This window comes from Tupaia chinensis, unplaced genomic scaffold, assembly GCF_000334495.1.
Source record: "Tupaia chinensis unplaced genomic scaffold, TupChi_1.0 Scaffold000152_1, whole genome shotgun sequence".
NCBI lineage: Eukaryota > Metazoa > Chordata > Mammalia > Scandentia > Tupaiidae > Tupaia > Tupaia belangeri.
The window spans coordinates 1669750-1741838 of NW_006159623.1; the positions used below are offsets into that span (position 1 = coordinate 1669750).

The 72089-nt window shown below is 41.9% G+C and overlaps 1 protein-coding gene across 4 annotated transcripts; it reads left to right on the forward strand.

Moving 5' to 3' along the window:
* Positions 1-10325: 10325 nt before the first annotated feature.
* Positions 10326-45769, forward strand: PRRC1 (proline rich coiled-coil 1). Of its 4 annotated transcripts, none has more exons than XM_014586640.2 (10): positions 10326-10433; positions 14915-15064; positions 15545-15667; positions 16593-16952; positions 18200-18360; positions 23418-23520; positions 25221-25384; positions 33505-33608; positions 41270-41372; positions 45390-45769. In XM_014586640.2, the coding sequence occupies exons 3-10, from the start codon at positions 15565-15567 to the stop codon at positions 45597-45599; spliced, it is 1308 nt and encodes a 435-aa protein (XP_014442126.1). In that variant the 5' UTR covers positions 10326-10433; positions 14915-15064; positions 15545-15564; the 3' UTR covers positions 45600-45769. The 4 variants fall into 4 exon arrangements, with proteins under 4 accessions (XP_014442126.1, XP_006145598.1, XP_006145599.1 ...); XM_006145536.3 differs by having other exon boundaries at positions 14915-15000; XM_006145537.3 differs by lacking the exon at positions 14915-15064 and having other exon boundaries at positions 10332-10433.
* Positions 45770-72089: the final 26320 nt, after the last annotated feature.

Sequence of the window (72089 nt, forward strand, 5' to 3'; positions counted from 1 at the left end):
TCTGTCTCTCTGGCAAGTGCACGTGCCCTATAGCAAAAACCTCTCAAGAAAACAAACAAACAAACAAACAAACAAGAACAAGACTCAACTCTAGGTTGTCTACACGAAGTCTATTTTAAATATAAAGACACAGATACACTAAAACTAAAAGATGAGGCAGCCCTGTAGCCTAGCCTAGGGGTTAAGTCTTGTGATAGGGAGCTGGATTGCACATGGCCATCTGCAGTTTAAAACCCAGACATGGTAGCTTGGAAAACATGCTAGGCACATGTACATATGTGCCTTCAAATCCTGAAAGGATAGACAAGCAGAGGAAACAGGATGGCAGCATAACCATATCCTGCGTGGGTTGCTTTCTCTCTCGCCCTCTGACAAGCATATGCACCCTTTGGCAATAAAAATTAAAAAATAAAAGAATGGAGAAAGATACACCATACAAACATAGGAGATATACACAGTAGTTAGATTAATACCACACAAAATAGACTTTAGAGCAAGGGAGATCATCGGCGATAAAGATGATCATGATAAACATAACTACAAAGAGGTCGTACATCCAAGAAGACATACTAACCTTAATGTGAGTGTACCTAACAACACACTTTAAAAATACATGAGCCCAAAACTGCCAGAGCGGCAAGGAGAAATAAATGAATCCACTGTTGTAATTTGAGATCTCAATATCCCTCTATCAGTAAGAGGCAGCTGCAGCATACAGAAAATCATTAAGGACACAGTTGAACCGAAAAGCACCATCAATCGATAGAATCTAATTGATGTTTATGGAATATTTCAACAACAGGAGAACATAGATTCTTCTCAAGCTTGCATGGAACATTTACCCAAATAGACCGTATTCTAGGCCATAAAACATACTTTAGTAAATTTGAAAGAATGGAAACAATAAAAAAGTATGCTCTCAGACTACAATGGGATTAAACTAGACATCAGTAATAAAAAGATCCCTGGAAAAATGTCTAAATGCTTGAGATGAAGAAATACGCTTTTTTTTTTTTTTTTTGGAGAGGTTTTTGCTAAAGGGCAGGTGCACTCACCACAAAGACAGAGAAAGACAGAAAGCAAGAAATCACGCCCTTCTCCTCTCAGGCTACGCCGCAATCCCTTCTCCTCCATTCTCCTCTTGGGCACGCATGCACATGCAACCGGCATGAGTTTAAGCCACTGGTCCCGGGACTCTAACCGTGGTCGACTACATGGGAGTTCAGTGACATAGCCATTACGCTAACTGCTGGTCCTGGAATACACTTCTGAATTGCAAAAGGGTCAAGAAGGTCCCAAGAGATGGTACTTTTTATTTTTTCTTTAGCAGAATCTCACCATATTGCAATTCCTCCAACTCAGCCACCCAACTAGGACTACGGGCACTCACCACTAATCTGGCTCGTTTTTCGAAAAAAGAGGGTCTTACTAAGGTGTTCCAAACAGCCTCAAGCTCATAGTCCCCCTGCTTCAGCCTCCTGAGTCAAAGAGATTTACAGGTGCACACTGGGAAATGTGTCTTCTAGTTTGACTGGAACTGAACTTGAGCCAACCAAGTGATTCCAGCCTGCGGAGTACTAGGTCTGTTACACAATACTTAGAACTAAATAAAAATACAAATACAACTTACCAAAGTTCATCTGTTGCATCAAAGACAGTGTTGACGGTGAAGTTGATAGCATCAAATGTATATATTCATAGAAAAGAAAAGAGATCTAAAATCAATGATCTAAGCTCCCATCTTAGGAAAGGCGAAAAAGAAGATAATTCTCTACCTAGGCTAACTAAAAACAAATAGGAGCAGACTTAAATTATCATATAAAAACCAGAATGGCCATCACTACTGGTCCCATGGATATTAAAAGGATAATAGTTTCATCAGGTGGCATGGTGGTTAAGGTAGCTAGATTCCACATGGCTGACTGCACAGTTCAAGTCTTGGACCCAGGGGCATGAAAAGCATTCTGAGTGGGTGTGCATGTCCACAGTGTGTTAGGAACTGTGGAATTCAGAAAACAGCTGACTTTCAGGAGGTTTGAGAGCCAGCTACATAATTTGTGGGACCCAGTGCAAAATGAGAAGATGGGGTTCCTTATTCAAATTAAGAATTGCAAGATGGTGATGTAAGAGAATGAAGCCAGGCGGGGGCTTTTCTGAGGGTGGCCAAGAATGACTGCACAGACTCCACCCTTGTGAAGCTGATGGCCAAGACTACTCAGCAAGAAATGACACCGGGACTTGAACCCAGTCCCTGGCAGTCATTTGCAACAAGGATATGTTTACTCAATACCTATTAGGTACAAAATGGTGGCTACGAAGGAATGTGAATGGTTCCTGCTCTCGTGGGATTTATAGTTATGAAGGGAGGCAAGATGAGTGTACACGATTCGCATCTTTATCACGGATCTAGACAGTATTGATCCAATGGCTGCTTAGAATTTCCTGGTAGAAGCTACATATTAACCAGACAGTAGCAATTAAAAAAAAAAAAAAAAGGTCTTTGGAAAGAGAAAGGAGAGAAGATTATTATAGAAGATAGGCCCCATGTAAACAAAGTTTTGAGAAAGTGAAAATGTTAAAGGAAAGTAAGTAAGAGTAATCATAGAAGGTTTAGTTAAGAGAAAGGTGAAAATTAACTGTTGATAGCTGCGTGGGCCACTCCTAGGATGATCTAAACCTAGTCTAAAACCTAGTTTTAAGCTTTGAACCTAGGCTATAGGATTCGAACTTTGTCTGTGGTCAAGGAGAGGAAAAGCAAAGGTTTTAAGCAAGAGTCGTTAGTCATGGTAATCTGGTGGTAGTTGGCAGAAATCTGGATCTGTGTCAGGAGTTTAGACATGGGGCTTAAACTACCACCAGAAGGGTAGGGATGGCAAAGCTATTGATGCAGGAGGCTGTAGAATGATTGACTAGGCTGGCAGTTGGTGGACGAGGGGGAGCTGTTGAGTATTATTTCTGATTATTGAATGATAATGATAGCATCAGTGAAATTGAGAAGGCAAAAATCTGAAAATGGTTTCATGAATGAGGTGATAAATGTTAACTGATGGCATGTGAGATGATGGCAAGCTCTCTAGGGAGTTAGAAATGGGGATTTAAACTGTAGAGGCACGATAGTTAAGGTGCTGGATTCCCACATGGCCAATTGAGGTTCGAGTCCCAGACCTGGTGGCTTGAAAATTTCAACAAATAAATTGATTTCAATAAATGCTTTTAAACAACTAAAAAAAAAAGATAAATCAATAAATGCTTTTAAACAACTAAAAAAAAAAAAAGGCTGTAGAGAAAGTTATAGAAGGTAAGGTGCAGAATGGAAGGTTCTGTGAAGGCTCTGAGAGCACGCCCTCTTGCCTGTAAGTTGGGAATGTACTGTCAGATCAGCAGTCTTTAAAAGCAATATGCCAAGGGTCCTTACACCCCTTTAGTGTAGAGGAAGGGGTTGGAGAGAGATGGAGGCAGTGGGACTAGTGGGAAATGACGCATCCTGACTCTTGCAAGCCCGAGGCCGGAGATGTGTTGACTTTTTGCTGGTTCCTTCCTTTCTCAACTGGAGGAATGTGATGGGAGCCTGTGTTGGCTCTTATAAATACATATGGGGGGACCAGCAGTTGGCATAATGGCTATGTCGCTGGACTCCCACATAGTCAACTGCTGTTCGCGTCCCGGACCCGGTGGCTTAAAACTCACGCTCGGGGCGTGTGCGTGCATGCCCAAGATCCCAAGAGGAGAATGGAGGAGAAGGGATTGTGGAGTGGCCATCCCCCCTGGGGGGGTGATTTCTCGCTTTCTGTCTCTCTGTCTCTCTCTGTCTGTCTGGTGAGCGCACATGCCCTATAGCAAAAACCTCTCCAAAAAATAAATAAATATATACATAACATACATACATACGTACATATGGGATAGCAGAAAATTATGTGCTCGCTAAATGACTCCAGTACATGATATCTGTGTAAAATAAGTATTCCTTATATAAAAAGGCAGGGGACCTTAAAAAAAAATACAATTGAGCATCTCTAGACCAAGGATTCAGAATCAGAAATTCTGAGCGTTGACATGACGCTGACCAATTCCGCACTTGGTCTCGTGTGTCTGGTCACAGCACCGACAGTGGTGCGCAGCGCCGTTTCTTCAGCATCCCCAAGGAAAGAAAGACCCTCCCAGCCCCCGTCAGCTGCACATACCTCTTCTGCACATGTCCACATTCCCCCATGGAAGCAGGCCCACAAAAGGTTTTATGCACAAACTGACTACAAATATGTATAAAATTACCTTCGGGCTATGTGTATAAGATGTATAGGAAACGTACATGAGTTTTATATTCAGACTTGGGGCCCATCTCCTAGATAGGATATTCCATATATGCAAATACTCCAAAATCCAAAAACCTAAGCACTTCTGGTTCTAGCCATTTCGAATAAGGGGTCGTCAACCTGCAATGCATTTTGTAAGGGAGAAGCTGGAGTTGGGAGTAGGAGAACAAAGGGAGCAGCATCACGGATTCAAGGACAGAGAGTCTTGAAAAGGGATGGCCTTTTCCCGCTGGAAGTAATGGGGCGTGGAGAATAATGAGCCCCTCACGGATCCCTTTCCCCAAAAAGCTCTTCTCCAAAAAGCTGTATTAAAGAAGCGTTTTTCACAGAGCACTCGGTGGTTACGTCACCCCGTTTGCGTTCTCCCCATCATCTCGTGTGCACTTCGGTCATAACACCTGGCAGTTTTGTTCTTGCATTTTCGACTTTGAGTGCATATCCTTCCGATTGTCTGCAATCTCCTATGGGAAGGAATCAGTTCATATTATTTCTGGTCCCTGACATCTAGCCTGGCACTTTCCTCAGCAAATGCTGTGACTATTTGAAACCTTTCCAGGAATGGTGACATCTAGAAACCTGGGCCGTGGATGAGGACACGTGCCTGTGTTTATAAATTATGTAAGAACCTTAACTCCTCTCCCAGGGCACATTTCTGAGGACAAGCGTAATGACTCACCCTAAGTAAAACGAATTTTATGTATATGAAGAAATGAAGAACTAAACTCTCTCTGCAATAATAGTTTTGATATGACATAATCAAAATGATAAGCCTTTGGAAAAAGAATAAGAACATTCCACAGCACCAGCAACTGCAGTAGAGCTCAGAGCATTCACTTAGGCATGCATTCATGTACCAAAGATTGACCGAGCATCTGCTGAGTAGTTGGGACTAACGTTGGGGCTACAGCGGGGAGCAGGGAAGAAAAAGGTGTCCTTGAGCTCATGAAGCTGATATTCATAGAGTGGGAGATGAACAGTACACGAACAGATTCCTATGGCAGTGACAGGAAGCGCCAAGTGTGCAGAAACATAAAGCAGGGCATTTAGGAAGGCGTCCATGGGACTGGAATGGCACGAGGATGCAGGCTCCTATTTGGCAAGAGGAGATGCAAAAGGCTCATGGCCTGAGTGGGTTGTGCATCTGAGAAATAGCACAGGGCCAGTGGGATGAGCAGACGGATGGCAGGAAAGATGGTGGGAAATGAGGGCAGAGAGGTTCCAAGCATTGGGTCATGAGGAGCTGTGGGCCAAGGAAAAGCTCTGTAGAAAAGTACCGTGGAGAGGCCTGAGCGGAGGCCATTGCAAAGCTAATGAAGGTTCCCAAGTGAGAGATGATGAAGGCAGGCTACAGGGGCAGCTGTAGACTGGAGGGACTAGCCAAATGCTGACGGAGTTTCTAAAGTGAGCTGGCAGGATTTGCTAAAGGACTTGCAGGTGGAATCTGAGAAGAAATGAGGAGCTAAGGATGACACCCAGGTAGGTTGGTCTTTTTTCTTAATTCAACCTATCTTTAGAACAGTTTTAGATCTTTGAAAAACTGAGACTATAGGCAGAGTTCCCGTATTATCCACCCCCAGATGTCCCTATTAATATCATCTTACGTCAGTATGTACAATTGTTATAAGTAAGAAATCAGCATTTCTATATTATTATGAAATTCATACTTTTGTTTAATTTCTTAGTTTTTACCCAACATCCTTTTTCTGGTCCAGGATCACATGTGACATACTCTTGAGAGACTGAGTATATAAGTGGACAATGGCCAGCATCTACACAAAAATAGGACTCCGACTCACACCCTGTAGCAGCTAGTCCAAGAAGTCAAACAAGTCTTACAGCAAGTGGCCCCAAATGGCCAGAACGTGATTAATAATAGACAACTTCCCTAATTTTCACCCTAGATTCCAACGTAGGATCAACCAGAGAAAGCCAGATTTGTATCCTTACCCAACCACGTAAGATGCCTTGTTTCCGGTTAGCCTGCCTGCAGCTTCTTCATGCCAACAGCTTTCAATCAGTGCATGACTGAAGTTGTCTCTTTTTTGTTTTTTAAGAATTATTTTATTCGCTATTATTAGTTTTTCATTTGACCAGCAAGAGAAGAAGGGAAAGTGAGAAAGCAAGCCTCCAGGTCCAGGACTCAAACTGTCGTCAGCCATGTGGGAGTCCGGAGCCTTAACTATCATGCCACCTGCCAGCCCCAACGCCATCTGCTTTGTGCACAGTAAAGCTTTTCTGCTCCTCTGAGTCTCTGCCTTTGAGTGTTTGCCAAACACAAGTGATGGTGGCCCACTCCCTTGCTATACCAAGCTCATTTCAGTGGTCTTCATTTCCATACCACGTTACATCCAGCCACCATGATCTCCCTGGCTGTAACAGTCTCGCAAATTTCCTCTGTTTTCGGGAGTTTGAAATATATTGTAGACTATCCCTCCATTTTCATAATCACCATGATCTCCCTGGCTGTAACAGTCTCGCAGATTTCCTCTGTTTTCGGGAGTTTGAGACATATTGTAGACTATCCCTCCATTTTCATAATTACCCTAGGATTATGGGCTCAGGGGGAAGACCACAGAGAAAAGGTGCCATTTTCATTACATGGTACCAAGGGCACCTTCTATCACACTATCTTACTGCGGGTGATGTTGACTTTGACCCAAGGAATTCGTTACCGGAGCAAATGGAAAAACAGAGTTGGCATTTACTGAACAGGAAGAGTTCAAAGGAGCAGGATATTTTGGGGGAAACTGAGTTTTAACGAGCTTCCTAGTTGAACACCAAAGTGAAGCTATTGAACAGCTGTAGAGGGTAGGAGAGGAATTAGAGCTGGGTATATACAAATGGAGCTGTCAGCATATACATGTTGTTCAAAGCCATGGACTGGAGAAATCAAGGAAAGCTTCCGAAAGAAAGGTACAAGGACTAAGAACTGCATTATTCAGAAAGGAAATTTTTTCCTCTATCACACAGTGTATGCATGTGTGTGTGTGTGTGTGTGTGAGAGAGAGAGAGAGAGAGAGGGAGGGAGAGAGATCCGACATGGGGTCTGGTCACAGCACAATCTCCTTCTCCAGGACTCTAGCTCATCTGCTCTTCAGCTCATGTTTGCCTGGCCTGTTCAAGGCTGACCAGGGCAGGGATTCGAACCACTTTGATCTGTGGGATCCAGCTTCTCCTGAGCAGTACATTACTACTGCTCCATGGAGCTATCCCCAACAGGACTTTTTACTACAAAAAAGAATAGTTGTGCTTATTCATGTTTAAAGAAAAAAGAAATCTTTTGGGGCCAGCTTGTGGCTGGTGGCTAAGGCGGCTGGATCCTTCATGGTTGGAGTCTCAGATCCTGCGACTTGAAAACCACACCAGGTCTATGTGCAGCAAGCCCCAAATTCTGAGAGGGCAATGAAGGAGATGGGGTTGCAGCATATCATTCCCCCCCGGGGGGGGGGTGATTTCTCACTGCCTCGCCCTCTGTCTCAGGTACGTACACACGCCCTAGAACAAACTGAAAAAAAAAATTCTGTTTTCACCTTGTTACCATCAGTGAAATGTTGTTCAATACTAAGTATGCTATTTGCTGCAGTACTTTGCAGATTAATGATTCCATCTCTTTCTAATTTAGAATTATCATGATGCCTGTTTAAGCGACATGCCAAAAAGGATATTAGCCTTTTGTGCAGGTATTAGAGCCAAAATTCCAATCCGGGTTGTTCCGTAGCAAAGCCAATGTTCTACTCTATACCGTATGACCTGTCAAGTCTTCAGCTGCTTAACACCCTCCACGTGTTTCCCATTTCTCTCAGAATGTAACCCACAGGCTTCACTGTGTCCTTCAAGGCTGGATATGATCAAGCTGCTACACTCTCTGTTTCTCTTTTTTTTTTCTTTTTCTTTTTTAAACAAGAGGGCGTATAACAGGAGGAGAGAGATGAGATTTTTGACAGGCTCTCTCCGTTAAGATCCTCTGCCTAGCCTCCCACTTAACGCCCCTGCTGCGCACTGTCTGTTGAGGTTGGTAGACCCCAGTCTGGCCCTTTCATGATCCCAGCCCCTTGCAGAGGTGTCTTGCCTCTGCACCACTCAGGCTAGGAGTCTGTTTTCTCACCACTGTTACAGTCTCAGCTTCCTGCTGTTCCACACATGTGATAAACACTCTCTCCTCACACCTTTGCATGCTCTTCTTCTGTCCAGATAACCAGGCCTGCTTCCCTACAGGTGTCTGCTCAAATCTCACGCCTTCAGAGAGGCCATGCTAGTTCATCCCTACCTGAAGTGTCTATCCTAATTTAATGTCTATAACATAACACTCGTCTATCTTCCTTGAAGTGCCCATTGCAGAGTACTTCCTTTATTTTCTTATTCATAGCCTCTCTCTCCTTTAAAAGAAAAGCTCTCTATATGTCAAGGCCCTGTCTGTCTTGTTTGCTGCTGATTTTGTGCTGAGTACCAACATTCTACATGTAACCACTAATAAATACTTCATGAATGAGTGAAGAAACCAGCATACCTTATAGCTATTAAGGGTGTTGGCCAAAGAGGACAGAGGTGGTTATCTCCTATTTCCAGCACCACCCCAAACAGTGCTCTCTGGGGAGTAACCTGGATGGCCACCTACACACATCCTCGGTGGCTAGGATAAGAGAGTCACCACCAGAGGAAACAAGCAATTGTGATTGCAGAGCAAGATGTGAAGGCCCAGCACAGTTAAGCAGTAGTAACTTCAGTGTGATATTTTAGAATGCTTGTAAATGTCAAGTTCAAGAGATAGGGACCAGCAGTTAGCGTAGCAGCTATGTCGCTGGACTCCCATATAGTCGAATGCAGTTCAAGTCCTTGACCCGGTGGCTTGAATTCACACTGGGTGTATGTGTGCACATGCCCAAGATCCCGAGAGGAGAATGGAGGAGAGGGGATTGCAAGGTGGCCATCCCCCCTAGGGGGTGATTTCTCTCTGTCTCTGTCCTTCTGGCGAGCGCATGTGCCCTATAGCAAAAACCTCTCCAAAAAAAAAAAAAGAGAGATACTAATGTGGTTGTCAGATGATGTGGTGGTTAAGGAGCTGGACTTCCACATGGGCAACCATGGTTCAAATCCTACATCTGGCAGCTTGCTTTCTTGTTTTCCTTTTCTGGTAAACTTTTAAAAATAATAAATAACATGAAATAAATACTTATAAAAAAGATACTAATACTAAATCTATGAATGAGTTCCTAGAGGAAATTTAATTTGGAAAATAACAGAAACAGCATTTTCTCATGTATTTAACACTAAGGTTAAAAAGCGCTTTCATATGCTTTATTTGACTCTGTTACCACCTGAGTTAGGAGGGTGGATAATAAGAGTTCACAGAAGGAGTCATGGAGACCTAAGGGGAGTAAGTGACCGTACAAGGGTATGCAACTGTGAAAATGGCATTAGGACTGTTCCCAGACCCAAATTCCTATTTTCTCCCATTGGACTCCATTTATTGATTTATTTAATGCAGTTTATGAAACATCAACTGGCTTAGGGCCTTTTTTTTTAGGTGCAGTATATAATAAGAAAGTTGACAATCTTTGTCTTTGTTCTTCCAATTTACAAAGAATCTGCAACACAGGTACTTAGGAAACAATTAGTACGGGAACTGCTCCTTTTCTCCTCTCTCCCCGGACCCCTCTCCCCAGATACAACCGCTACTTTCTGCACATCTCTGAAACCATACTGGCTCAGTCTCTTGCATCTGGAGCGGGGTCCTCCCTAGAACTGATCACTGGGCTGGATGACCTTGGCTGACTCCGCTCCATCTCAGGGCGCTGCCGTGTGGACAGGAGCGCAGCTCTAATTGCAGAGCGCTTCGTAGAAGCAGGAGAGGCAGAGCACGACGTCCAGACCCAGAAGGCCACGGAGGTCTAAAGGACGGTGCCAGGAGGTCTAAAGGACGGTGCCAGGCGGGCGGGATGATTACAGGGCGGGGCGAGCGCGGGAGGCGGAGGGGGGCGTGCGCGGGGACCCGGCGAGCTGGGGCGGGGCGAGCAGGGACGGCTCAGGGCTGCATTTTACTAGTCTCCTCCAAGCCCTAACCCTACACCCCGACCTCCCCATCCCCACTCTTCAGCTGCCACGCAAGCTCTCTCGGGACCCCAGGTGAGCGTCAGCCTGGCAGCGACGCGCGTGCACGAGGGCGGTGGCATGGGATGCGGGCGCCAGAGCCAGACCCCGAAGGGTGCAGTCCCCGAAGATGGGCGGGTCGGCCGGCGCCGCAGGATGCGAGGGTCGTTTCCGAGCCCCCCGTCGCGTATTCCGGGCGCCAGTTGTGGAACTGTGCGGGGAGCAGTAGGCAGGCATGAGCGTGGCGTGGCGAGCAGCTCCCGCCGGGATTGCACTGTGGGTGCGGTTCAGGGGGGTCTCGACCCGCCCTTCGACTCTGTCCAGGGACCGAGGCCCGAACCCCTGGTCATCGGACCCCCGGTCCAGCGCGCTAGCTGCAGGAGACACCAGCGGCACACGCCCACGGACCTTAGCCCGGCCCTTCCCGGCCTGGAGACGTGGCAGAGCCTGAGGGGAGGCCACTCCGACCCTGGAGGCCCAAGAGTCGACAAACCAACCGGACGGCAACGGGACGAAGCTCATTCCCCTGATTGGTGTCTAGCGCCGCTCCGGAGGACTTTTGCACTCTCTGGGCTCATTGTTTGGTCTTGGGACCCGCTTCAGGCAGTTTTGCAGGGTAGCCCATGTCCTAGATGAGTGTGTATATAGGGGGACTTTCAACACTCGAAGTAGTTATTTTGAGACCGCATGTGCATTTCTGTGTTTGTGATGCATATTGACGTCCTAGTCTCACTCCTGTGCAGCCACTCCTTAACTCAGTGAACAATTATAGAAGTTTATTTTAGGATCAGAGCTGAGACTGGAGAGAAAACTCAGACTCTGCAACCGTGCTCACTGCCTGGTGGTAGAGGCTATGTGAAGCACCAGTGTATCCACAGAAGTAATGGCTTCATGTTTTAAAGTGTATCTTGTATCCTTATAAGTAACCATCTGCTTTTCCCCTTTCCTTCCTCTCTCTCTCTCTCTCTCTCTCTTCTTTGTTTCTACAAAACAAGGCACAAAACAAATGGAAAGAATACAGGATGGTCAGAGACAGACCTCGTTCAACTTTCCAAGCCATTTCCATCACTTTTTCCTTAATGTTGATACATTAATTCTACTTTTTGTTCAGAGACTGGAGACCTAAAACCTTTACCGACTCCAGTGCTTCAGGGTTGTCTTATCATAGCGGGATTTTTTTGTTTTGTTTTTAATAGACACTGGTATGTTTATGCATGCAGAATTTACCCCAGTCCTGCAGTAAGCCGATTTACAAATAGCAAAGCTCTTAAACACTGAAAGAAATGATCATTTAGTCCATGCTATGGCTTTGTATGCATTGTGCAAGTTCTTTGCCATTAAGGATCAGGATTATGGTTAAATATGACGGCCCACCAACCATGGTAGGAGGATGAATGGCCGGGTAACACCTGAGGAGATGAAGCGGTAGCTCCAGAGAGGGCATTTTGGTCCCCGTTTTCTGCCTTTGGCGTCTAGATACTGAATTAATGGATTTGGTCTCCAGGATTCCTTTCCTCTCCTAGTGCTGTCGATCCTTCCTTACAATCCCAGCTACACTTTTGGAAGGCGGTGGACATATTCGTCTCGCCTGCCGTTGCTCAGTCCAGTTCAGGCTGACTTTATCCCCGCTCCTGCCCTGGCACTAGCTCTGAGTTCATCTGCAGTTGGGCAGGTCCGTTCGCCTTTCAGATGATGTCCTGTTTGGCCTCTACGCCGCGTTTGATGCTGTTACAGTTCTACCGCACCGTTCCTACCGCAAAACCAAAGCCTTGGCTTCTGGGCAGCACAATCTCCTGGGGTTTTGGGTTTTTTTGTTTGTTTGTTTGTTTTGGTCATCTTTCTGGTCATCTCATTCTCTGCAAGCTTGTCTTATACCTGAGTAAACCAAGGATTGGTTTTAAGTTATATTTTCCCGCAGTAGTTTCTTCTTAGATTCTCTCATCTCAGAAAATGGCTTTAGAGGGGACCAGCAGTTAGCGTAATGGCTATGTCGCTGGACTTCCATGTAGTCGACCGTGGTTCATGTCCCAGGCATGGTGGCTTAAGCTCACACCAGGCGCATGTGCGTGTGTGCCCAAGATCCCGAGAGGAGAAAGGAGGAAAAGGGATTGCATCATGGCCATGCCCCCGGGGGGTGATTTCTCGCTTTCTGTCTCTGTCTTTCTGGTAAGCTCACGCGTCTTGTAGCAAAAACCTCTCCAAAAAAAAAAAAAAAAGAAAAAAGAAAGAAAAAGGCTTTAGAGATGGTCAGTACTGACGACACCCACCTTTGGGTGGCCTCTAAAACCCAGACCTGGGTAGTGTCTCTCCTTGGGTGTTTCAAGGAATTTAAACTTAGCATGTCAAATACTAAGCACTTCATAATCTCGCCTCCTCCCTCCCAAAGAAAAGAGACCATATCAGTTAAATACCTTGACCTCTTGCCTGTTCCTTGGCTTAGTGAATGGTATCACCAACTATCCAATTACGAAGTGGAGCCCTCGCCGTCTCTGTCTTCATATCTGGTTTTCCACTGAGTTTTACATCTACACACTTGAATCTTCCCACTCTTCTCCATTTTCACCGTCATCATCATAGTCTAAGCCAGAGATTTTCAACTCTGTCACTGTTGACATTTGGGGCCAGGTAATTATTGTGTGTGACTTATACATTGAAGGATTTTGATTAGTATCCCTAGCCATTACCTGCCAGATGCCACTAGTACACCTTTAATTGTGACAACCGAAAATGTCTCCACATGTTGCCAAGTGACCCTTGGGTGGTTTAATCACTCCCTTCTGGTAAAAATCACCAAAGTTGTTAGTGCCTACTATTTGAACTGCTTCTATTTCTTTCTTAATGGTGTCTCTATAATCACTCTACCCAGTGGCCCAATTTACATACTCTGGCCCCAAAAAATGTTTTTCAGAACACAAATATGAATTTTTTGGAGTCATCTTAAGTGTCCTTCAACAGATAAATGGATAAACTGTGGTATATCTATGCAGTGGAATACTACTTAGCAATAAAAAAGAACTAGCTATTTATACATGGAACAACATAGATGAATCACTGTGGCATTGTACTAAATGAAGAAAAGCCAATCTCATAAGGTTCCATGTCGAATGATTCCATTTATGTGCCATTCGTGAAATGAGACAGTGATGGTGAACAGATGAGTGGTTGCTGGGCTTATGGTTAGTGGGAGGATATAACAGGGTTAGCTTGAGGGAGTTTCTTTGGACTGATGGAGCAGAGCTGAATACCAGCCAGGGTGGATGCTATTTCCAGTTGGTGAAGATGATGAAACTTCATAGAATTACACTCTCATATACATTCTCTCTCTCTCACACACACACACATGCACACATGAATTTAAAAGTAGGTGAGATTCGAATAAGGACTAAAGTTTAGTTCATAGTATACCAATGTCCATGTCCTTATCGTTATACTGTAGTTATTTAAGATGTGGTTATTGAGAGGAGCTGAGTTTTGGTACACAAGACCTCTACTATTTTGCATTCTCTTGTGAATCTAAAATTTTGACAAAAAAGTTTAAACAAGGCAAATGTACCACTGTCAGGTTGAATGCTCTACAGTGACTTCCTGTTCTTACAAAAACCCAGCTTCTTAACTTGGTATAAAAAGCTCAGCATGTCCTGGGCTCCTGCCTCTTTCTCTAGTCTTTGTTTTTCTTTCTGATGCGTGTCACATGGGTGTTCTTAACTGCATCTTATTCTTTCCACCTTCCAGGGCTCTTATACTGTCTGTTCACCTGCTGTGTATTTGCATTTTATGAAATTCCCTGCCTTTCCCCCTTTTCCTTGGCTAATGCGGTTCTGTTTATCCTTCAGCTCAGTTTAGCTGTGACTTTTTTTGGAAACTCCAAGTCAAAATCATACTCCTGTGAAGCAGAACTCTGTTCTTAACCTCAGAGCATATAACTTGGGCTCATTGTGTATTGGCGTTACATTGATTGTTTCTTGTATTCGATGTTAAGGATTTGTTTTTTTGGCCAACCATTGTACCTCCACAGGCACTTGTATGGTGCTTGGCAAGCAGTTGACCTTAATATAAATTAATAAGAACATCCAAAACAAATTGGCATAGTTAGTAGTTGATTTTATACTTGAGATGGACTTGGAAATTTGTATGAATATATCTTTTTTTTTTTTTTTAACGAGGGCATATAGAAAAGAGAGAGAGAAAAGGTTTTTTATTGTTTTGTTTTGTTTTGTTTTGTTTTTCTGGAGAGGTTTTTGCTATAGGGTGCATGCACTCGCCAGAAAGACAGAGAGAGACAGAGAGACAGAAAGCGAAAAATCGCGCCCCAGGGGGAGTGGCCATGCCACAGTCCCTTCTCCTCCATTCTCCTTTCGGGATCTTAGGCCCGCACACACACGCACCCAGTGTGAGTTTAAGCCACCAGGTCCGAGACTCGAACTGCAGTCGACTACATGGGAGTCTAGAGACATAACCATGATGCCACCTGCTGGTCCCAAGAAAGGTTTTTATTTCACCATTGTCCTTTCTCTCAGGGAACCGGGAGACTGAGTGTTAACTGTCTTCTTGCCGTGTCAGCGTCATCTGCCCCAGCGAGGACCAACGTGCTCAGCCTGTTTAGGTGGGCCTCCCCTGCAGCGTCAGTCACTTCATCATGGCACCCTCCCAGTGTGCCACCTCGGATAGTAGGAACATTTGTTATTTTTAAGGTCATTCTTATGCATCTCATAATCTGTTGTCATCTGTTAAAACCCTGCTACTTAGTAGTATTTTCACTGTGTTAACTTTTCTAAAATCTGAGACATCATTTAACTGTTTCTGGATATATTTTATTGTTAAAATGGGAGCTAGGAGAAGCAGGAATTATTTCCTAATAATTTTCTGCCAGGATTATTGCTAATTATTTTCTGCCAGGGCCAGGATTGGAACTGTGGTTGGTGGAACTGTGGAATCCAGCTCCCAGTGCACCGCACCTGACCACTGCGCTACAGGGCTGGCCTTTGTACAGTGTTTCAGGAGTTCTGCCAAAGCCATTCATCTGGAAATAAGTGCATTATAAATAGTAAAGACAGACATTTGTCTCTTTATGACTGTTCTTGTAGTTTTTCTCTAAGCTTTAAAATGTATATTTTGGGGTATAATACTACATTTTTGTGTTTTTACAGTACACCGTAATTGAAAAAAAATGATGGAAGAGAGTGGAATAGAGACAACACCACCTGGAACTCCTCCACCGAATCCCGTGGGACTGGCTGCTGCTGCCATGTCTTCCACCCCAGTTCCTTTGGGTGTGTGAGTCGTCTGGCACCTAGCGTGTGGGGATGATAGTGAAGATGCTTTTGTCTTTACTCAAAGTTTATTGTAAACATAATGCATATACTAAATCTCACTTTGTCAGGAAGAAGAGAAATAGCCTTTTGTGTTTATGAGTAGGGTCATTTTTAAAGTAAAACAAGAATTTGCTTCCAGTAGACTTAAATGATTTATAGTTCACATTGATTATAAATCATCTCAGGATGAAGAAGATACTCTAAAAGGGATGTATTCGCTTTGTCTAATGTTGACTTTTTGAGCCTTCAGTGTGTGGCTTTAATGCTCAATCCAGGATCAAAAAAGGACTTCATTTTATTAAAAACACACCAAAACAAATGAACTGAAAGGCAAAGATCAAAGATCTACTCATGAGCAATGCCATAATGTCATTTCATACAGTTGCTGCTTTTACGTAGGGAAGTTGAGAGTCATTTGCACTCAGTCACACTTGTATTTTTTTTTTTTAAGTTTTTTTTTTGCCATAGGGCGTGTGCTTTCACCAAAGGGAGAGAGAGACAGAAACAGAGAGGGAAGGTGAGAAATCCCCCCCCCCCCAGACGGGATGGCCACACTGCAGTCCTCTCTCCTCCATTATCCTCTTGGGATTTTGGGTGCACACGCACATGCACCTGGCATGATTTTTGAGCCATCGGGCCTAGAACTCGAACTGTGGACAGCCATGTGAGAGTCTAGCACCTTAACCACTATGCCACCTGCTGGCCCCACATACTTGTATATTTTAAAATATGCATTTAAAAGTTATTCTTGAGGTACAGTCTATTATACTCATAAATTTCGCAGGAAAAAATTAATGAGGTAGTGTGAAAACTAAATAAAAGCATTTCTAATTTTGCACTTTTATTCTCTCCACTTCTTTTTTTTAAATTTATTTATTTTTAGCTGCAACCAGTTCTTTTCCTTCTCCAAATGTATCCTCTATGGAGTCTTTGCCTCCACACACCTATTCCACTCCTCAGCCTTCCCCGCTACCTTTGGTGTCTCCTTCACCCGCTCCTTCTGCTCCGCCACTTGCTACTTCGCTACCCCCTCCCGTTTCCTCGTCAGCTGCCTTCGGTAACCCTCCTCTGTCCCACTTCCCACCTTCCACTTCTGCCCCAAGTGCTCTCATGTCTGCACCCTCTTCGGGTCCTCCTATATCAGGATTTTCTGTCGGTTCAACTTACGACATTACAAGGGGACACGCAGGGAGAGCTCCCCAGACGCCTCTGATGCCATCATTTTCTGCACCGCCAGTAACAGGTAATTTTCTCTTATTGAGAATGGCTACAGAGAATGTCTTATTCTCTTTCTTTTCTAATTATACAGCTTTATGGAGATACTGATTCACACACAAGTCATTTATTTAAAGTGTATGAGTCAGTAGTTATTTACAGAATTGCGCATCCATTGCCGTAATCAATTTTAAAACCTATTCATCGCCTGAAAAAGAAACCCCATACTGATTGGGACACTCCACACTTCCCCCGCTCCCCCAATCTCACAGGCCTCGGCCGCCTTCAGTCTACTTCCTGTATCTATGGATTTGGAATACTTTGGGCATTTCATGTCAATGACATTGTGTCATGTGATCTGTGTGACTGGCATCTTTCATTCATATTTTCAAGGTTCATTCACATTGTGGCTTGTGTCAGCAATTCATTTCATTTCACGACTGATTACTATTCTAATACATATATACACAAAGTTTTATTAATATTTATTCAATTTATCAGTTGATATTGGGTCTTTTCCATTTTTGGGTTATTTGGATAATGCTGCTATGAACATTTACTTAAAAAAACAAGATCAGAATTGACTGGTGCGGCGAGGAGTGTGTGTTTAGTCCGATAACAGTCCGAAACCAAGTAGAGGCTCATGTGTGCAAAGTCGGTGATCCTGGATCGCTTTCCTAAGTCAGCCACATCTTTTTCATTTGCTTCTCTTGAATATTTGTTGGAAAGCCATTTCTCAAAACTTCATTCTTGTTTCCTGCCTGTTCCTTATTTGAGGGAAAAGAGGGCACTTTGTTGTGATCTTTACAATCCAGCTTTGCTTATCTACCTTTACAAATGAACTGTATCGCCAAGTACAAGTATTACCCTCATGTCTGTGAACGTGTGAGTTTCTTTTGGAGTTGAAGCGTAGTGGCTGGAATATGTGGAGTGATTGTTACAGGGGTTTGGTTTTTTTATGGATTACAGAGATTGGAACTATAGCTGTTCACATCTAAGTATAAAATAGTTCAGGCATGCAGAACACTTTAATGTCTTTTTTTTTTCTTTGGTCCATTTTAGGACACTTGATATAAGCCTATGTAAAGTGCTTTCTCTTTTGGAATTCCGTTTAATTTGTGTTTTTATGAAGGTTTGGGTGATTCTTTGAGTTCATAACTTAATCCTGAAATGCCTGAGTGTATGGTTACATTGTTAAAGCTGTTTTGAGCTACTTTATATGCTGTATCTTTTTATATAGTAAATTACACATTTTTTTTTTTTTATATTAAATAGGTATTTTGCCAACCCCCATTACTCAGCAAGCCAGTTTGACGTCTGTGGCACAAGGAGCTGGAACCACATCTGCCATTACGTTCCCAGAAGAGCAGGAAGACCCGAGAATTAGCAGAGGTCAGGATGAAGCATCAGCTGGCGGACTCTGGGGTTTTATTAAGGTAAGGGATATTTACTTTAAAACTACATTTAATTTCCTAATTATGAAATTAACAGATGTTTGTTAGAGAATATTTTGACAATTCAAAGTGGCATAAGGAAAAAAATAAAAATTAAAACATTATAATAGTAGCTTACTACAGTTGCTTTCAATCTTTTAAACATCTATGAAGACATATTCTTTTTTTTTGAAAGATTTTTGCTGTAGGGCACGTGTGCTCACCAGAAAGACAGAAAACAAGCAGTCACCCCCCCACACCCCACCCCCAAGGGTATGGCCATGGTGCAATCCCTTCTCCTCCATTCTCCTTCCGGGATTTGCCCAGCATGAGTTTTAGGTCGCCAGGTCCAGGACTCGATCTGCAGTCAACTACAACTACAGGGGAGTCCGGAAACGTACCCATTACACCATCTACTGGTCCCAACATATTAAGAATATCTTTCCAGCCATTGGATATGCTTCAGAAATGTATATTTTCATGGCAAAATATTATATTTCCTTTGACTTATTACACTAATTTGCTATTGGCAAAATTATAACTGTAATTCTTTGTTTTCCTTTATATGAAAGAGAGAGAGAGCACACAAGGGCAAGAGAGAGATGGTTTATTTTTTTTATTTATTTTTTTTGCTATAGGGCATGTGCACTTGCCAGAGAGACAGAGAGAGACAGAGAGACAGGAAGTGAGAAATCACCCCCCAGGGGGGATGGCCATGCCACAATTCCTTCTCCTCTCGGGATCTTGGGCACACATGCACCCGGCGTGACTTTAAGGGTTCCGGGACTCGAACTGTGGTCGGCTACAAGGGAGTTCAGTGACGTAGCCATTTCACTAACTGCTGATCCCGAGATGGGCATTTTTGATAGGATCTCACCATGTTGTGATCCTCCGCCCCAGCCTCCCAGTTAGCTAGGGTCACAGGCACCTCCAACCTCACCCAGCCTGCTTAGGTCGGGCTGGAACCAAACTGGGGCTCCAGGTCACCTCAGCCTCCACACAGCGTTGCATTCCCATGAGGGCCACTACAACTAGGGTCAAATATAATTATTTTTTTTTTTTTTTTTTTTTTTGAGAGATTTTCGCTATAGGGCGCATGCCCTCGCCAGACAGACAGAGAGAGACATTAGAAACAGACCACAAGAAATCACCCCCCAGGGGGGATGGTCACACCACAATCCCTTCTCCTCCATTCTCCTCTCGGGATCTTGGGCACACACGCACATGTGCCTGGCATGAGTTTTAAGCCACTGGGTCTGGGACGCGAACCACGGTCGACTACATGGGAGTCCAGCAACATAGCCATTACTGCTTTCGCTTGTTCCCAAATATAATTCTTTTTTTAAAAATTCATTATTTAGGGGCTGGCAGGTGGCGTGGTTAAAGGAGCTGGATTCCCATATGACCGACTGCAGTACAAGTCCTGGACCTGGTGGCTTGCTTTCTTACTTTCCGTTTCTCTGTCTTTTTCTGGTCAAATTTAAAATAACTAAGAATAAAAAAACGAATTAAGAAAATAAATAATTCTTTAAAAATTAATTATTTAACATACATTAATTGACAAAGATTACACGTATTTATCATGTAAGTATGATCTTTTTTTTGTAATAACTATTTTTTTTATTTATTTGCATTCATTCACTGTACATCATTACAGCATACAAAATGAGATTTTCCATCCAGAGTACACTGTATATTGTCTCAATCAAGCACATCAACAAACATGCTATTGTCAGCAAATGATCTTCCGTTTCTTGTTTTCTGTATGTTTTGCTTTTTCCCCCCATCCTTGGTTCCCTATCTCTTACCCTCTGCCACCTCCTGCTCTCCTCCCACACTGTCTCTGGTATCTATGTTTGCTTTCTATACTGTTTTCCCCCCACATTTTATTGAATCACCGAAGACCCTAATCAATCCAAATACCCTCATAGCAAACAGAGGTGACACACACATTTCCATGAACACAAGTCTAACTTTACGCATCCTATAAAGTAGCACCTAGCTGGGGCTACATATCCTACTGCAGTCAGTGAATAGATACATTTTTTTTCCTGAAACTTTTTTTTTTGTAACTCAAAGTAGATTATGTAGGAAATTGTGTAAGTGTGATCTTTTGAAATATGTATACATCATAGAAGAATTTTTGACATGTTCTGTTCTCTAGGAAGGTTATACCAAAAGGCATGGTTACAGCATTTTTTCACCTGCTAGCACTGATTAATTTAAAATACAGTATTTTGTGATTTGATAGGCAAGAAGTAGTACCTTGTTTTAGTTTGCATTTCTTTGCTGCTGAATTGGAACATTTTTTTCTGTGCAATTTTTCATCCATTTGTATTTTTTGTTTCTGCTCATGTTCTTTGCCCAATTTTAAGGTGGTATGATTTCCTTCTCAGTAATTTTGTAAGAGCTCACATTATAGTAAGGATGGTTTACTATACACTTTCCTGTTGTAGTTTTTTCTATTTTCAGTTTATATTTTAATTTTTTTATTATACTTTTTTGGTTCAGAAGTTTTTAAATTTTTAATACTCATTTCTGTTACTCTCCTTTATTCTGTTCCCTTAATTCAGTTGTTTCGCATGTTCATTTTTTAAGCTAAAAATACCTTTCTCACCACAATGAAGGATACATTGCTTTGTTATTTTCCTAGTTCTTTTATCATTTTATTTATTTATATTTACACTTAATATACTTTATTATATGGAGTAGAGGTCTGACTTAATTTTCATATTTTGGAATACATACATAGGCTTGTGAGGTTTTCAAGTAAGGCATGAGCTGGCAAAGATATTTCGAGATAAGGGCCATTATTTTCGTGTTGTCTTTTTCCATCTCTTCTATTGTGTATCAAACATTCAATAAATTTTTCAGAATAATTCACATTTTATATAAAGTCTCCATCATAATGTGAGTGTGTATGTGTGTGTGTGTGTGTGTGTGTGTGTGTTTCTTCCCAGCAGAAACTTCACATTTTTTTTTGTCTGTTAAATGTTTCTTACTGGAGCTGTCTGGTGCTGTGGTGGTTAAGGGCAGTGGACACCCACATGGCCAGCTGTGGTTTGAGTCCCAGACCTGGTGGCTTACTTTCTCACTTTACCCCACCCCCCCCTTCGCTCTCGCTCTCGCTCTGTCCCTCTCTGGTCAAATTTAAATAAATAAATAAGTAAATAGATAAAGTTAAATAAAGTAATTCTTTTAAAAATAATGTTTCTTCCCTTGGCATCTCACACCCACCCTCTACCACCCACTCTCCTCCCTTACAGTGCCTGGCAGCTGCACTTCGCCTCTCTACTGTTGAATTTTCATATCTTTCCACTTTTTGTCATAGAGTGCAGACATTTGGTTCAAACTGAGTGGGGATATTCAATGTCTATCTTATGTTAGGTCTTTGCCTACTCCAGTGTCTTTAAGAGTTTCCCCTAAGTTTTCTATTAGTAGTTTTATAGTGTGAGCCTTTACGTTCAAGTACTTGATCTATTTTGAGTTGATTCTTCTTAATGGTGAGAGATAGGGGTCCAGTTTTATTTTTCTGTGGATGGATATCCAATTCTTTTAGCATCATTTGCTGAAAAGGCTTCAATTTCTCCACTGCATTGACTTGTACCCGTTGACAAAGATCAGTTGGCTGAATGATTTGGGGTTTATTTTTGGATTCTTTATTCTGTTCCCTTAATTTGTCTGTTTTTGTGCCAGTACCTTGCTGTTTTTATTACGACTGCTTTGTATTTGCTTTCATTAGATTCTGCCTCCTGTTTTATTCTTGCACTGTATTACCTTAGCGATACGGGTCTTCTTTGATTCCAGACACATTTTATAATTGTTGTTTCCATTTCTGTGAAGAATATTACTGGCAGTTGGATTGGAATCACATTAAATATGTAAATTAATTTGGGTAAAACTGGTATTTTGATCATATTGATTCTTCCAATCCAAAAACATGGGATGTCTTTCCATTTTTTTTGTATTATACCCAAGTTCTTTTTGCAGTTTTTCATAGTTTTACTCGTAGAGATCCTCCACCTCTTTGGTTAGGCTTATTCCTAGGTATCTTACTTGTTATGTGCCTATTGTAAGTGGAATTGCTTTCTTTGATTCTGTCTTGATCTGTTCATTGTTGGTGTATAAAATGCTCTGTTTGTACTTTTAAAAGTTACTTTTATTTTTATTTATTTATTTTTTGAGAGAGACTATAGCTTTTTCTTTCTAGTTCAACTCTGTAAGGCTTGTAAATAGTAGTTGGTACTTCTAATATTGAGCATAAGATTGGGTACAGTCTTACATGTCAGTATTATGAACTCTCCATGTCCCGACTCACCTTTGTGTATAGGTGGGTTGGAAGAGGAGAGCCATGGGTTTTTGTTCAGATCCTCTTCCAGGAAGGACAGCACAGAAAGGGAACCCTCAGCTTTGGTTCCTTCTGTTTAGCTGTGTGGTTGTAAGCATCCAGAAGAAGTCTGGCTCAAAACAGAGAATTCGGGAATGAGCAAAATGAGAAACAAGAAGTAGGAATAATGAAGAAACGTTTGTAGACTATAGCAACATACTGTATCTTAAGGTAACCATTCTGGGAGATAAAAATAAAAGCTGTTTTTACTATATTCATTTTTTTAATTAGGGAACAAATTATGAACCTGTATAGATACCTGATTACAGTCTTTATTTGGGACCCTGAGGGAAAAGTTTTACCTATATTTTTACATAGATAAATACAAATGAAACAGTTATATATAAGCTTTTGTGTATGCATGTGTGTTTATGTACTTGTGTTTATAATATATACACGTGTGTGCATGTACAGAGATATTATGTAAAATATACATACTTCGGGCCACTGCTGCTCACATGTAGTCTGCAGACTGCTCTGCGTGTGACTGATGGGAAGAGAAACTGGGAGGACCATTTAGAAACTTCCTTGACATCTCCATGACCTCATTTTTCTTATCGTTTATGAAAGTACTTGTCTGGGATCCGTTGGAAACTTCCAGAAGTTTTCTTTACAGTCATGAAGATCAGGATGCTCTTTGCTCGTAGTGAGCATTTCCGTTTGCTCTGTGCAGGGAGTGGCAGGGAACCCCGTGGTGAAGTCTGTGCTCGACAAGACGAAGCATTCGGTGGAGAGCATGATCACCACGCTGGACCCCGGCATGGCCCCGTATATCAGTACGTACGAGAGGAGGACTCGCGTCGGCCGTCCTTGGTACAGGGCGCTTCCCAGTCAGCGGCCGGTTGTAATTCCCTTCATTTCCACCAGTCATGTCATGAGTGGAAATCGTGCTCGTATTCTTGTATTACGTTGATTGTCAGTCTTGGTTCAGTGTTCTCCATTCATCTTTTTCTTAATTACCATTACATAAGTTTTGAAAAGTCCATAGAATGAACTTTGGAAAAGTAAAGACAGTATGAATTATAATCGTAGTAACTGACTTTAACTGTAAATGCGGGTTAGCATTGCTTTATATGAATTTTATCTTACCCACTATTGACACTCTTGTTTGCTTTTGTTATTTTTGGTTTTTACCATCTGTGTGTCACTGCAGAGAGACAGAGAGAGAAAGAAGGTGGGAAATCACCCTCTGAGGGATGGCCACACTGCAGTTCCATTCTCCTGCATTTGGGGCACGGGCGTTCACGTACCCAGCATGATTTTCAAGGCTCCAGGTCTGGGATGAACCACATTCAGCCCTGTGGGAGTCCAGTGCCTTCACCAGCATGCCACTGCTGGCCCCAGAAGCAGTTACTTGATGGGTAGAGCAAGCTCTCTGAGGCACTTGTTTTTCTACAATGAAACAAGCCCAGTGACTTTTTGAAGGTAATAAAGCTAGTAAACGATAAACCCAAGGTGATTTCTCAGGCCAGTGACATCAAGAAAAAGGTGTAACTCTGGGCATGTGTGCGTGTGTGCCCAAGATCCTGAGAGGAGAATGGAGGAGAAGGGATTGTGGTGTGGCCACCCTCCTCCCCAGGAGTGATTTCTCACTTTCTGTCTCTCTGGCTAGTGCATGTGCCCTACAGCGAGAAAAAATAATTCTCTTACAAAAGAAAAAGGTGTAAAACTGAGGGGGGGGGAAGAAAGACCCAGAAATGAAATTTTTCTTATTATAGATATCAGAACTTACAGTAACATATAATCTTAGCGTTAACTGTAAAAGTGATAAAACTGAGTGCAAAAACAGCTGACAGTTTACTGACAGCAAAAGCAGTACAATTTTGATCTGACAAAGCTCAAGATAAAACCTACAGTATTTTTCCACAAATATTCTAGAAGTTACTTCATAAAACAGTTTAGAATGTATCAAGAAAGCACAAGAACTATTAGAAGTGGGTTTTAACACAGTTTAACTTTCTTCTCATAATTTCCCCACGGTATCATTGAAAGTAGGATTATTTATCACAAATGAAAGCCTCTTTGAACTGAAGCTTGAAGGAACAGTCCTTATTTAGGGTTAAGAGAGATGTTCCTCATGGAGGAAGGAAATAAGAAAAACAGTATATTCGTCTCTCCTGTATTACCCATCGTTCATGGTAACTTCTGAAATTCCAGGGAAGATGTGATTTGGAGCAAATGTTGGAGTAAGATGGTATTAGCTTAAAGAGTGAAAACATACCTGGTTGTATCCAGACGGTGTGTAAAAAGAGAACTTCAGAGTCTGGCAGCTCAAGATCTGAGTCCTGACGTTGGTGCTAAGTAGCTGTATTAGGTTGGGCAAGACTTGACTAGCCTCCGTTTCCTCAGCTATCTTGCATGGTGTTAGGACACTGGTAACAACTTTGTCACTAAAATGATGCCACATGATATGGTAGTCATTATGAGGATTTTATTGTCATAATTTGGAATTGAAATTTTCTTTTGGCTCTTGTAGAATCTGGAGGGGAACTGGACATTGTAGTGACCTCAAATAAAGAAGTGAAAGTTGCTGCCGTGCGAGATGCCTTCCAGGAGGTCTTCGGCTTAGCCGTGGTTGTAGGGGAAGCCGGGCAGTCCAACATTGCCCCGCAGCCAGTGGGCTACGCCGCTGGATTAAAAGTGAGTAACAGAACAGCGTGTTAGGGTACGGAAACCGTGGGTAATTTTTTTCATTATTCCGATAATAGTCCTGCAGTCTGTAAGGAGGTAGAATGCTTTTTACACACTGAAATGACATCAGCTTGCTTTTAGTTAGACAGCTCTGTAGTGTTAGGAAGATATAGTGGAGTTTTAACTTAAAGAAATCTGAGCAAAGTTTTAATGATTAGGGGAGGGAAAGAAACACATTCAGAGGGCTCAAAAGGAGAGTAGTTGTTCCTGAAAGAGAGATTCTCAACTGAGTATTAATGATCAAACCAATTACTGATATTCTAAAATCCCTTAATCTTATATGATGTAAAATCTTTTTAATTAATTTATTTAAATTTCCTGGACACACACACGCACAGTCTCAGCAGGGTCTTCTGCCGTGATCTCCACATTTGCCTAGGCTGTACAGGTCAGCCTAGGAACAGGAGCCTGTCTTTCCACATAGCTTCCAACATCGTAGAGCCTTGGGTTCCTGCTGTGCCATTGTAGCTGGAGCAAACTTTTTATTATCATCATTATTAATGCTTCGAATGTTAATATTTGAGGAAGTCTGCCCTCTTCTTTTTTTATATATTTTTTATTTTTTTTCTCTCTATGGTAACCAGTATACCCTCATGTGAGAACAAACGAACAATTCATCGACACAGGGATATCTCTCCCACCTTACAAAACAAAAATAAGCAAAGGAGACCCCAACAAATCGTGGCCTCACTTCCCTTATCACCTGCACCTTATTTTGCTTCCTTAAGACCCAAAGCCATCCAGCAGTTGCTAGCATATTCTCTACTTCTCTCTATGCATTCTCTCTCTCTCTTTTTATTTTTTATTCTTTAATTTTGCCATAGGGCACGTGCTCCGCTAGAGATAGACAGTGAGAGGGCCGTGCGCGTAGGGTGTATGGCCACGCTGCAATCCCTTTTCCTCCATTTTCTTCCAGGACTTGGGAACCTAAACATGCCTGGTGTGAGTCTCAAGCTGCCGGGTCCAGGACTCAATCCACAGTCAGCCATGTGGGGGTCCAGCACTTTTAACCACCACACCACCTCATGGCTGCTCTACCCATTCTTTTACAGCCACTCCTGTTAGGCTTTTGCCGCCCCTCCATGGAGATTGCTCTCCAGGTCAACAGTTGTTGTCCATCTTACTTGACTTTTCACTGGTATTCGAGGCAGTTGACCACTCCCTGTTTAATGCTTTTTTAGTTCACGTCCAGGATACCACACTTTGGGTATGTTTCCTACTCCTTCTGTGCTTCCTTTGCTGAGTTCTCCTCTTCTCTCAGTCTCTCAGTGGTTCCCTCATCCTTGTCTATTTACTCTCTTGGTAATTAATCGCACGTTGTCCATGGCTTAAAAACCATGTGTGTGCTGACTGTTCCAAATTTGTATCTTCTCCTAGTAAGTTCTTCATAAGCTTTTGATTTGTTTAAAAGTACCTTCTGGGGACCAGCAGGTGGGATAGTGGTTAAGGTGCTAGACTCCACATGGTCAACTGTGGTTTGGACCCCAGGCCCAGGAGCTTAAAAATCATGCTAGTTACATGTGTTTGTGCATGTGCATGCCCAAATCCTGATAGGAGATTGGAGGGGAAGGGATTGTGCCATGGCCATTCCCCCTGAGGGTGATTTCACTTAAACTCTGTCTGTTGAGTATAGCCACCCTATGGGAAAACCTTAAAAAAAAAAAAGTTGCCTTTGGTAATTTTTTTTTTTTTAAATAGAGATTTTTGCTATAGGGCACATGTGCTCACCAGAGACAGAGACAGAAAGCAAGAAATCACTCCCCATGAGGGCCGGCCACACGCAATCCCTTCTCCTCCTGTTACCTCCCAGGATTTTGGGCACTCAGGCACACACACCCGGCATGAGTTTTAAACTGCTGGATCTGGGACTCGAAGCACTGTCGACTATATGGGAGTCAGTGATGTAACCATTACACCATCTGCTGGTCCCTGCCTTTGACAATTTTACTTGACTATCTGAAACTCAGTATGTCTGAAACTATTGGGTTGACGTGAAAGTCATGACATATTTTTGCATGGAAAAGCATAGAAAAATATGTCATGACTTTCCCAACCCTAAGGATATGCTCTGCTTTCCTCAAAACCTGTCCCTCTTACATTCTCTATCTCAGTTCATGGCAGTTCTAGTCTTCCATTTTCTCAGATGAGAAATGTTCTCTCGGTTCCATCAGGAAATCTTACTTGTTGGTCAGTCATGTGGCACAGTGGTAAGATGATGCTCCACGATGCGGTAGCCAGGTTTGCGTCCTCATGTCTCCCTGCACACACGGGGCATGCGCTAGTGATCCTGGCTGGCTGAGGCTAGGGATGGACTGTGGCATGAAGAGATTGTTGGGGGCTAGCCCTCTTACATTCTCTCTATCTCAGTTCATGGCAGTTCTAGCCTTCCATTTTCTCAGATGAGAAATGTTCTCTCGGTTCCATCAGGAAATCTTACTTGTTGGCCAGTCATGTGGCACAGTGGTAAGATGATGCTCCACGATGTGGTAGCCAGGTTTGCGTCCTCATGTCTCCCTGCACACACGGGGCATGCGCTAGTGATCCTGGCTGGCTGAGGCTAGGGATGGACTGTGGCATGAAGAGATTGTTGGGGGCTAGCTGTCTCTTTCTCTCATGGAAGAAATAAACTTCCTTTTAAACAAGAGAGATACCTTGTTTATAAAACAGCTGATTCTGGGACCAGCAGATGGTGTAATGGCTAAACTGCTGGGCTCCCACGTAGTCGACTGTGGTTATTGCTGGACTCCCACGTAGTCGACTGTGGTTCGAGTCCTGGACCCGGTGGCTTAAACTCAAGCCGGACGTGTGTGCATGCGTGCCCAAGATCCCGAGAGGAGAATGGAGGAGGAGGGATTGCAGCGTGGCCATCCCCCCTGGGGGCTGATTTCTCATTTTTTTCCTGTCTGTCTATCTCTCTGGTGAACACACGTGCCCTATAGCAAAAACCTCTCAAAATAAAAGAAAAAAATAACCCACCTGATTCTTGTTTTCCACCATAGTTACATTCCACAGTGTTGCCACAAATGCTGCATTAATGAATGGGGCACCACTGCTCCCACAAGAACACCAGGGTTAGGTCTCTGCTGCTCTCTGGTCACAGCATATTCACCAAGCTGTCTACAAAGAACTTTGTTCTCTGTTTCTGCTTCTATACATCTGTGCATCTGTGTCTATGTAACGTATTGAGGAAGGTGAGATTTATATTAATTATGAAGAAGAGGGAAAAGTTTATAAAAGTTTGGCGGTACAAATAAAAATAAATTTAGTGAACTGACCATCTGGGAAGCCTGTTTTTCTCCTTACGATTTTTAATGAGTCTTAAATGTTTTATTACATTAGGCACCATTACATAGAATATATTTAAAATCAGTAGTTACTGAACTTGAAAGCCCTGATGGGGATTTTTTTTTTCCCCTCAAGAAAAACCTTATTTGGTGGATAATATGGGTAGTTTGATTTTACTGGATTCTATTAATATTTGTCAAGTTTCTTTTTGTTGTTTTTGCCTTTCAAATTTAGACATGATTTCTTTTTCTGCAGCCTTTAAAACAGTTCAAAACTAAAATCCATTGAAACTAATACGGTTATCCCTCATTATCCATGGGAGTCCAGAGTTCCAGGACCCCCTCAAATACCAAAATCTACACAAGCTTGAGTCCCTACGTGAAGTGGCGTAGTGTTTGCATATAACCTAAGCGCTTCCTCTCCTACGGTTTAATTCATCTCTAGATTACTTGTAGTACCTAATACAATGTAATTCCATGTAAATAGCAGTTCAACTGTTGTTCAGGGAATAATGACTGGAAAGTCTGCACTATTCACTACAAATATGAACATCATCGACCTAACCACATAGCACCTGTCAACAACAACTTAACCTTTTCTATCCACCCTTGGCTGGATACATGGATGAAGACAGCAAGGGCAGCAGATAGAAAGCCCTTTGTAAATGTGTCACTTGTTTATCTTTTTCAGAGACGGTAGAGGGAGCTAAGGAGAAGAAAAATAGAATCATATACTATAGAAATTTTTTTTCCTTTTTTTGGAGAGGTTTTTGCTATAGGGCACGTGTGCTTACCAGACAGGCAGAGAGAGACAGAGATACAGAAACGAGAAATCACCCTCCAGGGGGGATGGCCATGCCGCAATTCCTTCTCCTCCATTCTCCTCTCAGGATCTTGGGCACGCACGCACATGCGCCCGGTGTTAGTTTAAGCCACCGGGTCCGGGACTCGAACTGGGACTACGTGGGAGTCCAGCGATATAGCCATTATGCCAACTGCTGGTCCTCTATAGAAATTTTAATCCCATATTTTATTTGAAATAAATGGAGTTTCAGAACTAAATTTAACTTGTCCTTTAAATATATTAAATCATTTAGGGAAATAAATCAGTTCAGTCGAAGTTAAAGTTAGAAAACTTCTGAAACTTTGCCTCTACCAAATACTAATTCCAGTGAAAAGCCGGTCATTGTTCTGACTGGTGTTTTGTAGCTTTTGTTCAGCCGAGGAAGATGGAGTTAATATCTATAAGCATATATGCACATATATATATATATATATATATATACACACACACACACACACACACACACACACATATATATAAATAAATGTTAATTAATCCTCTGAAACAAGTTGCTTGACAATCCTTTCTCTTCTGTTCCCTTCCAGGGATTTTTGAGCACACATGCACACTCGCTCAGAGTGATTTTTAAGCCGCCAGGTCCTGGAGGCAAACAGAGTCCACCATGTGGGAATTCAGCGCCTTAATGACCTCACCTCGTGCTGGCCCGAAATTACCTCATTCCTGACCCCTACGTTGCATTTTTAGCACCAAAAGAGGCTACATTTAATTAATGAGATAATCAGAGGAAAAGAGAGGACCGATATAACCCCTTTTTAAATTTTCTGTTTGGATTCCTTAGGAAAGAATTAAACTTGTCTACCTAGCTCATTAATCCTATCCCTTGGAGGGACTACTTAATCTTTTGTAAAGTCTGCGAAGTGTAAAGCCTTTTGATATGGGTGGTTAAAAACCAAGCAAACTCAGGCTCTGTTCCCGGAAGCAGGTCATCCTGGAATATTTTGTACCACGTAACCGAGGTACCACCGTCACAGCGTGAGGGACGGACCTCCAAAAATCCTAGTCAACTTACGATTTTTCCTGAATCAACATTTACTTAAGCTGCTTTTTCTTCAAAATATAGCTGTAACTACACTTTGGAGGAGTGAATTAGGCACATTTGTAGGATCCAGTATAAAGACTTAAGTCATTTCATCTGTCATGTTTCTTTCAAAATCAGTAGCTACCTCTTCATTTCAGTAGCACTAGACCTGCTGATGCCGTATTTACACTGTTTATATTTTTAGCATTCACCACAGGAGCCTTTACCTTTTCCCCTTGTTTAGTTTTTCATGAAGTAAGGTCTTACAGCATGCCTGTCAGGTCAGGTGCTCTGCCATCAGGCACTGGAGATGGGAGTGAGCAAAAACAGCTCAGTGTTAGTGCCGTTTAAGTCCTGCCATCTGTAAGTCTTCGTCTTTATAAGCTAGGGTCTTCTTTTTATCAATGTCAGAAGGTACAGGTGAGCCAGAGGGAGAAAGGAAGCATTGCCAATCCCCCACCACATTGCCATGGGACTTGGTCACACCCTAGTCCCTCCTCCGTTTCTTTGTCCTCTCAGGATCCTGTTCACGGAAGCACTCACGTATGCATGCACACATGTCTGCAGTCTGCAAGAGCTGGCCTCCAGCTGCAGTCCACCGTGGGAGATGAGGCCCTCCCTGCAGAGCACGTAGTCACTGTTACTGGGCCAGCTCACCTACCAGTGTCTTCAGCTGTTTTACCTGCTCTCAGACAGGTGTCGCCTCCTTTATTTCATTTGTTTCTCATTTACATCCATTCACCTCTCAACATGTCCTAGCCTTCAGAATTTTCATTTGAGTAAGAACTGACCACTCAATCTTTTTTTTTTTTTTGGAGAGGTTTTCGCTATAGGGTGTGGGCGCTTGCCAGACAGAGAGAGACATAGAGACAGAAAGCAAGAAATCACCCCCCAAGGGGGATGGCTATTCCGCAGTCCCTTCTCCTCCATTCTCCTCTCGGGATCTTGGGCACTCACGTACACACGCCCGGCGTGAGTTTTAAGCCACCAGTTCCGGGACACGAACCATGGTTGACTACGTGGGAGTCCAGCGACATAGCCATTATGCTAACTGCTAGTTCCCCTGACCACTCAATCTTATATTCTGTTTATTTCTGCTGTCCATGGTAAAAATAGGTATATTAATGGTTAGTTTGGTTCAGAAATATATGTTTTAAGACTTATTTTATTTAACTTTATTTTATTTATTTATTTTAATTTGACCAGAGAGGGACAGAGAGAGAGAGAGAGAAACAGAAAGAGGGAAAGTGAGAAAGCAAGCCTCCAGGTCCGGGACTCTAACCATAGTTGGCCATGTGGGAGTCCAGCACCCTTACCCACTACGCCACCTGCCGGCCTCCAGAAATAAATTTTTGTCTTGCCTTTAGACTCAATCTTAGCCAAAAATCTGAGAATTTTGTTTGTTTGTTTTTTTTGTTTTTGTTTTTGTTTTTCACCTTTTGAAAATATTTTACCACATCATTGAAGATCAGTGTTTATGAAACGATTCAGGTAAAAGTAGTAAACAGCAACTTTTTCCTCCTTAATCCAGCTTCTGCTTCTCTGTTATAAGATATGTATTTTAGGCCAGCACCATGTGCAGCAGTAATGTACTGTTCGAGAGAGGCTGGACCCCACAGTGTCCACTGTTCGGATCCCAGCCCAGTCAGCCTGAGGTACACTGGCACATGCACGAGTGCCCAGGACCCAGTGGGCAGGAGAAAGAAAAAGCAGGCATCTTGGTTTAGACCGGACCTCGTGGAGGATGCTCCTTTCTTCTCTCTCGTTCTCACTCGTGTACGTGTGCGTGCTGTGTCCTGAATAAAGGAAACAAAAAAGATTGATATTACTGTTTTCAAGTTCTCTGTTCACCTCAGTAAGTTTTGCTTCATAAATATTTTATTGAATAAGCATTGTTGTATCCATTTATAGCTTTTTATCTTAAATAACTGGCCGTTTTTGGAGCGTATATATTTAGAGGGAATCAGAAGAAAGAGACAAAAACACATGTACTATTGCTATGATTGCCTATCTAAATAATAAGAGAAGATCAACTAAAAACTACTGAGACTGATGATTTCTTGCCACATCAACATTTAAAAATAGATACCTACAGTACCTGCAGATGTAATGATTACATCGCTGGACTCCCATGTAGTCAACCATTGTTTGAGTCCTGGACCTTGTGACTTAAAACTCATGCCAGGCACGTGTGTGTGTGTGTGTGTGTGTGTGTGTGTGTGTGTGTGCGCACATGCACGTGCGTACCCAAGATCCCAGGAGAATAGATTGCGGCATGGCCATCCCCCTGGGGAGTGATTTCTCAATTTCTGTCTCTTTCTGTCTCACTGGTAAGTGCACATCCCTTCTAGCAAAAATCTCTTTTAAAACAAAAATACAGTTTTCAGGCCAGCCAGGTAGTGTGGTGATTAAGGTGGCCAGATTCCATATTTCTGAGTATGTGGTTTGAGTCCTGGACACGGTGGCTTGAAAAACACCAAGGTGCTTGTTTGTGCGTGCCCAGAATCCCAAGAAGAGAATGGAGGAGAAGGGGTTTTGGTGTGGTCACAAAGGGGTGGTGATCACTTTCTCTCTGTCTCTCTCTGGGGAGCACACATGCCTTGTAGCAAATTTTTAAAAAAGTTTTCTTATATTAGTCGTACGTGATTAGGAAACAACGTAAAAATAACTCATTTCACAACACGTAATAATGGTGGTGGAATAATTTGGAAACTGTTAACACTGAGGGAACATGATTAGACGTTTTTATTTTTTTACTCCGTATGCTTTCATATTATCTGAACGTTTACAGTGAATGTACATGTGCCTGTTATAAATATATGTATGTGGCGTATAATCATAAATTAGTACCTTAATGTCATATCATGTAAAACAGTTTGTAACCTACACCGTTATTGTTTAGGGTGCCCAGGAACGGATAGATAGCTTACGTCGAAATGGAGTGATCCATGAAAAGCAGACAGCCGTGTCGGTGGAAAACTTCATTGCAGAATTGCTACCTGATAAGTAAGAGGCTTATTGTATTTCTCTTAGAAGCAAAATGTGGGCCAGCCCTTGGGTGATTGGATTCCTCATGGATGGCAATGTGGTTTGAGTCTCATACCCAACAGTTTTAGAAATATGTCCAAAATCCTGAAAGGAGGGAGGAATGGAGGAAAAGGGATGAAAGCATGATTACGTGCCTTGGGAGGTGCTTCCTAGGGTTTTTTCTCTCCAGTTAGCACACATGCCTTCTGACAAATTAATAAATTAAAAAAAAAAGCAAAATGTAACTGGGTCTGGTGTTTTCAAATGAGTATCTAGCGAAATGTGTCTCCGTTTTTTAGAGCCAAAGAGAAAAGAGAGAAAAGGGCGTTCTAACATTGGCTCTGTCTCTGAAGTTGCAGTGTCCCACAAAGCTTAGCTGACATTTCTGTTCTAGTTTCTCTTTTCAAATTATAAAATAGAGATTAGTTTTGTCTGCTTTTCAAGATTGGTCTAATAATCACGTAATCGAATGGCACTAAATGTAAGAAAAAGGTGTATTAAGAAAAACACTGCAGGGATTCCAAAATTATTTTGCACCAATAAACTCGTACCTTAATTCCATCTTTCTATGATCTTTCTGAAATTCCTTGTGTAGTTAGTTATATCCAGCAGGCTTCCAGCTGTAGAGAACACAGTCATTCACACAGTGAATTATTGAAAATAATGTAAGGAATGGGCAGAATGGCCTGATAGCAGTCACTGGGCTTGAGTTTCTTCTCAGTACTGTCTCTCATGGATTTAGTTTAGAAAAACCTCCGGGCAGAGTAATCTTTGTTTTGGAGAGCTCTATATTTATAGTTGATGGCTTTCTTTATGGGGAAAAATGTTTTATATATGCTGAATTGATTTATATTAAAGTAATTTTCATTTGGGGGCCAGCGGGTGGTGTGGTTAAGTTAGCACTGGACTCCTACATGGCTGGTTCGAGTCCTAGGTTTGGCAACCCGAATACCATTCCGGGCGCATGTGCTCACGTACCTACAGTCCTTGGAGGAGAAGGGATTGAGGTGTGGCCATTCCCCCCTAGGGGTGATTTCTCACTTTCCCTCTGACTTTCTTCTCTCTCTCTCTCTTTCTGTCTGTCTTTGGTGATCTCATGTGTCCCATGGCAAAACAAATAAACAAATGGAAACGTCCATTGTTAAAATCTACCTTTTGTAATAGCACTGTGATTTTGCTGTTGTTTTTCCTTTCTTTTTTATTTATTCGGTGTTAAATAACTGTATGCCTAGCACTTTATGGCTATAGTATGCAAAAAAAAAAGTCCTCCACCTTTGAAAGCATAATATAGGCCAGTTGAAAGAGAAGATGCGTACACACGCATGTTTAAACTAATGGTATAAAAGGGTGTGTGATATTCTTGCTGAAATGTTATATAAAATTTCTATGAAATTAACTCAATTTGAAGGTAGTATTAAATGAAATTCATGAAGTCTTAGGGCTTGAACTGGATTTTGAAGAGGGAGTAAAACTTGGTTAAATTGAAAAATGTAGGATATTCTGGGTGAAGAAAAATTTTTAAAATAATTCAAATGTACTCTGGGGTTGGAATATTCACTTTGGCCAAATGTTTGTTAAATAGGAAATCAAGACGTGGTGTGGGGATAGATTGTGGGTGAGGCGTCTGAACCTTGGTAAGCACCGAGGGACTAGCCAATGATGATGATGATTTCATTTTTCCCCGTTCACCCTAAGTCTATGCATTTAATGGTTACCTTAGAGATTGCAATATGCCTTTTATTAACATTAAAATAAAAACTATGACTTCTGAAAATATTGGAGCTACTTTTTTTTTTTTGAGAGATTTTCACTGTAGGGCGCATGCGCTCGCCAGACAGACAGAGACATAGAGACAGAAAGCGAGAAATAACCCCCAGGGGGGATGGTCATGCCGCAATCCCTTCTTCTCCATTCTCCTCTCGGGATCTTGGGCATGCACGCACACGCGCCCGGCGTGAGTTTTAAGCCACCGGATCCGGGACACAAACCGCGGTCGACTACGTGGGAGTCCAGCGACATAGCCATTACGCTAACTGCTGGTTCCCTGGAGCTACTTTTAATACTGTTCGCCCTTTCACCTTTTGCAGTATCGCTGTGCAGTATCTTAGTTCTGCATACATTTTAAACTCCAAGGACGTTATTACTATTGTTCTGTACAGGCAACTTGGTTTTTTGTTCTGTTTTGTTTTAAGAGATTTTTGTTATAGGGCTTGTGCTCACCAGAGAGAGAGGCAGACAGACAGACGGAAAGTGAGAAATCACCTCCCAGGGGTAATGGCCATGCCACAACCCCTTCCCCAATCTCCTCTTGGGATTTTGGGCACGCACACACATGTGCCTGGCGTGAGTTTTAAGCTGCTGAGTTCAGGACTTGAAGCGCAGTCAACTGTGTGAGAGTCCAGCAATGTAAGCATTATCTCCAGGCAGTTTTGTTTATATTTATTCTATGAATTCTTTCCTGCATTTTCTGTTTTTCTAAGACCATTATCCTTCTGCCTAAAGAGCTTCCTTTGATTTTATGTTTAATGCAGGACTGCTCGCTCAAATGATCGCCTTTTATTTGTCTGAAATGCTTGAATTCACTTTTATTTTTACTGGATGTAGAAGTCTAGGTTGGTAATTCTTTTCTTTCGGTACTTTAAAAATACCATCGTATTGTTTTCTGGCTCCCGTCCTTTCTGTTACGTCAGCAGTCTTGTTTCCGTGAAGATGATACGTGGCTTTCTGCGGCTGCCTTTCAGCTGTCCTCTGTCGTTGACGTTTGCATTTTTACTAGTGATATGTCTAGGTATGTTTGTTTTATTTGCTTTCTTGAAGCTTTGATAATTAGTTTTTGGTGGATTCACTAAGCTTGTTGATTCTGTGGATAGATGTCTTTCATCAGTTTTGGAAAATTCTTACTATTACAGCTCCAGAACTGCTGCTGGCCCATTTTTCTCTCCCTTCTCTTTGTAGAACTCTAATTATATGTTTGTTCACTCTTTGACAGCGTCTCACATTTTCCAGTGTCATTTTTTTCTCCTCCTACTCTTCTCTCTGTTCTTCAGTTTGGACATTTTCTGTTTACCTGTTTTCAGGTTCACTAGTCTTGCTTTCTCCTGTATCCAGCCTGCTGTTAAACGTACACATCAAATTCTTCTTTCCTTAAAAATATGTTCAGCTTAGGGACCAGCAGATGGCATAGTGGTTATGTCACTGGACTTCATTTTTGGTATTTATTTTTTTTTTTGGAGAGGTTTTTGCTATAGGGCGTGTGTGCTCACCAGAAAGACAGAGAGAGACAGAGAGACAGAAAGCGAGAAATCACCCTCCAGGGGGGATGGCCACGCCACAATCCCTTCTCCTTAACTTGCCTCTCGGGATCTTGGGCATGCACGCACACGTGCCCGATGTGCATTTAAGCCACTGGGTCTGGGTCTTGAGCTGCAGTTGACTACATGGGAGTCCAGCGACATAGCCATTACACTAACTGCTGGTCCCTGAACTTCGCTTTTCAAGTCCCAGACCCAACAACTTAAAACTCACTCCGGGCCATGTGTGTATGTGTCCAGGATCCCAAGAGGAGAATGGAGGAGAAGGGATTGTGGTGTGGCCACCCCTCGATGGTTGGAGGTGGTAGTGGCGAGGTTCCTCTCTTTCTATCTCTGAGGGGATAGTGTTATGACTACCCCTCGATGGTTGGAGGTGGTAGTGGCGAGGTTCCTCTCTTTCTATCTCTTTCCTCTCCAGTGGCTCACATGCCCTATAGCAAAAATCTGTCTTAAATAAAGAAAAAAAGGAGGTTCAACCTCCTTTGAATATCTACATCTTTTCGTCTGTTTGATTATCTTTACCTTTCCTTCTTTGGATATATTAATCATAGTTATTTTAAAGTCCTTGTCTACTCATTCCAGTGTCTGGGCTCACTCAGAATCTGCTTTGGTCTTCTTTTGCTGTGGGGTTGATGATGTCATGCTGTCTCTCTGATTGCCTAGTAGTCTTCGACAGCCAGACATTGTACATAAAATACTCCAGAGGCTTCACGTGATCTTGAGAAGGTTCATCTGTTCCTCAAGTAAACAGAGTTGTGTGGGTGTGAGGAAGGAAGGTAGTCTGGTGTACTTGGAGCTAAATCAAGGCCCGGTTGTGTTCAGGGTCCCCCGGTGGTCTTCATTCTCCTTTGAGATGTTCTCTCCATTTTGTGCGCCTCGATTCTCCAGCTCTTTGATACCTTTAGTGTATGATTTGTCTAACTCATCTGGCATTTCACTGGGAGCACTGGCCAGCCATAAACTCTTCTGTCATAGTTAGATATGGTATTTTTCCCATTAAATACCTTTTGAGCAGAAGAATAGCATATTATAGAGATTATGGATAGTAATAGTATTAGAAGTCTGTTCGTATTTTCTAGTAGGGATTCAGGAAGAGAGAGGAAAGAATGGGTGTGATAGCGAGGTTCAGAGTGGGGAGGGAGGGAGAACAGGACAGTGCAGAGCGAGTCCAGGGTACCAGACACTTCCTATTTCTTTCTTTGGCTACTTTTCTCTTCATTGCTCCTGCAGAAAATAAATGCACAGAAGACAAAGTCGAAAAAATGCACGCTTACAATGGAGGCAAGAAAAGTCCAATCCAGGAAGAGCAGGCCGGCCAAAAGAAGAAATCTCAAATGCGTTTGGCCCCTAACAAAAATAGAGCTACTATAGACTAGTGTTTCAACTATGGATGAGATTTTTATCACTTCATGCCAAATGAGAAAAGTTAGCTTTATACATAATAAACCCTATGTTGAAAAATGCCAGTGAAAGCTTGAACATCCCCATTCTGAGATGAGCTATGTAGCTTTTGGTGTTAAAATCTCGGGTTACATGTTAAATATGCAAAAATGACCTTAAAATATCTAGAATGTCTCTTCTGTGAATTGGTGACAGCTGTCTTTGATGTAGCGCAAATTGGTATACCAATAGCATTAAGCTGAAAGAGTGATTTCCTAGATCCTACTGAACATCTTTTCCTGCTATATGAAATCTAAATTTCTTGGCACCACAGTTTTTAAGGCCTTTTCAAGTCATCAGCTTCAGATAGGATTGATCAAGTTCATCTTAAGTCACCAACCACATGGAGTGGGAGAGGGACCAGGGTCCTCGGGGCTTGTCTTTCACCATCTCTAGTCCGGAAAACTTCTCTTACCCCTCCCTAATTTAGGGGACCCAGGAGTGGGGGCCGTAGTCGAAGGATTGGTGACAGAAATGGAAGAGGTTTTGGTAGGAATGACAGTGATTGCAGTTTTAGATTTACTGAGTTGAAAAGAATATGGTAGCAGATATCCTGGCTGAAACGTTCAGTATCCCACTGGCATTTTAGAGAGCCAGGAGACCTTCGAGTCTGCTGTGCATTCACTGACAGAGAAGGCATTCTCCTCACACCTTCACTGGCCACATTGCAGGACACACCCAACAGCTTGGTCAGTACGTTACTCCCTGTCTCCCGGTAGACATTATTTTGCACAGAGCATGCAAAGTAAGTTTAGCTATGCTTGGCTTTGTGGAAACTTCATAAACACATTATCTTTTTTATTTCTTTCATGAGAGAGAGAGTATGACAGTTCAAGAGATTGCACACGCATGAAAGGGAGAGAGGAATAGCCTAACCCTAGACAATCTCGTCACACTGTGGTTCACTTCCCTAACTGGCTAGCTAGGATCTTGGATGCATGCGCCCACCACGTTTCAGGTCTACTTGGAATCCCAACCTGCTGTTGGTCATTTGCCTTCAACTGCAGGCAGCCTGAGTGCTGCTGCCTACACCACCGTAGCAGGGCCACGAATATATTATCTTGACTGAGAAAGTTGTCATACCCCCCCAAGAAAGCCCACTGATTAATGTAACAAATAAAATAAATGTCGTTAATGTTCTTAATTCAAACAGTTTTAGGATATGAATAATGTAGACATTATAAACTGCCATTTTAACATTCAGCACAGTTGCTTATTTTACTCTCTATTTTACTTTATTAGTTTTTCAAATATGTAAATTGGTTTACTATTTTACATTTCATTATACTTTATAGGATCACCTTTTTTTTTTTCTTTTAGAGGTTTTTGCTATAGGGCGCAAGCATTCGCCAGAAAGACAGAGAGAGACAGAGAGACAGAAAGCAGGAAATCACCCCTCCCCCTCTCGAGGGGGATGGCCACACCGCAATCCCTTCTCCTCCATTCTCCTCTCGGGATCCTGGACACGCGTGCACACGCACATGCCCGGCATGAGTTTAAGCCACCAGGTCCAGGACTCGAACTGCGGTCGACTATATGGGAATCCATTGACATAGCCATTACACCGACTGCCGGTCCCTAGGATCAGCTTTTATTAAAAAAAAAGTACTTTTATTTATTATTATTTTAATTTGCTATAGGCATGTGCACTCACTAGAGAGAGAGGAAGGAAGAGAGAGAGAAAAAGGAAAAGTGAGAAAGCAGAACTCCAGGTCCGGGACTTGAACCACAGTCAGCCATGTGGAAGTTCAGTGCCTTAACCAACACACCACCTGCTGCCCCTCAACATTTTTTTCTTTTCTTTTTCTTTTCTTTTTTTTATTTTAGGTTTTTGCCATAGGGCACATGTGCTTGCCAGAGACAGAGACAGAGGGAAAGGTAGAACTCACTCCTGGGAGGATGGCCATGCCTCAGTCTCTTCTCCAGTTCCCTCTGAGGATTTTGGGCATACAGTGTGACTCACACGCCACTGGGTGGGGGCTTGAACCATGGTCAGCCATGTGGGAGTTAAGCACCTTAACCACCACGCCATCTGCTGTCCCCAGGATCTACATATTTTTAAAAATAGAGATGGTGAACCTTTTTCTGCTCTGCTATCCTTTTATTGTTTAAATTCATGATTTCAGGACTTCTGATTATTTCATGATTCTGTTGGGTTGTCAGAAAAGTCATGATGTATTTTTCTGGTTTTCCATGTAAAATATGTTAGGACTTTTCCAGCAACCCAATAATTAGATAAAATTCTGGTTGTGACATAGTTGTCTTCAATGAAGTCAATTTTAAAATATATCACTTTCTGTCATTTTTAAGCATCTTTAAATAGAAGAAAGTTTCCTTAATTTTATTAGACTGACATATTGTGAACAATTCAGGCTTTGTCAGTACTGAGAGGATTATTTGTCATTTCCTCTGAATGAACTTAGTCTGATTTGCTAGTGATTTTGCTAGTTGGTTACTTACTATTGACAGGGTTGGTAATATAATACTTGCCATATTTTGGCAAGTGACATTTTAAAAAATATTATTCATGTAAGCGAGTTGTGTGTTCAAGTGAGTATAAATTTGTATCTATTGCAAATTTGAAAAACCCTGCTTCCACTTACTCTCCCCCATTTTAGCAAGAAAATATTTTCCATGATAAGTAATTTTTAATTATTTTTTCTTTGTAGTTATTCCCTCTTCATTTCTTTGTAGAATTAAGCCAACAGAGTAATTTTTTTCTCTTGTTTTTGTGGCTTATCCTCCAGCAAATTGATCAGAAAAACATTGCCCTTTTGAAATCTGTTAGCGTTTTATCTGAATGACGGTACTTGGTGTATTCGGTTAGTCTCTCTGCCGTAACTCTCATGTAGCATGTAAGCAGTTTGAAACTCCTGTGTTCTGTCGCAGGTGGTTTGACATCGGGTGTTTGGTGGTTGAAGACCCTGTCCATGGCATTCATCTCGAGACGTTCACACAAGCCACGCCGGTGCCTTTGGAATCTGTGCAGCAGGTGAGTGCTCTCCCATGCTCTGTCTTTGTGCTCCACAGAAACTTGCAGTATTGTTTTCAAAATAAGAAGATGTTTGGAACCAGCAGTTAGTATAATGGCTATGTTGCTGGACTCCCATGTAGTCGACCGCGGTTCGAGTCCTGGACCCGGTGGCTTAAACTCAAAGTGAGCGCGTATGCGTGCGTGCCCAAGATCCCAAGAGGAGAATGGAGGAGAAGGGATTGCAACATGGCCATCCCCCCCTGGGGGTTGATTTTTCGCTTTCTGTCTCTCTGTCTCTCTCTGTCTTTCCAGAGAGCACACGCGCCCTATAGCAAAAACGTCTCAAAAAAAAAGTGATTTTTGGTGGTGTTATTGTTAGAAAGATGTTCTTGATTTTTAGTCTTTCCTCTTATATAGACTTTTTCTTTGCTTTTCAATTTCCTTGTCTTGCCATCTTATTTTAATACCTCCCTACGTTTGTTTTCCAACTATCTTCGAAAGGGTGATCATTGTTTTCCTCTCTGTTTTTTAAATTATGCTCCCTAGCCTGAGATTAGGAAGAGATGCCCCTCTCCTGCTCGTTCTCTCATTACTCTCCCCTTTGCCTCACGTTTTTATCCCGCCATTACTTTTCTTTCTCTTGATTTGATCTTCCTCCCTGGCTGTTCACGGTTAGTAACGAGTCAGTATTGGAAGCTTCGGTGGTGGGCACGTGTCTGCAGGCTTGGCTTGTTGACTGAAAAGTGGACTTAATAATGTCCCTATCCACAGAGTTTTCAGAAGAATGTGAGCATAAATGTTGATTCTTATTCTGTTTCTCTAAAGGATTTGTCTAAACCTTTTCATCAGTGAAATGGAATATAAGTATGTATTTCCATTGGAATCTCTGTACTGTTAAATGGTATTTTGTTGACCTTTTCCTATCATTCACTTCATAAAATTTTGCTTCACAATTTTACTTTTTTTAAAAAAATCTTTCCAGAGGTACATGTGCTCGTCAGAGAAAGAGGGAGGGGTAGAAGCACTCCTCAGTGGGGCATTGACATAGCGTGGTCTTCGCTCCTCTGCTTCTTCCCTCCTCCATTTCTCTTCCCAAATCCCTATTTTTTGAAATTTTTGGGCATACATGCTTATGTGCCTGGTGTGTTTTTCTTTTTCTTTCTTTTTTTTTGGAGAGGTTTTTTGCTATAGGGTACATGGCGCTCGCCAGACAGAGAGAGACAGAGACAGAAAGCGAGAAATCATCCCCCAGCGGGGATGGTCACGCCGCAATCCCTTCTCCATTCTCCTCCTGGGATCTTGGGCATGCATGCACATGCACCCAGCATGAGTTTTTAAGCCACCGAGTCCAGGAAGTGAACCGCGGTCAACTACGTGGGAGTCCAGCGACATAGCCATTACACTAACTGCTGGTTCCCTGATTATACTTTCATGCAACATTAAATGTAATTTCAAAAGTCTCTTAAAGTTATTTGGGACTTAAAGACATTTGAAATCTGATGAAAGTATTGTTTTCCCTCCCAAGAAAACTCACATATATATTACATAAAAACTTGGCATGTGTTTTCATAAAATTCCTGAAAACAACTTTATGGCCATTTTAAAAGGTTATAGTTTAGATAGGGGACTAAGGATTGATCCTTAGAATTTTGAGATTTTACTGAAACTTGTTTATACTATAGTCTATTTTCAGAAGTCTAAGAAATCTTTTTTGTAGGTAGCAACATTAAACTCAATCGCGCATTCAGGTGATTGACAGGCTGTAAGTGATGCTTACTGTTAGGCCAAAAATTAGAAAAATAGGATAAAGTGATAAGCATTTCTAGGAAAATACAAATTTTGTTGTAGTTGATTCAAGAATAAGTGTGACTTCACTGTATGAAATTGCTCTCTCTGACAGCCAAAAACAGTTAAACATCGTCAGTTTCACTTGATTCAGTCTGATTATCCCAGTGAAGCATTATAGCAGAAGAATTTTATCTAACTTCCAAAAAATCACTGAGTTCTAATGGTGTTATAAATGAGTGCTATAAAACATTCAAGGACCAATGATTCTTATGCTAATAGAGTATCAAAACTAGAGGCAGAAAATTTTTCAGTGTATTCTATGAAACTAGCCTGCCCCTAATCCCTAGAAAATAATAGTCCAGTCTCACTTATGAGCTAAGTGTAAAAATTGTTTGTACAGTTAATAAATAAAATCTAGAAATTATTAGAAGAACATTACATCCTGACCATGAAGCATTTGTCTTAAGAATAGCAGGATGGTTCAACAATAGCAGGGCAATTTATGTAATTCAATATATGAATAGATTAAAGAAACAAAGAATTCAATAGAGTCGAAAGTATTTTTTATTTAAAGAGAGATTTTTGCTATAGGCAGCATGTGCTCACTGGAAAGACAGAGAGACAGAAAGTGAGAAATCTTCCTCTCCCCTCACCCCCCCAGAGAGGATGGCCTCCCCTCAACCCCTTCGCTTCCATTCTCCTCTCAGGATCTTGAACATGAATACACACGCACCTGGCATGAGTTTAAGCCTTTGAGTCCAGGACCTAAACCACAGTTGACTACATGGGAGTCCAGCTACATAACCATTTCGCCATCTACTGGTCTTGAGTTGAAAGTATTTTGTAGAAATAGCAACCATACTGGAGACCACCAGGTGGCATGGAGGTTAAGGTGCTGGACTGTGGTTCAAGTCCTGGACCTGGTGACTTGTTTTCTCACTTTCTCCCTCTTTTCCTCTCTTTCTTTCTGGTGATCACTTATGTCCTACAGCAAATTTAAAAATAATAATAAACAAATAAATTTTAAAAAGAGAAATCGCAACCATACAATAACTCTAATTAGCTAATTAGGATTAGAAAGGTATGTGCATCCTTGAAAATCACAGCAAACCTCAGATCTAATGATAAAACGTTCGACACCTTATCATTTAAGCGTGCTCCTATCATCGCATCGGCACTGCTGTAGATCTGGGTCAGCAAACACCGGCCTGCGGCTGTCCAGCAGCTGTTTCTATAACTCGCCGCAGTGCTGTCTGTTTGCTTGTTGTCTGCAGCTGCTTTGGTACCGCGCCAGCAGAGTTGAGTAGGCGCAGCAGAGACCGTCTGGCCCACGGGGCCTGAAATGTCCACTGGTTCTTTTCAGGAAAGTCTGCAGACCTCTGTGCTATATATCTGACTGTTGCAAAAGAACATTTTATTTTATCTTTAGGAATCTATATTGGAAAGAAATAGACATGATGCTCAAAGAACAGATAGGACTTAATATATACTAATATTGGGAGGGACCTATGACATATCTGCCAAGTACAAGTCAAAAACAGCCCCTGTGGTATCCTGATTATTAGCAGTGGGATGTGTGTGCGCATTCATACATGTGCGCACACGCACACACACACGCCTTAAAATACATAAATGAATAAGGAAATAATGGGTTGTCAGGAAAGTCATGATGCATGTTTGCATAGAAAAACAGAGAAGGGGAACCAGCAGTTAGCGTAATGGCTATGTCGCTGGACTCCCAGGTAGTCTACCACGGTTCGCGTCCCGGACCCGGTGGCTTAAAACTCACTCCGGGTGCGTGTGCGTGCGTGCCCAAGATCCTGAGAGGAGAATGGAGGAGAAGGGATTGCAGCGTGACCATCCCCCGTGGGCAGTGACTTCTGGCTTTCTGTCTCTATGTCTCTCTCTGTCTGTCTGGCGAGCACACGCGCCCTATGGTGAAAACCTCTCAAAAAAAAAAAAAAAAAAAAAAAAACAGAGGACTCCCAATAACCTAATTGATTTAGGACTAAGATTAAATTAGAACTACAAAATGAGCTTAAAGGGAACATTTTAAACAAAGTAGTGATGTATATTATTATTTTCCTTTAAAATCTCACAACTTTATTCAGTTGGTATCATAGCTTTGCTTTTTTTTGTTTGTCATAATCCAAAAGTAACCTGAGAAACTTGGAAATGTCATGTATCATAGTTCCAGTGGCTTTTCTCAAATGTATGGTGAGTAATATCAATTTTGTTCTCTTATAGGCTCAAAGTCTCACTCCCCAGGACTACAATCTTAGATGGTCAGGCCTTTTGGTCACAGTGGGTGAAGTCCTGGAAAAGAGCTTACTAAATGTCAGCCGGACTGATTGGCACGCGGCTTTTACTGGCATGTCCCGCCGACAGATGATCTACAGCGCGGCCAAAGCCATCGCAGGCATGTATAAACAGCGCCTGCCGCCGAGGACCATGTGAGGAGGCCGGGGCTTTGCCTCACTCTTAGCTTGATGTTGAAGAAGAGATTGTACCTTCATGAATTGAGTAATTATGATGAATCCAGCAGTTTTTATAGTTTTTCTGTGAGCTGCAATTTTTCTTTGTCCAGGAAGACTTGATGTCATTTCAGTAGATGCAAAGAAAAAAAATTCATTTTATAATCACGTAATTTTATGTGTCATAGTTCTGAACAAAAGAAAATAGACAAATATATTTATAGCACAATTTGATAAACCAAATTTATAAGGTAGAAATTCATGTGCAAAGACATCTAATTTAATACTGTGTACTTAGTTTCTTTCCTTTTTTAAAGACGTCAAAGAACATATTCGTCGAATATGCTTTTAAGCATTGTTTCTTTTTGCTTCATCTCTGCCCTGTCAGTCTGTGAAGGTTTCATTTTGTTTTGTTTTATTTGTTTAAAAGAGATTTTTTGCTATAGGGCATGTGCGCTGGCTAAAGCAAGAGTAAGAGAGAAAGGGAGAAGTCACCTCCCGGGGGGATGGCTATACTGCAGTCCCTTCTCCTCCATTGTCTTCTTGGGATTTGGGGCACATACACACACATGCCCGTCATGAGTTTCAAACCACTGAGTCCAGGACTCAAACCATGGTTGGCCATGTGGGAGTCCAGCACCTTAACCACTGTGCCACCTGCTGGCCTTTTTGTGTGTGCACATGATCTCCAGTCTGAAGCCAAGCAGCTTGCTCAGCAATTGACCTAAACACCTACTTGGGAAGACGTTCCACCGCCCCGTGCGTTTTTAACAATGTGGGCCAAAATTCCAGACTCTATCATTTTCTTTTTGGTCATCACGTACACACATAGTTGGATAATTATACTTTTTAAATTTTTCTTAAAATAATTTTTGGCATTTCGCACGTTTATCTTTACTATGATCATTGGGGCAATACATTCAATTTTTCATCGTTTTATGACAGCTGACGGACAAATGATTCAAGTAGGTTTTAAATCAGAAGTATTCATGTTATTTTTGTATATTGTTATTTAGTACTTCCAAGAATGAACTTTGACAACAGCCATTGTTTCTGCTTCCATTCGAGTTCTTCAGACTGTAGTATATAAAACTTTGAGAGAGGTTTACACTGTTGCCTATTTGATGGTATGCTGTCATTTTAATTAATATTACTTCTTACTTAGTTTGCATTAAACACTCTTTTTCAACTTTGTGCCATTCTGCCTTTTTATGAATATTTTCAAAGGAACTTTTATATTCAATCTGGCTCATATAGTAAAACCTTTTTTTTCTCCTCAAATAATATATTTTACCATTTTTGGATTTATATAAATCAAAATTAAATAGATTTTTTTCTTATGTGTTGAACTCTATATATCTACTGTCAAATAACTTTTTGAAGATAATTTCTTATAAATATAATTTAATTGTTATTTACTCTTCCATATAATTCTTTAGATGTAAAAGAATTAGCACAATCTCTGGCAGTTTTATAAAAGGGGTCGAAGGTTTTATTCATTATCTTTACAAGTTTACTTTGTATTAATATTATTTCAAGTAATTGCTTGATTGCTGTTATTTCTTACCTAAAGATGAGAAGAGTTTAAGTATTAATTTTGAAACTATGTATGTTCATTTCTAAATTTCTAAGCACTGTATAAGGATTGTTCAGTGAAATTCAGACTTCTGTATTATTAAAAGTAATGATAAATCAAAGAGATATATACCAAATGCTGTAATGGCCTTTTGTCTAGGAGCCATAGATTACTTTTTTCCTTCTTCATGTGTAAGAAAGAAAAGCCTTTTTCTACCATTACTTCAAAAAAGCCATCCTTTTTTAATAGTATTTCATCATGACATTGCTGTCTGACAAAAACATAGTCTTTCGTTGCCAACTGAAGGAAAATATGCCTCATACTTAAAATATTTCAGCCATTTTCTCTGTTGTTGGAAATTTCTCAGATACTAAAAATATCTGAGTTTTCCTTTTCTGTTTTACCAAGAGACAGATATCTCATTGAATGAGGGTTTTTCTAATAGACTCAAACATGGACATCTCATTAAATGGCAGTTTTCCTATGACCCTCAAATAGTGGCAGTTATTCCATGGCTAGGTTGAAACCTTTGCTGCCCCTGGAACCTGGTAAGCCTTCACGCTGTTTGGGTCAACAGTGGGAGTGAGTAAAGAGGGTTAGAGAAGGGCCGATGGACAGAGAGATACAAGATGTGATTCTTTAGGCCCAGAGATCTCTTTGGAAGGGATCAGAGCATGTGTGACTCCACATTCAACTTTCCCTTCCCACCCTCTTGTTTATTTTGTCCTTAGATTTCCCAGATGTACAGGGGGCCAGAAAAGTAACTCACGAGTTCTCTCACCCTGGCAGCTTAGCCAGGCGGTCACGGTGGTGGTTAAGCATCAGTAATGCTGACCGCCAGTCTAAGGCCACAGTCTCCCCTGCCAGCCATCCAGCTGCCTGGTAGTCTTCCTGTCTTCCTGCCCATTCCCTTGTACCTACCACACTAGCATTTTCTCGCTCAAGCTTGCTATAGTAGAAAAGCAGGTCTTCAGCACTGTTGCTATGGTGGTTTTGTGATTTTTTTTTTTTCTTCTGAAGATCTCCACATTACTATTACATTCTATGTGTTTTAATTCAAATTATTGTATGTTATAAGCTTGTACACTTCCTTAACATTTTAATTTGTGTGAAAGAGAATGAGAAAAATGCAGGAAGGATAGTTCAGCATCAGCCGTAGTTGACAGAAGGTGCTCAGGTATTCAGGTGGAGACCCTCTGTTATAAAGTGTGTTAAGCACCCTGGACCTAAGCTGTCGAACAGACATTCAAAATTGTAAAAGTTTTGTGCTATCTATGCCAGTAATTTCCTTTTCTGAGCTCTTGCTATTATTATCCTATTCTTTATTCCTCTTTGTCTTGAGAGTTAATGAAGTAGAAAATAGAGATGGGTGAATACAGACAGCAAGGGTACTATTGTTAGTAAGTGTAAGTAAATAAGAATACAGATAAAAGTGTATTATGTATATTCAAATTATGCAAATTAGTAATACTCAGGGTCAATTAAATTACTTTAATATACTGTTGAGTTTACTGTGCTCTTTGGCTAGCAAAAATTCTAAACAAGATTTTGTAATTTATGGAATCCAAATTGGTACTAGCCTATGTTCTAAAAGTTGGATTATACATGAATTGTTAAATGTGGATTTTTACTTCCATTATATAATACTCATTTTATAATATTCAGGATGATGTATTGGATGAAACTAATTTGTAAGTATGTAAATAGTCATAAATAAATAATACTTTGGCTTATTTCCCAAAGGATTATAGTGTTTCTTAAATGCTAATTTATGTTAATAATTACATTGAAGGGGATTCACATTCCTTTTTGTCTAAATTGGTTACTGACTGCAAAGAATTCTTAGAACAAAACTATTTCAAACATCTTTCCCTTGGAATGGTAGCATTAATACATCAACACTGCGACATTCAAGGTCAAAGAACTGAGAATATTTAGGGAAAAGGATACCTTGGAGATAAAGGTATTAGATAAGCAGTTAAGTGCTGCATTTATGAGGGGAACTCTTGCATACTAGATTTAATTAACTCTTGACCTCCAGAGGTATCTTATTTATTTATTTATTCATTTATTTTTCAGAATAGCTTTAGGTTCACATAGCAAAATGAATTAAGAAGAGAAAGGTATTGGGTGGTCGGAAAAGTCATGACGCATTTCTCTGTTTTCCTGTGCAAAGCTGTGTCATGACTTGTGGTGACCCAATATTTAGTGCTGGATAATAGTCCATTGTCCAATGTACCACAGGCTACTTCTCCATTTACCTGCTGGAGGACATCTTGTTTATTTCCAAGTGTTGGCAATTACAAATAAAATAGCTATAAGCATTTGTATGCAAGTTTTGTGCAGACTAAGATTTCAACTCCTTTAGGTAAGTAACAAGGAGTGCAATTTCTGGGTGTTATGATAGGGACATAGTTTTGTGAGAAAGTGTCATACAGTCTTCCAAAGTGTCTATACACACACACACACACATATATTAGCACACACAGAGGGTATGTGCCCTTGCTAGAGAGAGACAGAGTAGAAAGATCCCCCATGGGAGTGGTCATGCCAAAATCCCTTCTCCATCTCTCCCCTCCTTTTGGATTTTGGGCATGCACGCAAACAGGCCTGGTGTGTTTCTCAAGCTGCCGGGACTGGGACTCGAAACAGCATGGTTAGCCATGTGCCTTTCAGCTCAAACCACCAGACCACAGAGCTGGCCCAGTTTATTTCTCACTATATTTTCTGTTCTGAGTTTATGATCCCTGGACAGAGTGTTTTGATTTCCTCTGGTGGGAGCTGGGGGACAGATACCTACAGAAGATAACTGAATAATGATTTGAGTTTTGTTTGCTTGCCAAAAGACAACAGGATTGTTTTCAAAAAGCCCTGTTAAAATTATACTTAAGGTGGCATGGTGGTTAAAGCCACTGGTCTCTAACATGACCCACCGCAGTTTAAGTCCCAGACCTGGTGGCTTGCTTTCTCACTTTTCCTCTCTCTCTCTCTCTGATAGAAAATAATAATAAAGTTAAATTTAAAAACTTAAGAAAGTCTGTTATCAAGAGTTCTAAGAGAATGTTTAAAAAAAATTATACTTCCGAATTAACTAGAACAGAAAAAGATGTGTTGGTAGTAGAAATGAAATTGGCGAGACAGAATATCAAAGCAGTTTAAAAGTTTACAGATGGCACCAGCAGATGGTGTAATAGTTATGTCTGTGTAACTATTACGCCGGACTCCCACGTAGTCAACCACAGTTTGAGTCCTGGACCCAGCAGCTTAAACCCACACTGGATGTGTGTGCATGTGTGCCCAGGATGCCAAGAGAAGGGATTGTGGCCTGGCCATACCCCCTACCCCCTGGGGGGGTGATTTCTCGTTTTTTCTCTGTCTCGCTGGCGAGCGCATGCTCACTATAGCAAAAATCTCTCTCAAAAAATAAAGTTTAGGGACCAGGAGTTAGCGTAATGGCTATGTCGCTGGACTTCCATGTAGTCAACTGTGGTTCGTGTCCCGGACCCAGTGGCTTAAAAAACTCAAACCGGGCGCATGTGCATGTGTGCCCAAGATCCCGAGAGGAGAATGGAGGAGAAGGGATTGCGGTTTGGCCATCCTCCTTAGGGGGTGATTTCTCGCTTTCTGTCTCTCTGTCTCTCTCTGTCTGTCTGGCAAGCACACCCACCCTATAGCAAAAACCCCCCCCAAAAAAAAAAGTTTACAAATAAATGTTTTAAAATATTCTCATAGTACCTGTTGTTGGTTAGATACTGAAGTAGAAATTTCAGCCTATATTACTGAGTCCGCAGATTGTATTACTCCCACCTCTGTAGATAAGGTGGTACTGAGAATGCTGGTTCATAATTATGTATATATTAAATTTCAAAATGTTTTCCAAGTGATTATACCTAAATATGCCCCTCCGCTATTACTGCAAGGGAACTTCGAGAAGTTTGTGAAAAATAGAATTAAAGTATGACTTTATTTTGGTACGAACGATTTTTGAAATCTATTCATGGTTTTTGCTTACAGAGTCAACATCCATCTCTTCTTACTCATGATTAACTTTCCATTGCTCTGTATTACTCTGATTTTCTCAGCATTTTCCTGTGATCAGTTTTCTTCTCCACATGAAAGAAAACCCCTTTATAATGTCCTTATAGATTTCTTGGTGATGTACAGTCTTTTTTTGTTTGAAAATGTATTTATTTCACTTTTTTTTTTTTTTGAGAAGTTTTTGCTATAGGACGCGTGTACTCACCAGAAAGAGACAGAGAGACAGAAAGCGAAAGCGAGAAATCACCCCCCAGGGGGGATGGCCACGCCACAAACCCTTCTCCTCCATTCTCCTCTTGGGATCCTGGGCATGCATGCACACTCACCCGGCGTGAGTTTAAGCCACTGGGTCCGGGACTCGAACTGCGGTCGACTACATGGGAGTCCAGCGACATAGCCATTACACCAACTGCTGGTCTCAACTATCTACTTTGACATTTATTTTCTTTGAGCACTTTTAAGATAACATACTAATATCCTTCTATTGATAAGTCATTGTCAATTTTATTGTTGCTTCTTCAAGGTGATGCATCTTTTTCTCTGGGCTTTTCGTATTTATTTTTAATTTGAGCAGAGAGAGACAGAGAAAGGGAAAGTGAGAAAGCAAAGCAAACCGTTAGGTCCAGGACTCTCCACAGTCGGCCATGTGAGAGTCTAGCACCCCAACCACCACACCACCTGCCAGCCTCTCTGGTTTCTTTTAAAAGATTTTCTTTTTGCTGTGGATTTCAGTGGTGGTATTACAATATGCTTAGAATGTCCTACTGCTAAATCCTGTATTCCTTTTCTTTTGGGACTATAATTACACATCTACTAGACATTTTCTCTCTCACTTTTTTAATGTCACTTTTCCCTGTTTCTAGGCTTTTGATGCCAAACTTTATTTTGGTACGAACGATTTTTGAAATCTATTCATGGTTTTTGCTTACAGAGTCAACATCCATCTCTTCTTACTCATGATTAACTTTCCATTGCTCTGTATTACTCTGATTTTCTCAGCATTTTCCTGTGATCAGTTTTCTTCTCCACATGAAAGAAAACCCCTTTATAATGTCCTTATAGATTTCTTGGTGATGTACAGTCTTTTTTTGTTTGAAAATGTATTTATTTCACTTTTTTTTTTTTTTGAGAAGTTTTTGCTATAGGACGCGTGTACTCACCAGAAAGACAGAGACAGAGAGACAGAAAGCGAAAGCGAGAAATCACCCCCCAGGGGGGATGGCCACGCCACAAACCCTTCTCCTCCATTCTCCTCTTGGGATCCTGGGCATGCATGCACACTCACCCGGCGTGAGTTTAAGCCACTGGGTCCGGGACTCGAACTGCGGTCGACTACATGGGAGTCCAGCGACATAGCCATTACACCAACTGCTGATCTCAACTATCTACTTTGACATTTATTTTCTTTGAGCACTTTTAAGATAACATACTAATATCCTTCTATTGATAAGTCATTGTCAATTTTATTGTTGCTTCTTCAAGGTGATGCATCTTTTTCTCTGGGCTTTTCGTATTTATTTTTAATTTGAGCAGAGAGAGACAGAGAAAGGGAAAGTGAGAAAGCAAAGCAAACCGTTAGGTCCAGGACTCTCCACAGTCGGCCATGTGAGAGTCTAGCACCCCAACCACCACACCACCTGCCAGCCTCTCTGGTTTCTTTTAAAAGATTTTCTTTTTGCTGTGGATTTCAGTGGTGGTATTACAATATGCTTAGAATGTCCTACTGCTAAATCCTGTATTCCTTTTCTTTTGGGACTATAATTACACATCTACTAGACATTTTCTCTCTCACTTTTTTAATGTCACTTTTCCCTGTTTCTAGGCTTTTGATGCCAAACTTAATTCAGGATATTTTAACATATTTTCCATTTCAGAAATTTTCCTTCACATCTACTCTCCTATGGAATTCATCGGTTGCATTCCTGATCTCCTTTTTTATTCTAGTATTTCCATTTGATACTTTATTTTTTTTTTTCTTGGAAAGGTTTTTGCTATGGGGTGCATGCACTCGCCAGAAAGACAGAGAGACAGAAAGCGAGAAATCACCCCCCAGGGGAGATGGCCACGCCGCAATCCCTTCTCCATTCTCCTCTGGGGATCTTGGGCACGCACGCACACGCGCCCAGCGTGAATTTAAGCCACCGGGTCCGGGACTCGAACCACGGTCGACTACATGGGAGTCCAACAACATAGCCATTATGCTAACTGCTGGTCTCTCCATTTGATACTTTCTATAGTTTTCATCTTTTGGTACAATTTTCTATTTTGTCTTTTAATTTCTTGAAAATATTCATTAGTTATTTTAAAGCCCATACCTGGTAACTCCTTTTCTGAATCTCCTGTGGGCCAGTCTCTGCTACCTGTTTTTTCTTTTGGTTTCTGGAGGAAATTCGTCTTCTTGTAATAGCTGGTTACTTTTTATTGAGAGCCAGGCATTATATATGAAAAAGTGTTCAGGTAACTTGATGACTCACTGCAGAGCGGATGTATTTTTGTTTCATGCGAGCAATTAAATCCTGAGCATATCAGCATAAGGAAGGACTGGACTGCCTTATTTTTGATTCACTCTTACTTTTGGTATTAACATATACCGAAGCCCTTGGCAGGCGAGCATTCTGGCTTCTCTCTCATTAGGCTTGCAAATCTTCCCGAATCTCTGGTCAGGCACTGCTTTCGTATTTCACGATATGGGTGGCATGGTGCCAGCTGTATGGCTCTTGTTCTCCCTTCTCTCCTGAATTTTGGTCTCACAAAATTTAAAGTGTTACTTGATCGATTGCTATTATTTCAAACAAGTATTTTTATGCTTTTTCATTTCCTTTCAGTGGGAAGTTTGCATCTAAAAACCCAACTTGCTCTTGCTAGAAGTGAAACGTACCCCATTATTGAAATTACAGCTTTGGGGGTTCAGACACATTGATGGGGAAAATCACAGCGTATGTGATTTCATAGAAATTTTCAAATACAAAGTTCTTTGCAGAAATCTGTTAAATTCCAGGTAACTTCATTTAATAGAACAATGGAGGAGAAGGGATTGGGTGTGGCCATGCCTCCTAAGGAATGATTTCTCATTTTCTCTCGCCAGAGAGACAGAGACGGAAAGAGAGAAATCACCCCCCCTCGCCGCCCCAGGAGTGGCTGCAGTCCCTTCTCCTCCATTCTCTCGGGATTTGGGGGCATACACATACATGTGCCTAGCATGAGTTTTAAGCTGCTGGGTCCAGGACTCGGACCATGATCAACTACGTGGGAATCCAGCAGTGTAACCATTATGCCATCTGCTGGTCCCAAGATTCAGTCTTTGGGTTCCCAATTATGACCAGTTGGAATGTAACTGAACGAATCTGCGCGTGGATCCCCCAGAGAGCTTTACAATGGGAGTTTTATCATGGGTATGTGCTGTGTGGCTTGAGGGCTGTGTTTACCAACCGAACTCCAGATCTAGTCATTGCATGGGATGACATAGCATGTCTTCCAGATGTTGAGATTAGAACTAAATTCAGTTGTCTGTCACTTAGGTACCCATAGCTCCCTTTCATTGCCTTATAATTGGGCTGTTCGCTGCGTGCTTTCTCCCAAGGAGTGATGAGATGAGTTTCCTTTGCTTTTGCAGAGTCAGCTCCTCCTAGAAACACCCCAACACTTGGTGCCAAATTGGAGCCTATTGCAATAGCCTAGAATCAACTCTTCCTCTCACTGTACCCCTTATCACTACTTTATCTAAGATAAACATAATGAGTAGAAAGAAGTTCAAGTGTATCTAATAAACATAGCAATTGGGCTCTTAAATCTCTTCCTGCAACATAAAAACTGAAATCGTTTTGAAGCGGTTGCACCAATTAATAGAGCTGGTCATGGAAAGAACACTTCCAGGAGAGGCCTGAAGACCACATGTGTAGATTCGCGTAATGGTTTGTTGGCAAGCTGGGTCTTTTCCCCTGCTTCTTTTCCCTGTGCTAAGCACTCTAATAGGGTCTAGGCGGGTCTCGTCAGCAGGCACTGGGCAGCGGGTGTCTCCCTCCCAGTCTCCCTCAGCCTTGCTTCAGCCCCTAGACAGCGAGACAGACATGGCCACCCGGGCCATGTTTTATGAATCTGATGCTATGAAAGGAGGGCAGGAAATTAGGGAAGCAGGAATCCGTCTGTCTTTTGCAGAACACCCCATTTGGGGGATGTGAAATGCATGCTGCCAGCAGGCGTTTCCAAGACAAGATGATGAAGTGGCGGCTTGCTTATATGATTTTATTTTTTCAGCTGACTTGGCCCCAAATATATAGGAGGTGAGTAGGGGAGAAATGACTAAATGACCTAGAAATAAAAACACTTTCTCTCTGCTTTGTAGTATGAAACTAAGGAGTGGTAGACATATATTTCCATGAAGTAATAATTGACCCTTGAGTAAGCTTCCATTAGTTAAGGAAAAAGTCAGTCTGTGCCATTTACAAGTGAAAATGCACAAGGAATCCTGGTGGAAGTATAGATATGTTTGCATGAGGCCAGGGAGACAACTGTATTCCGAGTTTCTAGTGTTCCTGCAGGAAGATCCCATCTATTTTATCATAGACATGCATACAGTATGGATCAGGTGGATGGAAAGATAGGTAAGTGGGCATAAAGCATAAAGATAGAAGAGAGATAAAACTCATTTCAGTGAGTGCCTACTGCATTCCAGGCACTCATAGACACTGTAGGTGATACCGTATTTAGACTTACTTTGCTTGGAAGTGCAGACGGATGTCGGACTGCTTCTTCCTATTTCCAAAATCCCTTCCATAGGGCCTGGGGTGAGTCTTGCCCACACACATCGACGGATCATTTTGGCCCATTTGGTAGCAGGACTTTTCCAACATCCTGTCTTTGGGGCAGTATCTTGTGATGAATCCAAGCCCCCTTCTCTCTGTTATAGTACCCTTCTTGGAGATGCTCTCCCCAAACCCAGACCTCCCTTCCAATCACCAACCTAAAGATTGTAAAACCCACCTCTAAGCTATAAGCCCTCGCTTCCAGATGTCCCATCTTTTTGGGCCAGACCAATGGAAAACTCTTTTCACTAAATTCCAAACCTTGTCTTGCACTCTCAAAATCAAATAAAGAGATCCCTTGTATCTGATCACCCTGAGAAAAGCATGTTTGCCTCTATTCCGGGCCTAGGTACACACATTTATGCTTAGAAACCACATGAATTAAACCACATTAATTATTATTTCTGCAGAATTGGTTATTTCTGTCGACAGAAGGTACTATTATTCTTCATTTTGCAAGTGGAAAACATAGGCTCACAAAGATTAAATACTTACCTAAGTCACACAGCTGTTCGGAGGTGGCATGAATGAGAACATGCACTATTCATTTTTCAGTATCTGGCTTATTTCATTTGGCATAATTTCCTGCAGTGAGTGTGCAGAAGTGGGGAGTGGAATGGTGGGTATCAGAAACTGGAGGGGGAGGGATAGGATAGGAAGACCTTGGTAATCAGATACAAGACTGCAGGTAGATACAAGGAATGGGTTTTTAGAGTACTAAAACACAGAGTAATTCTAGTTAGTAACCATTTCATGTTTATTACAATTGCTGGAAGAGAGAATTTTCAATGTTCCCAGCACAAAATAAAATAATGATACATGTTTGAGATGCATATGTTTATTTACAATTTGATGATTACATATTATATCCATGTATTGGAGAGGGTTTTTGTTTTGTTTTGTTTTTTTGGCTACATGCTGCGTGCACTCTCCAGAGACAGAAAGAGACAGAGAGACAGAAAGTAAAAAATCACCCCCCAGGGGGGATGGCCATGCTGCAATCCCTTCTCCTCCATTCTCCTCTTGGAATCTTGGGCATGCACGCACACGTGCTTGGCGTGAGTTTAAGCCACCGGGTCTGGGACTCGAACCACGGTTAACTACATGGGAGTTCAGTGACATAGCCATTACACTACCTGCTGGTCCCCTTGTACATCTATTGAAAAAAAATCACACTGTACCCCATAAAAATGAACAATTATTATACACCAACCAAAAATTAAAAAAAAAAAAGTGGCATGAAGACTCAAACCTAGTCCCATTAGGGGTTGAATTATAGGTTCTTTCTATAAGGTCTCCAGAATATATTTTGACTGGTTTGATGTAGATAAAATAAAGCCGGCTTTCAAGATTACATGATATATTTTATATCACACACATGTGCATGCATGCCTACATGTACATTCTGCTCTGTGCTTGGCAATTCTGGGTCATCTGAAGGGAGTTTTGCCCTGGAAGAGGTCGAAGTGAAGACAAAGACATAAACAAGTGACAGTAAGTCTTCAAGGACCAGCAGTACTGTTGATGGATACCGTGTGGCATGATAGGTGGGAGCCAGAGGGATGCTGGGGCTTCTTCCTGGAGGAGAGGGCTTCTGAAGACCTTGCAGGATGGCCAGGGGTCTCCAGCGTTCCACCTAGAGGGCAGAGCATGTGCGAGTCCAGGAACACGAGAGCGTGGTCTGCTCAGAGAAGGGCGCATGTTCTGTGCCTGGAGAAATGCAAGAGTCGAAGGTGGCTTGGAATCAATCATGTTATTACACTTTTTAATAAAGTTATTAGTTAATAAATTAAAAAATAACTAGTAGCAAAGTTAAAGGTAGATGGAGGGGTGAGGGAATCCTACTCAAAGACACACAAGCAGTCTAAGTGGGAGATAAGCACCATCTGAATTAAGGCAGTGGTGGCCAGGAAGATGAATGGGAGATGTGGGTGGTCTGATGATGATGATGTCAGCTCAGACTGAAGGGACTGAGAGGGACGATGTGGTCCTCGGCCTGGAGGACCATCTTGGTTGATGACACCTGTTTTAATGGGAAGAAAGGCTTTGGATCCCTGGATGTGTGTGGAGGACACTTAGGTGGTGCGTACTCTTTGGTCCCCTTGACAGGCTCTCTACTCATGAGAGGCCCCGTATTCTGTTCTGGCTATGGATTGAGGAACATTTGAGTACAAACTCATTATTCCAGACTCTTGCCGAGCCCAGACCAATTGTGTGATTTTTGGAGCATAGCTGATTTATGTGGGGTGGCTTTGAAAAGCTCAGCTTCCAGGTTAGGGCAGCCCAAAGACAAGGGAGAAAGTATCCTTTCTCTATAAGAAAAGTGAAGCTTCAAAAGCATTTAAGAATCCTTATCTTTTTTTTAAAAAATTACTTATTTTGTTTATTATTATTCTTCAACTTGACCAGAGAGAGAGAGAGAGGGAGAAAGCAAGCCTCCAGATCTGGGATTACAAACCACGGTCAGCCATGTGGCAGTCCAGCACCCTAACCGCTGTGCTACCTGTTGACCCCAAGAGCCCTTATTTTATAAACCCAAGAATACCTGCTGAGCTCCGCCTGCCAAGTTACAAATGGTACGTGCTTGCCCTGCAGTATCTCCCCTTTCCTTCTCTGTGAGTCTGGGGTCAGCTAAATCTGGAAGAATGGATTTCTTTAGCTTTGTGACACTTTATGCCCGGAGACTGTTCGCCCTGTCACTAGGGGGCACCAGCTGCATGTAAAATATGGAGCAGTCAAAGCCTGGAACACTTCAACTAGGACAAAGTAACAAATGGGAATGGCTGTAGTAAGGAGGCGTCCCCACCACCCCTATCTTTATCGATTCCATTTTGCTACCGAGTTAAAGAAGCATATTAACTGTGCCTTTATAGTACTCTGAAGAGATTTCTTGAACTCAGAAAACTAATAAATTAGAAATACGAAGAATAAATGTTTTTCACCTGATTCCATGACTGTGCACGAACTTTGCTGCCCTTTATCTGGCCTCGCCATGTGCTCTGTTCGCCCTGTCACTAGGGGGCACCAGCTGCATGTAAAATATGGAGCAGTCAAAGCCTGCACCAAATGAAAATGGTTGCTATGAATGGGAAGTCCTTCCACTGCATGGCAGAACTGTGAGATCAAACGCAATGCAGAGTAGAGGTACAGGTTTATGAAACCTACAGGTTCAGAAAGGAAAACCGCTCTGGTTCTCCTCATAGCACAGTGATTAATGGTGCAGAGTCCCATATGGTTTGAGTCCCCATCCTGGAGGCTTAAAAACCATACTGGGCATGGGGCTAGCAAGTGGCATAGTGGTAAAGGCGCTAGACTCCCATGTGGTCAACTATGGTTCAAGCCCTGGCCACTCTGGTTCACCTCACAGCACAGTGATTAATGGTGCAGAGTCCCATATGGTTTGAGTCCCCATCCTGGAGGCTTAAAAACCATACTGGGCATGGGGCTAGCAAGTGGCATAGTGGTAAAGGCGCTAGACTCCCATGTGGTCAACTATGGTTCAAGCCCTGTATCCAGTGGATTCAAACTCAGGCTGGGTGTGTGTGCATGTTTGCCCAAAATCCTAAGAGAAGAATGGAGGAGAAGGGACTGTGGCATGGCCTCCTCCCGGGGGTGATTTCTCGCTTTCTGTCTCTCTGCCTCTCCCATTAGAGCATGTGCCCTAGAGCTAAACAACAACATTCTGGGCACATGTATATGTATGCCACAAATCCCGGCAAATCCCGGCAGGATGGAGAGACAGAGAAAAGGGGATTGCTGCGTGCATACCCAGTTGGGTGTGCTCTTTCTCTTTCTCTGGCAAACGCATCCACTCTGTGGCGATGTGAAAAGAAAGAGTGGTGACAGCAGGTGGTGCAGTGATTGAGATGCTGGGCTCCCACATGGCCAGCTGCAGTTCAGGTCCTGAACCTGGTAGCTTGCTTTCTCACTTTCTCTGTTTCTCTCTGGTGAGTACATGTGCCCTAGAGCAAAATTTTAATAATTAATTAGTTAGGGTTTTTTGTTTTTGTTTTTGCTTTTTTTTAAAGAAAAAAGAGAAAGAGAAAGAAAGAAGGAATAACAGTTCAGACATGTAGTTGATAACAACCCTGCATGAGATTCCACAGAAAGCTGTCAGGGATCTAGTTCCTCCTGACTTTCCCTCAGGGTGCTGAGCCCTTGTGCCCGCCCCCACCTGAGTTTATACCAGCAAGAACTGGGCTCGTTATTTCTCCTCGGTGATCTTTTCCCCAATTCACAATTATGCTTTGACAAAAAAAAAAAAAAAAAAAAAACTCACCATAGAACTATTTGATTATGTTGACTTTCAAACTTGAGTCTAGGGGCCAGCAGGTGGCGTGGTGGTTCAAGGCACTGGATTGCCACATGGTTGAGTGTAGTTCAAGTCCCAGACCTGGTGGGTTGCTTTCTCTCTCTCTCTTTCTCTGGTCAAATTTCCTCTGGTCAAATAAAAAATAAGAAGAACAAATGGAATTAATTAAATAAATAAATAATTCTTAAAAAAAAAAACTGACTCTAGATTTTAAAATTTACCTAAAGTCATTCTGCATATTACAAGAGGTAACCGATAAGAAAATAACAGCCACGCTAACATTCATACCCCAGCACTAAGCACCTCTGTCAGCTCGGTGCTGGCACCCCCACCAGGAGGTAATTACTGACGGGCTGGGAGACACGTCACCGTCACTTTTGCCTCCCCTCTCAGCCCCGTCACCACCCACCACTTGGCAGGCACCCCTTGCCGTGCTGTGTTCTCAGATCTGCTCTGCCTTTTGGAATAAGGGGAAAAGGAAGCCTGACAAATGACACGTATGTCCCAGAAACACCGTATTAAAAATCAGACCCCCAGGACCAGGGTCACCCAGAGAACGTCCAGCAGAGCAAAGGCCCGGTGCTTCTATTACCAGAAAGTATCCCTGAGTTAAACACATTTAGGACATTCAAATGCTCTATCTTCCTCTGAGAGAGTCCTAGCAAATGTTACCATCTGAAAAGGCTCTGAGCAATCCTGGAACACAAAAGAAACTTTTTTGATCATATAAAGAGGGGCAGCCCTCTTTATATGCATCAAACACTTGTCTTAAGAATGTGACCCTCGAATGTGCCTGGTTTCATCTGTAAAATGAGCTAGCATGTGTGAAAATGTTTAAAACAGTGTGTGGCTCTGAGTGTATTCTAAATAAGCAGTCACTGTTGTGGTTTCTGTCCTTACTACCTGTGAACTAGGCTTTACAGAGCACCCGGCTGACGCATGCCTTCCTTCAGGAGAGGAGGTGGAGATGGGAGTGGGAGAGAAGAGGGAGAAAGAGAGAAGGAGGGAGAGAGGTTTAGGGTTGGGCCATGATGCAAGGGCAGGTGCCACGCCTGCAGACTGCCCTGGAGGAGACTTCCAGGGGTGTGTTCAGAGACCCTGAGTACAGTAGGTCTGTGTATGCCTGCCGGGGCTCAGGCAACAGGCAGACAGCAGCAGAACTCGCAGGAGGTGTTGTCTCCCCACCTTTCTAGCTCATGGAAGAAATAAATAAATAAACTTAAAAAAAAAAAATTAGAGCCAGCAGGTGGTATGGTGGTTAAGGTGCTGTATTCCCACATGACTGACTGTGGTTTGAGTCCTGGACCCAGTGGCTTTAAAATCATAGCAGGTGTGTGTGCATGCGTATTCAAAATCCCAGGAGAATAGGGAAGGGCTTGCCACATGGCCATCCTCCTAGGGAGTGATTTCTCACTTTCCCTCTCTCTTTCTCCAGCAAGCGCACGTGTCCTATGGCAAAAACCTCAAAAACAACAACAACAAAAAAATTTGTCCATTTAAATATTAATGATACTTGCGGCTATTGTAGGGAGTTGTCCACAGCACATTCTGTGAGTGAGTGAAATCCCATAGTGTAGGAGGTTTTTATGAGACTTTACGGTCAGTTCACCAGATAATACAAACTGCATAGCTTAGAGGTACTACCACCAGTCAGAGCTGACATCGCCTCTTAAACTAGTTTCTTATTTCCAAATGCTGCTTTTAAAGGGGGAACACATTTCGAGCAGCAGTTGTGAAATGTACTTTTTCAAAGCAGCCTCTGAAATCGGAGGCTGACCCTGGTTGGACCACACGATTCTCTTGAGGCCCAAAGGCGTGAATAGATCTCTTTGTATGTTCAGTCCTCATCCACGGCTCGCCAGCCTGGGTTTTGTTTTTACATGTCTGTAAGAACGCCATAGACAAGGAGGTTTTGATTTACAGATACACAGAAGTAGACTCGATTTCCTTTCCAGGAAAAAGGCAGATGGGCTCATGCACTCAAATTTGTACACATGAGGCTCTTGTAGAAGCTTGTGTTGTAGCCGAGGCTTGGTCAAAGGGGTCCTTCAGAAGAAAGCATGTGCTTCTCCTCGACAGAAAATCTGGGCAAACATCATGGCTGGGAGGTGGTAGGGGAAGGCTTGGACAGAAGAAGAATGTTTGGAGCAGGGACATCTTCACTGTAAAGGTTTCATAAATTTCATATGCATCCAAATCGTATTTTTCTAAATCTGTTTTTCCTGTTTTAGTTATTTCCTGTTTTTCAGGGACAGGTGGTCCTTTTGCCTAGAAATACAGACCCATATATTTTTTCCAGCATGCGGTTTTCTGTTGGATAAGATTTCTATAATAAATGAACTTGATGGGGTCTGGACAGCGTGGTGCCAATTTTCTACGTGTGTAGGTGGTTTTTCTTGTCTTTTTTTTTCTTTTTCTTTTTTATCTCTTAAGCAAAAGCTATAGCATAATCATCCCTCAAACGCAACAGCATTTACAGCGGTCTCAGAACAATCACATTTTGGTTTTCCGACTTCAGAGAGTGTCACAGTGATAAACAGGCCGTGCCTCTTCAAGCTCCAGGATAGCCCGTTGGTGATAATGGCCGGTCAAGGCTGCTTCAGTTCCAAGGTCACAGACTAGCTTCACACAGAGAAAAAGTGCTCGCAAGGTGACAGGTGGAACACTTAAGCTTAGGAAACTGTCCCTGTTGCTCCGAGGGTATGTTCAAGAAAACCGTTTTTTTCCAGCCCTGGTCTACACATTCACCCTTTGTTCTCTCGCTGCCCACAGAGACAAAGAACACTTCTGTTCTTTGTTTGGTTGGCTTCTCCTCTGCGGGGATTTCTGCTCTCCTTCGTCTCCTACAGTCCATTAAGACTGTTCCTGTGACCGGAAGGTGATAAAAGAAACAAATTTCAAGTAATAAAAACAAGTGTCCAGGAAGGAGCTTTCTATCGGGTTAAAACAAATGAACAGGCCAGGCCTCGTGTTTCTCCATCTGGATCTGGAACAGACCAGGGAGAAATATGGGAGAGGTCTGAGCTGCTGTCAGCAGGCGCCGTGGGCTTGGCCACACCACGGTGAACGTCCAACGCTGGAAACCGGCTGGGCAGGACGCGCTTTCAGGGCAGCTGCTCTGTCCGCGCTTCAGACACCTCTTGTTTCTCTTTGTTTCACTTCATTTTTTTTTTTCTCTCTTGCCTCTCTTTCCTTATTTTTATTTTTTCTTTAAAAAAAAAAAATTGTTGTCACTTTCTCTCTCTTCCTTTTTTTACTTTTACTTTTTTCTCCTCTGCTCATAACTGGATTCCTCCATCCACCCAGCAAATCCCCCCAAGGTCTAACTCCACAGCATTCCCCAGTGTATATCATGGCAACGATGAAAATAATAATGGCGATGCTCATTTCATGGGCTCTGTTTTTTTTTTTTTTTATCTCACTTAAGTGTTCAAGCAAGCCTTGAGGTGCCATGTTGATCAGGTTAGGTTAGCAGGACCAGAACTTCAGTGAGACTGGTTATTCCTTCCTATTTAGAGCCTGATATACATCTTCCTGCTGGGTGGCTTTCTTGGGCAACTTGCCTTTAAGAAGCTTCCATAATGTGACTGAACCGCGCTGCAGTCTTTTGCATGGGGGAGGAGCGTTCATGGACGATCACATGGATATTTCAGAGCCTGAGCCTCTAAGTGACATTTTTCCACTTCCCCCACATTCTGTTACCCACAGGCCGATACTCAGTCCCTCCTAGACATAGGAGAACCAGGAAATAAGTGATCGTTTTCCATGTGCCCAGGATGCAAACGATACCGTGGTTCATGCAGCTTGGTCTCTACCAGAGGTGAGTGCTCTCATCGTCCCAGGTAAAGGAGTAAGGGAGCCGAGATGCAGAGATTCCGAGTCATTGGCTAATGCATGGTCGAACGAAGATTCCGATCCTGCCGATCTGACTCCAGAATTACACTCTTAACCTTGGCTTCTGCTTCCTCTGATTTCAAATACAAATAGCTGCTCTCCCTTTAGCACTAACACTTCTTAACAAATCTTTACTCTATCGCTTGTCCCGTTGTTGTTACCTGCTATACCAGGCTGGGAATGAATGCCCAGAAGAGAAGAAAAATTCCTTTTCACATCTGCATCAGCAGAATATAGCATAGTGCTTGGGACACAGTGGGGCTCAATACAATTTGATGAGTGAAGGATAATTGTGGTCTGTGTGGAAATTCACCAAAAGTTACCCCGAGGCCCTTCATAGTGATTATGTCAGCAATAACTTTCCTAGGCTTAAGGAGTTTGGATTATTATAGAAATCATCTCCATATAATTATGTGGACCATTAAACAGAGTGGTCATTTAAGAACACAAGTCGAAAGCAATGGCGGGGAAATAGGAGCTTTCTACTGTCTTCCCCCTTGCAGAGCCATCAATTTTGACAACCAACCTCAGATGAGAGTAGCTTTGTTGGAGTCTGGGAATTCAGCAGAGAAGTTCCAGCATACTATTAATGAGAGAGAAAAAAAATCAGAGAATATGCACATTGAAGAAGGTAAGAACTGTTTGCTCACATCATTCCTCCCACAACGTGGCACCGGTCAGTGCCAAGAGAAACCTTGGCCTGCGATGTCTCCTTCAAGAAAAAGTGAGCATTTCTGGGCACTCTGCTAGGGAAATCAAATGGGAAGCTCTCAGCATCCTGTCTGGGTTTGTGGGATTAAGAGAAAGCATGTAAGCATGTGATTTTAAGCATTCGTCCCCTCACGTCCCCAGAGGGAGTGTGAGGGCACCTCCACAGAGGTTATCTGAATAACCAAGTCAAAAATCTGTACACAGAAAACTTTGTAACATTTTATAACATTGAGGAAAGAAATGAAAGAAAACTCAGATATATGGTGAGTTAGCCTATCTTCATGATGGAAGACTCAATATTGTTAAAATGCTGTTAAAAATTAAGTCCTTAGGGATTAGCAGGTGGTGTGGTGGTTAAGGGCACTAGATGCCCACATGGCCAACTGTGGTTTGAGTCCTGGAACTGCTGGCTTGCTTTCTGGACAGCGTGGTGCCAATTTTCTACGTGTGTAGGTGGTTTTTCTTGTCTTTTTTTTTCTTTTTCTTTTTTATCTCTTAAGCAAAAGCTATAGCATAATCATCCCTCAAACGCAACAGCATTTACAGCGGTCTCAGAACAATCACATTTTGGTTTTCCGACTTCAGAGAGTGTCACAGTGATAAACAGGCCGTGCCTCTTCAAGCTCCAGGATAGCCCGTTGGTGATAATGGCCGGTCAAGGCTGCTTCAGTTCCAAGGTCACAGACTAGCTTCACACAGAGAAAAAGTGCTCGCAAGGTGACAGGTGGAACACTTAAGCTTAGGAAACTGTCCCTGTTGCTCCGAGGGTATGTTCAAGAAAACCGTTTTTTTCCAGCCCTGGTCTACACATTCACCCTTTGTTCTCTCGCTGCCCACAGAGACAAAGAACACTTCTGTTCTTTGTTTGGTTGGCTTCTCCTCTGCGGGGATTTCTGCTCTCCTTCGTCTCCTACAGTCCATTAAGACTGTTCCTGTGACCGGAAGGTGATAAAAGAAACAAATTTCAAGTAATAAAAACAAGTGTCCAGGAAGGAGCTTTCTATCGGGTTAAAACAAATGAACAGGCCAGGCCTCGTGTTTCTCCATCTGGATCTGGAACAGACCAGGGAGAAATATGGGAGAGGTCTGAGCTGCTGTCAGCAGGCGCCGTGGGCTTGGCCACACCACGGTGAACGTCCAACGCTGGAAACCGGCTGGGCAGGACGCGCTTTCAGGGCAGCTGCTCTGTCCGCGCTTCAGACACCTCTTGTTTCTCTTTGTTTCACTTCATTTTTTTTTTTCTCTCTTGCCTCTCTTTCCTTATTTTTATTTTTTCTTTAAAAAAAAAAAATTGTTGTCACTTTCTCTCTCTTCCTTTTTTTACTTTTACTTTTTTCTCCTCTGCTCATAACTGGATTCCTCCATCCACCCAGCAAATCCCCCCAAGGTCTAACTCCACAGCATTCCCCAGTGTATATCATGGCAACGATGAAAATAATAATGGCGATGCTCATTTCATGGGCTCTGTTTTTTTTTTTTTTATCTCACTTAAGTGTTCCAGCAAGCCTTGAGGTGCCATGTTGATCAGGTTAGGTTAGCAGGACCAGAACTTCAGTGAGACTGGTTATTCCTTCCTATTTAGAGCCTGATATACATCTTCCTGCTGGGTGGCTTTCTTGGGCAACTTGCCTTTAAGAAGCTTCCATAATGTGACTGAACCGCGCTGCAGTCTTTTGCATGGGGGAGGAGCGTTCATGGACGATCACATGGATATTTCAGAGCCTGAGCCTCTAAGTGACATTTTTCCACTTCCCCCACATTCTGTTACCCACAGGCCGATACTCAGTCCCTCCTAGACATAGGAGAACCAGGAAATAAGTGATCGTTTTCCATGTGCCCAGGATGCAAACGATACCGTGGTTCATGCAGCTTGGTCTCTACCAGAGGTGAGTGCTCTCATCGTCCCAGGTAAAGGAGTAAGGGAGCCGAGATGCAGAGATTCCGAGTCATTGGCTAATGCATGGTCGAACGAAGATTCCGATCCTGCCGATCTGACTCCAGAATTACACTCTTAACCTTGGCTTCTGCTTCCTCTGATTTCAAATACAAATAGCTGCTCTCCCTTTAGCACTAACACTTCTTAACAAATCTTTACTCTATCGCTTGTCCCGTTGTTGTTACCTGCTATACCAGGCTGGGAATGAATGCCCAGAAGAGAAGAAAAATTCCTTTTCACATCTGCATCAGCAGAATATAGCATAGTGCTTGGGACACAGTGGGGCTCAATACAATTTGATGAGTGAAGGATAATTGTGGTCTGTGTGGAAATTCACCAAAAGTTACCCCGAGGCCCTTCATAGTGATTATGTCAGCAATAACTTTCCTAGGCTTAAGGAGTTTGGATTATTATAGAAATCATCTCCATATAATTATGTGGACCATTAAACAGAGTGGTCATTTAAGAACACAAGTCGAAAGCAATGGCGGGGAAATAGGAGCTTTCTACTGTCTTCCCCCTTGCAGAGCCATCAATTTTGACAACCAACCTCAGATGAGAGTAGCTTTGTTGGAGTCTGGGAATTCAGCAGAGAAGTTCCAGCATACTATTAATGAGAGAGAAAAAAAATCAGAGAATATGCACATTGAAGAAGGTAAGAACTGTTTGCTCACATCATTCCTCCCACAACGTGGCACCGGTCAGTGCCAAGAGAAACCTTGGCCTGCGATGTCTCCTTCAAGAAAAAGTGAGCATTTCTGGGCACACTCTGCTAGGGAAATCAAATGGGAAGCTCTCAGCATCCTGTCTGGGTTTGTGGGATTAAGAGAAAGCATGTAAGCATGTGATTTTAAGCATTCGTCCCCTCACGTCCCCAGAGGGAGTGTGAGGGCACCTCCACAGAGGTTATCTGAATAACCAAGTCAAAAATCTGTACACAGAAAACTTTGTAACATTTTATAACATTGAGGAAAGAAATGAAAGAAAACTCAGATATATGGTGAGTTAGCCTATCTTCATGATGGAAGACTCAATATTGTTAAAATGCTGTTAAAAATTAAGTCCTTAGGGATTAGCAGGTGGTGTGGTGGTTAAGGGCACTAGATGCCCACATGGCCAACTGTGGTTTTAGTCCTGGAACTGCTGGCTTGTTTTCTCATTTTCTCTCTCACTCTCACTCTGTCCCTCTCTGGTCAAATTAAAATAAATAAATAAATAAAATAAAGTTCAATAAAATTACTCTTTAAAAAAAATTGAGTTCTATCTCACACCATATAAAAAAAATTGCTCAAAATTGGTTAAAGACTTAAAAGTAAGCTGTGAAACTATAAAATTCATGGAAGAAAACAGACGAACATTTCTATGACATTGGTCTTGGTAATGATTTTTTGGATATGATACCAAAGCACAGGCAAAAAAATAAAGTGTGACTACAGAAAACTTTAAAATGTCTGCATAACAAGGGAAGTAATTGGCAAAATTATAGTAAAATGAAATATTTGCAAACCATGTATCTGATACAGCATTAATATATAAAATAAGTAAAGAAGTTATACATGTGTGATTCTCTACATACACTCTTCCCCCATAGTAAAAACAAATAAAAACACACACACAAAAAACAATAACCCAATTTAAAAGTGAACAAGGGGAACCAGAAGTTGGTGTAATGGCTATGTTACTGGACTCCCATGTAGTTGACTACAGTTTGAGTCCTGAACCCAGTGGCTTAAACTCACGCCGGGTGCATGTGTGTGCATGCCCAAGATCCTAAGAGGAGAATGGAGGAGAAGAGATTGTGGCATGGCCATCTCCCCTGAGGAGTGAGTTCTCACTTTATGTCTCTCTGTCTCTCTCTGTTTTTCTGGCGAGCACATGTGCCCTATAGCAAAAACCTCTCCAAAAAAATTAAAAATTAAAAACTTTTAAAAATTTAAAAATGAACAAAGACCTGAATAGATATTTTTTCACAGAAGATACACAAATGGCCGATAAGAATGTGAAAAGGTGTTTAGCATCATTAATCTTTGGTAGAGGCATACCAAAACTTCAGTGAGATACCACCTCACGTCAAAAAATCAAAAGATGCAAAGTGTTGAAAAGGATGTGCAGAGAAAGGAATCTCTATACACTAATTAAGGTAATGTAAATTGGTATAGCCATAATGGAAAACAGTATTGAAGTCCCTCAAAAAATTGAAAATAGAACTACCATACGATCCAGCAATCCAACCTCTAAATTTATCTCCAAATGGAACAGAAATCACCATCTCTAAGAGACATCTGCTACCTCATGTTCACTACAGCATTATTCACAATAGTTACGATATAAGATCCACCTAAGTGTCTGCCAGCAGATGAGTGGATTAAGAAAATGTGACAAATACACAAAGGGTCTCTGAAATGTTAATAGAAAATGGTTACTATGAAAAAATATGCATGAATTTAAAAATCGTTTTACACCAGGATAAACTCATACTTTAATCATATCATCCAACAAATGTTTAAAGTCCCCTGTTACATACACACATACACAAAAGTACACCACACATATACCCCCACAATGGAATATTGTTCAGCCTTACAAAAGAAGGCGAGGTGGATGGTGACACAGTGACGGGGGTGACACTCCAGGAGACAGACTCACATGGAAAGATTGCTGGGTTGCATCCAGAGTCCTCCCTGAGCATACTGCACATACATGTGCTCATAATGGAATCTGACTGGGGTTATGAATGCCCTGTAGGGGGAGCTGTTTCTCTCTCTCTCTGTCCCCCTCTCTCATTCACAGAATAAATAAATAAATGAACTTTTAAAAAAATAAAGGAAAACCTAGCATTTGTGACAACATGGAGGGACCTGCTAAGTGAAATAAGCCAGACAGAGAAAGATGAACACTGTGTGATCTCAACATGGAATCTTAAAAATTTAAACTCAAAATATTTTTTAAAAAAGGTGGTTACCAGGGGTCAGAAGGTGAAGAAATGACAAGACATTGGAGACAGGTGCCGAGTTTTAGTCGTACGGTAAGTTCAGTATAATGTGCAGTATGTTGAAGACAGGGAATAACAATGAATAGCTGAAATGTGCTAAAACTGTAGATTTTAAGTATTGTCATCACAATGGAAGTAACTGAAGTGATGATTATGCTAACTGGCTTTATAGTGGTAATTATTTCACGATGTAGACATATAACAAAACATCACATTGTACACCTCAAATACACATAACTTTCGTTTGTCAGTTATACCACAACAAAGCTGAGGGAAAAAGGAATGAGGTACTGAGTCAGGCTACAATATACAGGAGCCTGGAAAACAGACTGGTAAATGAAAAAGCCAATCACGAAAGGCTACCCAGTGCAGAATTCCCTTCATAGGAAGTGTCCAGAATAAGCCCTCTATCTCCTCATTACCAGATCCACAGATTCCTCCAACTACAGATAGAAATATTTGAAAAACAGTTAAAAATAGCAGTCCAACAAAAACCACCAATAAGAAAACACAGTATAACAACTAGTTACATAGCACTTACACTAAAAATGGCAGGAGGGATTACGAGTAACACAGAGGCAGTGGGACGTACAGAGAGGATGTGCGGGTGGTAAGCAGAATGACACCAGTCTACGTAAGAGACTTGAGCGTAAGTGGATTTTGGTATCGGCGGAGGGTCTGGGTATCAGTCACCCATGAATGCTTAGATGTGACTGTACTAAAAGACATTGTACTGCATTCTTTAAAATGATGAATTGTAAATTAGGTAAACAAAAATACCAAGAACTAAAAAAATTAAACAAAGAAAAAAATGTCAGCAACTCAGATATCTATTCACTGATGTGGTACAAACATCATGGGTGATGAGATATTCTAAATCAGTTGTGGCAATATTTTCACGACTCTGAAAACATTAAATCGTAGGGGACCAGCAGTTAGCATAATGGCTATGTCGCTGGACTCCCATGTACCCAACCATGGTTCGAGTCCTGGACCTGGTGGCGTAAAACTCACACTGGGTGCGTGTGCATGCGTGCCCAAGATCCCAAGAGGAGAATGGAGGAGAAGGGATTGCAGCATGGCCACAATCACCCCTGGGGGGTGATTTCTCACTTTCTGTCTCTCTGTCACTCTCTGTCTGTCTGGCGAGCACATGCGCCCTATAGCAAAAACCTCTCCAAAAAAACCCCAAACAAACACAAAAAACATTAAATTGTACACTTTAAATGGAAATTTTATGATATGTTAATATATCTCAGTAACTCTGCAAAACTTTTTAAAATAATTATTTATTTATTTAACTTTTATATGTTGTTATTATTATTATTAAAGAATTACTTATTTATTTAATTCCATTTATTATTATTATTTTTTTAAATTTGACCAGAGAGAGAGAGAAAGGGAAAGTGAGAAAGCAAGCTGCCAGATCTGGGACTTGAACAGTGATTGGCCATGTGGGAATCCAGCTCCTTGAACCACCACACCACCTGCCAGGCCCATATATATTATTATTTTTAAAATTTGACCAAAGAGAGACAAAGAGAGAGAGACAGGGAAAGTGAGAAAACAAGGCACCAGATCTGGGACTCAAACCATGGCCAATCATGTGGGAGTCCAATGCTTTAACCACCATGCCATCTGCTGGCCTCTGCAAAATATTTTTAAAAACACCAAAAATACTAAAACCTAAACTAAAGCATATCTATCTCTCTTCTGTCCAGATTTCTCCAGTGGCCTGTGCCCAGATCCTGGTTTCTTAACTCACACGCCAATGAAAGAAAACAGGTGTCCCTGGAGAAGTGGTTAATCATAGGGCCGAGACAGAGAAAGCAGGCTATAGCCTGGAGCATCATGTAGTAGCAGGTGATGAGTTATGCTAGAAACAAGAATACATGGTCATGTCAAATGCATACAGGGGGCCAAGCTGAAAGAACTTCAAATGTTCAAAACCAGAACAATTAGAGAGAAAAAAAACCCTGATAATATTGGGGTGTAATCCAAAGAACAGATTAATAGTCTGTGAGTTTATAAAGATATAAATAAATAAGTAGAAGGGACAAATCTGCCTTGGAGAAGAATTCCAAATATTAAAAAGGAAGTGGGGTGGCTCAGTGGTATAGCAGTACTGATCTGCTCAAGTGACGCTGGATCCATGGGAAAGATCCTGGGTTTGGATTTTGGTCCATCTGTACAGGCTGGATGATGATCCTGA

Coding starts and splice junctions, on each gene's coding strand:
- PRRC1 (XM_014586640.2), top strand. CDS start 15,565: ATGATGGAAGAGAGTGGAATAGAGACAACACCACCTGGAACTCCTCCA. Junction 18,361..23,417: donor GACTCTGGGGTTTTATTAAG/GTAAGGGATATT, acceptor TGCTCTGTGCAG/GGAGTGGCAGGGAACCCCGT. Junction 23,521..25,220: donor CGGCATGGCCCCGTATATCA/GTACGTACGAGA, acceptor TGGCTCTTGTAG/AATCTGGAGGGGAACTGGAC.